The 72,089-nt window shown below is 36.1% G+C and overlaps 1 protein-coding gene across 2 annotated transcripts; it reads right to left on the bottom strand.

The window, feature by feature from the left end:
• Positions 1-15,602: 15,602 nt before the first annotated feature.
• Positions 15,603-63,156, bottom strand: TSC22D2 (TSC22 domain family member 2). 2 transcript variants are annotated; one of them, XM_047098898.1, is made up of 3 exons: positions 61,088-63,156; positions 18,307-18,358; positions 15,603-17,319 (listed from the first exon to the last, which is right to left on the bottom strand). In XM_047098898.1, the coding sequence occupies exons 1-3, from the start codon at positions 63,064-63,066 to the stop codon at positions 17,059-17,061; spliced, it is 2,292 nt and encodes a 763-aa protein (XP_046954854.1). In that variant the 5' UTR covers positions 63,067-63,156; the 3' UTR covers positions 15,603-17,058. The 2 variants fall into 2 exon arrangements, with proteins under 2 accessions (XP_046954854.1, XP_046954855.1); XM_047098899.1 differs by lacking the exons at positions 15,603-17,319; positions 18,307-18,358 and adding an exon at positions 37,779-37,909.
• Between the last annotated feature and the right edge of the window lie 8,933 nt (positions 63,157-72,089).

The following is a 72,089-nucleotide window of genomic DNA, read 5'->3' as shown; positions in this document are numbered from 1 at the left end:
TTTCCAGACCACTGCACAGGAAGGGAGAACGCAAATAGGGCACAAAAGTATGAGTGAACTGAGAAGACTGAGATTGGAGTTTAGAAAAGCTGAGGAGGTGGAAATAGAGCAAAGTGCTGAAAACAAGGGAGCTAAATGGAGCTACAGGTCCAGAAAATTGAATAGAGGTCCTATTGAGTATATTGCTCAATCCCAAATTGCACACATGTAGAGCAAAATTACACAAGACCAGGCAAAGAGTCACCATGGAGCTGAAAGATGAATATCTGAGAACTCATTCTGAATTCCAGCCAGCTACAGTATAAGATCCTCATTGAACATCTAGGCCCTCTCCAGAGACCACAGAGTCATACCTTAGAAGTGGGGCTAAACTAGTTCCAGAGTTATGGCTACTCTAGGCCTGTCCTTTAAAAAGCTCAAAAATCAGCCTAAAAAAGATCAAGCTTATTTTCAATTTGCTTAACTGTCAGAACAAAGTCTGACACTCTTTTAAGGAAGTCAACAAAATCTAGGAGTCAAGAATGAAAAACTTACGATGCCTAGCATCTGGTCAAATATAACTAGGCATGTGAAAAAGCAGGAAAACATGACCCTTAATCAGGAGAAAAATAAGTAAATAAATATAAAGGGTTTTTCATTTTGATAATTTTTTAAAAGATAAAATACAAAAATACAGGATAAAAATAATCTTTAAAAAAAAAGCCCTGCAGTTAACAATATACTTAAAGCTAAAAAACTGAATGATTTTCTCCTAAGATTGGAAACAAAGAAAAGAAGTCTTGTTCAGCATTTTACTACAAGTTCTGCTCAGTGTGGTAAAGAAAAGTAAAACTGTCTGTGTTCATAGATGACATAATCCTGTATGTAGAAAATCATAAGAAACACACTACCCCTCCCAAACACACACACACACACACACACACACACACACACACACTGGCTGAACTAATAATAGATGAATTCAGTAAGGTTACAGAATATAAGATCAATAAACCAAAATTAATTGCATTTCTATATACTAGTAAAGCACAATTTGAAAATGATCTTGAAAAAAATTCCACTCACAACATCTCAGAAAGAATAAAATGATTAGGAATAAGTTTAACAAGGGAAGTGCAAGAATTGTATACTGAAAATTATAAAACATTGGTGAGAGAATTAAAAATCTAAATAAATGGAGAGAAATGTTCATAGATTAGAAGACTACGTATTATTCAGATGGCAATTCTTTCCAAATTGATCTATAGATATAACACAATCCCTATCAAAGTTTTACCAGAACTTTTTTTTTTAGAAACTGACAACTGGATTATATATTTTCTTTTCTTTAATTAATTAACTTTTTAATTTTTTTTACATTTATTTATTTTTGAGACAGAGGAAGAGACAGAGCATGAGTAGGGGAGGGGCAGAGAGAGAGGCAGACACAGAATCCAAAGCAGGCTCCAGGCTCTGAGGTGTGAGTACAGAGCCTGATGCGGAGCTCAAACTCACAAACAGTGAGATTATGACCTGAGCTGAAGTAGGACACTTAACTGACTGAGCTACCCAGATGCCCCGCGGATCCTATATTTTAAATAGAAATGCAAAGACCACAAGATAGGCAAAACAATTTTGAGGAAGAAAAACAAATTTGAGGACTTAAACTATTCTATTTCAAAACTTGCTATTAAGCTACAGAAATATAAAGCTGCAGAAATCAAGACAGTGTAGTATTGGAACAAGGAGAGACATGCAGATCATGGAGCAGAATTGATAGAAATAGAGGTTACATTTACAGTGTAAGGTTTTTTCATTTATAGTCAATCAATTTTTGACAAAAGTGCCAAGGTGATTCAATAGGGAAAGGATAATATTTTCAAGTGGATCCATATACCAAAAGGATAAATTCAACCTCTTACCTCATACTATATACAAAAATTAACTCAAAATGGATCATAGGTCTAAATGTAAAAGCTAAATATATAATATTTCTAGAAGAGAACAAGGGAGAAAATCTTCATGACCTTGGGATAGACAAGTATTTCTTTTTAGATTAGACTCCAAGAAGGGGAAACATAAAAGTTTTGGTAAATTGTACTCCATCAAATTAAAGCATTCTGCCCACAGAATGCAAGTCACAGATTGCAAGGAAATATTTGCAATACCTATATGTGATAACAGATTGTATACAGCATATACAAAGACATCTTACAATTAGAGAATAAAAAAAAAATCAAACAGCCTAATTAAAAATGGGCAAAAGATTTGAAGAATCTTTCATACTTCATGAAAGAAGATATATCATTGGCCAACAAGCACATGAAAAGATGCTCAATCAACATCATTAGTTATAAGGGAAACGCAACTTAAAATCACAATGAAACACTGCTACTTACTCCTTTGAAGTCTAAAGTTAAAGAGTGGTAATACCAAGTCCTGGCAAGGATGTGCAGCAACTGGAACCCTCGGTGAGAAAGTATAATATATAAACATTTTGGAAAACATTTCAGCAGCTTAAAAAATCAAGTTGACTAAACATTTACCATAGGAACCATTCCTAGGCATTTACCCAAGAGAAATGAAAACAATATATTCATCCAGGGCTGCCTGAGTGGCTTAGTGAGTTAAGTGTCCAACTCTGGAATTTGACTCCGGTCATGATGTCACAGTTCCTAAGATCGAGTCCCGTGTTGGGCTCTATGCTGACAGTGCAGAACCTACTTGGGATTCTCTCTCTCCCTCTTTCTCTCTGCCCGCCTCTCTCTCTCTCTCTCTCTCTCTCTCTCACACACACACACACACACACACAACCTCTCTCTCAAAAATAAATGAGTAACTTAAAAAAAATATGTCCATTGAAAGACTTGTTCATGAATTTTCATGCAGCTTTATTCATAATCGCCCCAAATAGGAAATATTCCAAATATTCAACATTAAATGGATAAATCGTGGAACATCCCACAGTGGAATACCACTCAGAAGTACAAAGAAATAAATTACTGACGGAGCAACATGTATGAATCTCTAAAAACATTGCACTGGGCACAAGAAGCCAAGTCCAAAAGATTAATTTGGCATGATCCTATGTATATGAAATTCAAGAAAGGGGAAATCTAAAGTGTCCAAAAAGCCGGCTTAGGGCAGGGGACAGGTAGGACTCAACTGCAGAGGGGCAGGAGGAAATTTTTGAGGTGATAGAACGGTTCTTTGTCTTGACTGTGGTTGTGGTTGCATGACTTGCACCTTTGTCAAAACTCATCAAACAACTTATTTAAAACGATGCATTTTACTGTACAGATTAAACCTCAATAAAGTGGATTAAAAGATATTAAAATAAGAGATTATTTAAAATAATGGTTCCCTGCTTTGAATAGTTTCCTTGGAACCTCTAGACTTTAACCATTTTTCCTTTTTTATCCCACTCAATTTTCCCCCCAAGGCAGGTAGTTTTATAGCTAAGTGTGTGTGATTATCTGAGCTAAGTGGGATAAAGGAGTACATGGGGTTCAAATAAAAGAAATGTAACATTTTGATATCTTATCATTAGAATATTAATATATTCGGAAGATAAATATAATTTGGGTTTTGGAGCTGAGGAACTGAAAATTTGTTCTAATTACATATTAGATAACTACAGCTAATAATACTGTATTGCACATTTGAAAGTTACTAAGAGAGTAGATCTTAAAAGTTCTCAGCACAAGAAAAAAGTGTGTAACTATGGTGACAAATGTTAACTACACTTATTGTGATGATTATTTTTCAATATATACAGATACTGAATCATTATATCATATACCTGAAACCAATATAATGTTATATGTCACTTGTATCTTGATTTAAAAAATTAAAATAATTTTGAATTATTAAAATAATAAATAATTAAAATAATTTAGAAATAATTGTGAAGGACTCCCATCACAAATAAATGAAGGTGATTATTTAGCACATTTATGCTAGGTTTGAAGATTACTGTATGTAAAATTCTTTGCTTTTCACAGGTTAAAATTTATCTCATTGTTTTAATTCTACATGATTTTTTTTTTTAACCTTTATTTTTGAGACAGAGAGAGACAGAGCATGAACGGGGGAGGGTTAGAGAGAGGGAGACACAGAATCTGAAACAGGCTCCAGGCTCTGAGCTGTCAGCACAGAGCCTGACGCGGGGCTCGAACTCACGGACCTCGAGATCATGACCTGAGCCGAAGTCAGACGCTTAACCGACTGAGCCACCCAGGCGCCCCTCTACATGATTTTATGTAGCATGCAGATGTACAGCCCAAACAAGAAGAAATTAGATAGAACAAATGACAACTATTCTCCCATTTTCAGCCTGTAATAAATCCCAGGCAAGTATTTCAGAAGACTTTTTAGAAGGTGACATAGTGTCAACAGGAAAGGATTCCTGAAAGCCAAGGACTGTAGAGTAGTCCTTGCTTATGCATGCTTATGTAGTTGCAAAACAAAAACAAAAACCTCAAAAAGACCAAATTCTGGTTTTACTTTGTGTGTGCCTTAGCTCTCCACTTTTATATAGTGAAATGACTTCATACCCACAGCTCAACCATCCTCTTTTCCTATCTACATGGCGTGAAGGCAAAGGACTCAAGAAATGTTGGCTAATACCGTTCTTACCCCGGGGAAATTCTCACACAATTGGACAAAGGTATATGGATAAGCAATTTTGGTTATAGGAAAAAATCAAGTGCCAATCGTCCATTAATAGGGAAGTGTTATGGTATGGTTTATTATAGAATACTACACAACCATTTATTTTTTTATTTTTATTTTTTTTAATTTTAAATGTTTATTTTTGAGATAGAGACAGAGCATGAGTGGGGGAGGGGCAGAGAGCGAGGGAGACACAGAATCCGAAGCAGGATCCAGGCTCTGAGCTGTCAGCACAGAGCCTGATGCGGGGCTTGAACCCACAGGCCGTGAGATCATGACCTGAGCCAAAGTCGGACGCTCAACCAACTGAGCCACCCAGGTGCCCCACTACACAACCATTTAAATGAATAAAGATGAGCTCTGTGCTGTTACACAAGGATGTCCATTGATTATCGTAGATTTATAGAAAGCGAGTTGAAGAAGAATATGTTTGGTATGATACCAATTAAATAAAAAAACCCACACAATGTATGTGTGCATGTATATCTGAATTATATGGAGAGAAAACTGTTAGCAGAGATTGCAGAGCAGGTTTGAGAATGAGTAGGTAGGAGAGGGTTTGCCTCTCTAAAAAAAAAAAAACAAAAAAACACACAAAAATCTTCTTTATTGGAATCTTTCAATGATCATGTGGTACTTAAGGGAATACACATTTCTAACAAACAAAAAGCACTCCTCCCCTGCACTGAGGTTGCAGAAATCAGATATCAGTAAACTGAATGCAGTCTGGTTGGTATTCTATGAATGGAGTCTTACCTCACCTTTCTTCATTCCAAGGAGGATGTATTGTCACATATTGTCCTCACTTCACCCATCCCATATGGCCATCTTTTGAATCACAGAGCTGCCTCAATGAAATAAAATAGATGAATCAATGAATAGGAATAATTTGTGTACAGCTTCAACTTAATTTGTTCCAGAAAAGGAATTCCTTTTTTCTTGTGACCTCTAACCCATTTGAGTACAACAGGGAGAAAAACGGGATATGGCACCCCACAGCCTGGAATCTAGTTCTACCACTAATCAGATCTGAGATTTTTGGCAGATTACAAGCTCTCAAGATTCTCTAAACCTGTTTCCTTATCCATCAAATGAGCAAAAATACTTGCTTTTCCAAACCTTATCAGAGGATAGTTGTGAGGATGGGTTAAGGGGGGGGAGGTGACCTGATTTTGGAGGTGACCTGAATTATCATAGGTGGTATTCCCATGCCTTAAAAATCACCCAGTCTTTTCCTAGACCTTTTTGTCAAAAAGTGATGAGGAAAGAGAGCATGGCCTCAATCATGCCCAGAAAGAGGTACAAAGAAAACCAAGAGCAAGCATTTACTGCATGCATGCAGTGGGCCAGATCCCAGTTAAGTGATATACATGCTTTATCTTGTTTAATCCTCACAAGAAGGCTATGATATGGTTATCTCAGGTTACATTTACAGTTCAGAAAACTCAAGAATAAAGTATGTGTAACATAAGTGTGAACCCTCCATCCATCCATCCATCCATCCCTTCATCCATTTTATAACAGTACTACCAGGAATACAACTGTGAATAAAAAAGAAGTCTCTGTTCTCACAGAACTACCTTTGAGGGAGACCTGGTTTGAAGTTTCCCAGCCATCAAAGGGCAAAGGGGGATTCTCATTTAGTTTCACACCACTCAGTTTCTGGCTCTAGGCATTGGCAACCTTCTGTGCCACATTTCCTAGATAGTTCATTTTAAGTCCCACAGACTGGTCCCAGGACCACAATGCCCTTTCTTGTCCTCCTTCTAAGACTCTCTACCTTGAGCCAACATTTTGGAATATTCAGGGGTAGAAGCTTGTATTAACCAGTTGCTTTTTCTCGCAAGGTGTGATTATCTGAGCAAGGAAACTTCCAAGAAAGCTGCACTCCCAGATGAGTCAGCTGTCATCATGGCCATTACCTAATGCTGAACAGGGATGGGTTCTGTCTGGAGAACAGGACAGGGTAGCCTTCAAGAGTCCCATTTAAAAAGAGGCTGAGAGGGGCGCCTGGGTGGCGCAGTCGGTTAAGCGTCCGACTTCAGCCAGGTCACGATCTCGAGGTCCGTGAGTTGGAGCCCCGCGTCGGGCTCTGGGCTGATGGCTCGGAGCCTGGAGCCTGTTTCCGATTCTGTGTCTCCCTCTCTCTCTGCCCCTCCCCCGTTCATGCTCTGTCTCTCTCTGTCCCAAAAATAAATAAATGTTGAAAAAAAAAAAATTAAAAAAATAAATAAATAAAAAGAGGCTGAGAGGGGCGCTTGGGTGGCTCAGTCAGTTGAGCATCTGACTCTCGATTTCAGTTCAGGTCATGATCTCATGGTTTGTGTGTTGGAGCCCCTCGTGGGACTCTGTGCTGACAGTGCAGAGCCTGCTTGGGACCCTTTGTCTCCCTCTCTCTGCCCCTCCCTCACTTGCATGCATGCTCTCGCTGTCTCTCTCTCTCTCTCTGTGTGTCTCTCTCTCTCCCTCTCTCTTTCTCTCTCAAAATAAATAAATAAATAAATAAGCATTTAAAAAAATAAAAAGAGGCTGATATTCCTGACCAGGAGCTTCTTTTCAATTTTTCTCAGTGAGTGCTTAACAAGGACAGTCAACTGGGGGCAGGATAGAATGGAGAAGAATGGGAGAGCAATGGGCCTGAGAAAGGTGGTTGGAGGAGTGGTCCCTAGGAGGCCATACAGACCTAGGTTCTTTTTTTTTTTTTTTTTTTTTTTTTTTTTCAACGTTTTATTTATTTTTGGGACAGAGAGAGACAGAGCATGAACAGGGGAGGGGCAGAGAGAGAGGGAGACACAGAATCGGAAACAGGCTCCAGGCTCTGAGCCATCCGCCCAGAGCCCGACGCGGGGCTCCAACTCACGGACCGCGAGATCGTGACCTGGCTGAAGTCGGACGCTTAACCGACTGCGCCACCCAGGCGCCCCCAGACCTAGGTTCTTGTGTCAACCACCTAGATTCTTAAGCTGATGTCCCAACACTGAAACCTCTTCTTGTGTCCAGAGCAATACCATTAAAACGATAAGCTGATTCCCATGGAGAGTCAAGACATGGTTAACAAAGGCAATAGGACACATGGGTACCAGTGTTGCTGATCTTTATTGCATTGCTTAGACATAATGCTGCATAAGCTAATTATCACTCATCCCATGCTGTGTTTCTTAGGAAACCTCCTGATTTGGAAGGGTAGTATCTCCACTATCCATGTGGTAGAAAGCGGGCACACAAAAGTCCACTGTTCATTTGTGTAACTCTTCATTCTCTGGTTTCTCAGGGTTCCCTGTCCTGATTTTCCTGTCTGCTGATGCTGCTCCCAAGCCAGCCTCCACTGTCCCTGGAGTGTGGCTTCCTCCCCGCATTCCCTCAAGGTACTCTTGACTCAGAAGTTACGCCCAGACTCAGCTGTAAACAGACAAGTCTATCTACCAACTTTTTGGGAGTCATTGTTTCCTGGCTTCTCCCTACTAACACTGAAATACAGCATCCTAAATCAACTTACTTCATTCCCCTCCCTCTTCTCGGAATAAATATCAGAGAAAATCTTCCTTAATCACTCCTCATTTATTTTTATTCCTTTGTAGGAATTCAGCTTATTATTTTGAAAACCGAGATATGAAAGGAAAGAATTAAGTCCCTGCCTTCCTCATATGAACTGTACCTCAAGGTAACTGAACAGATGATAAGGGCGAGTTCCTCTTTAGAGAAGTAATTTTACTAATGAGTGAGAAGGAATGATAGAATTTATAGGCTAATGAGTCTAGACAGTGATTATTAACTGCTGCCCAAATCCCAAAATAGGGACAACCAGGCAACATGTGATGGAAATATACACCATCACTTACGAATTAATCTGGACAAAATATGAACCTGAAAATGATTAAGCTTCTAGAGCTAACTAATTTACAGGAACTCTAGGGGACAGATGATTCCACAAGAATACAACCAGGAAAGTTCAGACTTTGGAAAAGCTACAGGACAAACAACCTTAATTTTTAAAGAATTCAAGGGAAAAAAGAGGGGGTTAGAGAGTCTATAGATGAAAAGAGACTTCAGAGGCATACCAACCAGTTGCACTGTATGGACGTTATTTTGATCGGATTTCAAACAAATGCACTATAAAAAATTTTAAGACAAGCAGGGGAATGTAGACATAAACTAGATTTTTAATGATATTAAGGAATTATGGTTATTTTTTAAAGTAGTATTATGGCTGGTTTTTAAAGAATTCCTATCTTTTAGAAATATGTGCTAAAATGTAATAGGAATGGAGAAGGTGCTATGATATCTTGAATTTCTTTCAAAAGAATCCAGAGGATGGTGGGAAAACCGGTGCGAGTATAAATAATACAAGATTGGTCACAAGTGGATAATTGTTTAAGCTGGGTGATAGATACACAGAAGTCCCTTACACTGTGTACTTTTGTATATGACTAGAAATTTCCACAGCAAAATGATAAAAAAAATTTAGAAGATAAACAACTGGAAGAACAGATGTGGGATGTATAACATCCCAACAATCAGAGGGGTAAAATATGAATAAGAAAACAATCAATTGAATAAAAGCCAGGAAAAGGGAGAAAATGGGAAACCTAGAAGGGATTCTAAAGAGAAAACATAAAATAAGATGGCAGAAATACATCAAATATGCCTGTAATAATAATATACAAAAATGGGTTAATCTATTAAAAGAAAACTAGGAAATTCAGCCATATATATATGTATATTGTAAACACAAGGCTGTAAATTCCGCCATATATATACATATATATATTTTTTTAACAAGAGTAGCCCCTAAAAAAATGAAAAGGAGGGAAATGAAGAGGTAGAAACCTTTTTGCTAAACAAATGATAATAAACTAAAATTAGGTAAAACAGTTCAATAAGGTAAGAAATGAAACTTACTGGAAGGAATTAGCAATACAGTGATCATTGGTGACCTTGTGAAAAATGGTTTTGGGGCACAGGGAGAACTCCTACCAGGTCAGACTGTGAGCGACAAGCAGCGAGTGGAAGTGGAAGAAGTGGAAAGGCAGAATAAGCAGCTGAAAAAGCAGGTGGAGGCTTACTCATTTATCATTTATTTACATATTAAGCCTGTATAAACACTGGCTGATGTGATGAAGTCCGAGGAGAGGGTGAAGGAGAAGAAAAATAGAGAGGGAAAGGGGGAGGGGAGAAGGCTGAAAACGGTGAGACCCAGGGCACCAGGGAGGACATTAGCAGAAGAGACAAGAAGGAAACACTTTCTATTTAATTTTATTTCTAATTTATTAATTTGTCATTACACAAACAATACATGAATGCATACTCAAAAACATTGAATATTACAGTTAAAGCTAATGCACTCCACCAAACTACTATTAACAGTTTGGTTAGTATCCTTCCAGAACTTCTCTATACATTTTTATAATATACAAATAGGTACTTAGGAAGTACACTATACAGTATTTGTGTGTGTGAATATATGTGGTATGTGTTTTAAAATCAATGGTATCATATGTATTGCATGTGTTATCCGTTTTTTCCCCAAACTTTGAAAAAAATGTATCTAAGAGATCTTTCCATGTCAGTAGGTGTATGAATCTTGCTCTTTTTTTTTTATTGATGCCCAGTATTTTATACTGTTCCAGCCTCTTGATGGGTATTTTGTTTTTTCCAATTTTATTCTATTACAAAGTTACAAGTGACATCTTTGTACAGGCCACCCTGTGAACACAGAATGGGAGTGTGTTTCATTATAAACTGGAAGTGTTGAGCGACAGGGCATGTGAATTTTACATTTTAATGGATACCAGTCGACTGCCTTTAAAGGTAGCTGTGCCAATTTATCTGTTTTCCCACACTCTTGCAGGCTTGTGATTTATAGAGATTTTAAATATTTGCCAACTAGATTTGAGATAGCTTTTTATTGTGCATTTCCCTTATTTTGCTGAGTTTGGGCATCTCTTCATAATCTTAGAAAACTTTTTGCTCATCTGAATTTTCACAGGGAGATTTCTACAAGGGATATGTGACCAAAAAGCAATAGACTTGTCTAGCTTGTCTAGCTGGAATTAATTTTTGTGAGCTAGAGATCTATTTTCTCTCCCCACCCAAATGGTTATGTTGTCTCAATATTATTTGTTGAATAATCCATTCTTTTCCTACTAATTTGAAATGTTACTTTTATCATTTACTCAATACATAGTTGTTTCTGGATTCCAGCTCTATCAGATTTATTTTTGGCATCAGGCACCTGAGTTATTCTTAACTTGGTTCACTGAATGGTAGCTGGTTTTGTCAGCCAAGATAATGAGTGTGTTGCTTATAAGACAATAGGTAATATAACTCATTGACACACAAATTCTATTCTAGTTAAGTTTGATTTAAATCAGTTCCATTATCTACAAACTTAAGAGTATTAAAAAATGTGTAAACTTCTCTCTCAGATTAGTTCCTTTTTTTTAGGGGACACCTCACAGGCTCAATTATAGAGATAGGAGGCTTTTCACCAAGTCCCCTCTTTCTAAGAGTACTGTTTGATGTTAAAGCTTTTTGGTGATGTAAAGTTGCTTCCTGGCAATGTCATGTGGCAGGGCAATATTACTGTTGATTTACATGAACCTTTCATTCAACAGATTATATGACGTTCACAAACTATGACATACACTTTGAATAAACAATGGCACTTTAGTTTTTACTTCTACATGGACCATAGCTCCTGGAGTGCACAAATCATGTCCCATTTATCTATCTCCAAACATCTATTACAGGGTGCAGCACCTGAATTGAAATAGAACTAAAGTGCATTCCAACGGTGTTTCTATAAAACAAAAAATAAAACCCAAACTTTTCAAAAACAAAACCTTTAGGGGATTGACAAAGTTACACATAGTCCTTTTTTCTGTCTGATTAAATTATATGTTATCTATTTTAGTAGAAATACTGGAATAAGACACTGACCTGATAAATTATTTCACGCCAAGTGTGGGGAAAATATTCCCTTGTTGTCCATGGACTTCCTCAGGTATGACCTATCTCTAGATGCGTTGCTTGCCTGTGAAATGAGGATAAGAACCGTGATCTGGAAAACAGTTGGATTGCAGTAGGCAAGACTACTTCACAGTTGTTATATAGAAAAATGAAAAGGTAAAAACTTTTTATATGGGCAAGTATAAGTGTGGCATTTGCCTTGTTTTAAAATTCAGTTATTTTTATGATCTAAGTTACCACACCTCTTTCTTCCTTCTTTCAAAGGAATAACTTTGGCTTCTGTGGGCAATGTCTTAGTCCATAAAGTTAGATGCTGTTTTATAGCTCAATCTATGACAACACATCATGGAAGAATTCTCAAAACTGCCTAATCTATCAGTTTTCCTGGTAAGGAGAAGAAAAAAATAATAAAGCTAACTCATTATGTTGAACAAATTTTATGACCAAGTAGACTGTATCAGTGCAAAATACCAACTTTTTACTTTACCATTACCAATCCTGAAAGGCTGTCTTACTTTTATTTATGATGATTGTTAAAAAAAAAAAATGTCTATGACCTGTAGCTTGCTTTGTGTATGTGCCTCACTTACCATTTTTCATCTGTGAACATAGCATGCCATACCAACTGTAGCCCACTAAGGAAATCATTAAATAGCACTTGTACAGTGATATTCTCCACTGACAAAGGAATACATACATTCAAAGAACAGATCTCGCTATAGAAATTCTGTGACTTGGCATAGAAGTACATGTAACAGAGTTGCATCCTAGAATGTTGAAAGGGTGCAAATACATGTCACTAAATAATAAGCCATTAGGTTAGTATTGCTAGAAAATAGAAACATGGGTTACTAGGCTTGAGGCAGGAAGGGGTGGGAGAAGAGATTATTTTGCTTAGGCAGGGGACTTACAGGGAAGAAAGAAGCCTTCTGAATTGAACTGTGTCAAAGAATGAAAAGGTGAAGCCAACAAAACCTATTTTGACTTGGGTTTCAGTATCTGCAATGGGGCCAGAACTCACATTATCCTTCTTGGGGAAGGATAGCCTTGAGGGACAGGATTTGGACTCATGCTCTGGGACACTCTAATTCTAGTCACCATAAAGGAACTAAATTTGGTTTACCTAGAGGGCTGAATTTACAGAGGCATAAATGTGAAGCCAGGGGTCTTCCATTCCCCCTACCCTTTTGCTAAATTCTTGAAATTCCTTTAAACAAAGACTTTCATTTCACTGAAGTATTATGGCTGTTGGAAGGAAGAGTTTGACTAAAACATTCTAAGACATAGGGTTCTCTGATCTTTCTTTGGAAGCAGAAAGAACAGACACTGGATGTTGGGAATGGAATGTTCATTGTAGAGGGGATAATGGTATAGAAAGACCCAGACAAACTTCCTCATGAGCATCACTAACCTGCCTATTTATCATTTTGTAATTTTGCCTATTCATTCTGGATTATCGTACCTCCTAAATTACTTCTCCACTTCCAGTTTCAGCCCACCAATTCACCTCCCATTGGTAACTAGAATGATTAATTTTTCTAAACTGCTTATCTGGTCACAATCCCACTGCCTAAAATCATTCGGGAAGTTATTTTTGTTCTAGCTGCCAACCTACTATGGTGAGTCAGACTTTGCCTGAGTCTGTCTCCTGGGAAACAATTCTGTGGCAATTCAAGGAGTTTTGTTTGTGCTCTCCTTTAAACTTTGGAGCACTGTTTCCTTATCAGGTGTCATCTCTGTGAGGGAACCTCCCCTGACAAATCCATCTTTGTATGTTTTCACTATTGCATTGTACATGTTGGTTTGTCTAAGTCCTCAAACTGTGAATCTTTAGACCTGGGCTTTGTCCTTTTACAAGTATTGAAGAGAATTGAGTCAAGTCACAAGGTGCCTGCGCTGAGCCTCCTTTAAAAAAATTAGACTTCAGATCATCTGAAAAATTTCCCCCCCAAATTAGCTGTTATTTTATTTCTAGTTCTACAGAGGTGAATTTCCATCTAAGAACAGGTATTTTAGTTACTCTAATCTTAAGGACTTCCCCCAGCTCTTTTTTAAAAGGTCTAGGAGTGACCAGTTTGAATTTGGAGAAACATCATCATCTCTGACCTGTGATAATTCTTTGTGGATAAAGACAGTTGTGATTACCTATCTCTGGGGACTTGATGGCAAAGCATTCCACCTTAATACTTCTACTTATCCCAGAACATTTATAATAGAATTGAAATATCCAGCTATTTTGAACATACAACTATGAGTTAAAGTAACCGCATGTTTAACGCCTCATAAGCCTTTTTTGGGGAAGGGGTGTAGCAAGCTGTAAAATCACACTGTTAACTACTTAAAATAAGTTCTCTTTGGGGAAAGTTCGGTTTGTATTGCAGACATATTGCCATTATCAGAAACGAATTCTTCACCTAGGATTTTCTGGTTGGTTAAGGTAAACCAACAGAAAACTTGTGTGGCACTTTGGTCTACAAGAGAAAATTACAGATGGCATTCCTGTAAGACTGTGCCCCCCAAATTGGCATCCCAATAAATATTCCAATTATGTGGACTAAGAGACCTTAAATCTGAGGTCAAACTGAAATTTACTTAAGATCTAAACAAACCGATCGCTTGGGGTAATGTCTCAATGTTGTTCTCAAATACAGTGTATTTTATTCTAAAAAAGTTAAGCTTTCCCACCTTTAAGTCTGTCCCTGACTTCGGGGTGAGGGCGTGCCTCAAGAGAGTAGGTTTGGATGTAAAGGTTTCCTTTCACAGCTGTTTTGGGGGTTATGTAAGGGGAAGGGGGACCCAATGGGAAGGAGAAGGATGGGAGAGCAAAGGACGAGCACTATTGTAATTTTGCATCTTTTGAACACCGCACCATGAGTTATCTTATGTCATTAAACTGAAAAGTTTATTAATATTTAAGGCTCTTGATACATATTGTCAAATTACTTTCTAGAAGTACACAGGAAAGTTTGCCTTTCTACATTAGGTCCTGCTATTTAAAAGACAAATAACAATTCATTAAATATTAATTTGCATTTCTTAGGTTACTAGAGGCTGAAACTTTAGAAACTGCCATTTATTTCTTCTGTGAACTACCCATATTTTCTACTGTGGTGGTTTTTTTTTTTTAAATGCAAAAATAGTAATAATTGCTTTTAATTACCATTTTAAATTAACATTATCAATCATTTCCTTTGTGACTATTACTTTATGAAGTGTTTTTCTATCCCAAGAACCAAAATTTGTATTTTCACAAAAATCTCAACCTTTTCTAATACTGGTTTTTCTCTGCCAGTTTTAAATATCACACTTTTTTTGGACTTGAGGAGCACACCTGGTGAGCCTTGTGATTGACATTCCAACACGGAAGTTTCATTTCCTAACGCACTGGTGGTGACTCTACTTAGAATCTTGTTCCACACCTACAGGATTACTTCTCAAGCTTATGTCCTTAGTTCCTTAGTTTTTTCTCATATTATTCATTAACATTAAAATTTTGTTTATATTCAACAATGTATCGTCCAGCACAACTAGAACATAAAATATTTGGTAATCCTACATACACCCCAATTTTATGCATTTCCTTTGTGGCTAAATCTGATGAAGTTTTAATTTTAAATAGACAAAGAACAGTTATTTATCCTCTTTTAACAACGCAGAGAGCTAACTATTGGTTCCCATTAACTCCTGATTAGCTAGCTGGCTATAGACACACAGCATGTTAAGTTTTCTACAGGCACCTTTCTGAATTCAAGTAAAAGTTTTGGTAGACAAGGATTTCTTACTTAAAGGTCACTGACATAATATGAATCTTGAGTACAAATATTGCTCACCATTCTTGCATTCTTTAAATTATTTTACTTTGAAAATTTAAGAACTATCATTAAATCATTAAGAACACAGGTTTTCATTTAAGGAATATCTTGAACTGTGAAAATACAAATCTAATCAAATTAAATTTTGAACACATATAGAGCCAAATATTTCAACAAAACTGCAGTTTAATTTCAGAAAATGTGTTAAAATATATATTTATACATCAATTTCTGACATACACTTAATGTGTTAGTATACACAAAATGATGCTTTCTCTTGAAACTGTATTTATGAAATGTACATTTTAATTTAAATACTCAGTATACACTGCACTTAATCTGCATGTTGCATTTATTAAATACATTAAAATCTGCAATGTAACAAAACGTTTTCTGCATACGAAATTCAAAACACCATTTTAAATGAACAAAAGATGGCTCACTTCATTTTTTTTTTTTTTTTTTTTTTTACAACTAGTGTATGGGACACTAGCTCAGCTCCACCATACTACCTGTTCGTTCTTTTATTTGACATTGTTCACAGACTAGTACATATTACAATAAGAGTGCTGGATAAAAACATGAGGTACGAAAGTGGTTCAAAGATTATAGGTCATGCAGATCATGCTAGACAGCAAAGAAAATTGTGACCGAGAAAACACTAAATAAAAATACATAAAGAATGTGCATTATAAAAAAAAAACTCCATTACACAGCTTTGCTTCTTTGGTTACAAAGTAGGTTGAACAATTTCACAGCTTTTTATTCCCACCCGAAAAAAGAAAGTCATACGAAATGTCAAAAAGCAGAGGAATCGTGGCAATTTCTCTATTAGAAAGTAGAAACAAATGAACAAAGTTTTCTTCATCAAAATAGCCCAATTATTTATTATATCACAATAACTGGTGACTACCTGTACAGTTGCACTATGTTCTTCATACTTACACTATACAAAATTTACATTCAAGCTGGGTCTTTACTACTGAAAATAAATACCGAAGGTAAATTGCCATTAGTGTTAGAAATATGCCAGGATTCTTTTGTTCAATTATTGCCTAAACATTTTATCTATTAAATGCAATCCTGTCTTTCAAATCCTTTACTGATACTTATAATTATTCAAAAAAATTAAAAAAGTTCTGTGACATTGTTCATGTACATTATGAAAATAGCAGCCCTGTAATAAATAAAACACAAATAAATGAAAACTTACGTAGGCAAATGTTACTGATATTGAAAGAAAAGTGGCTCTTTAGATGAACTGTTATTTATAATGTGCGAGGAAGGCTCAGGGTAAATCCACGGGTAATAGGAAACATGGGAGAGCCACCAAAGCTCTGAAAAGACCCCACTCATGCGCACCAGGTAAAATGCAGACTCGGCTTGCTTTAATAAACCCCACCTATTATTCTCCTTGTGTACTGATGACATAAAACTGGACATCAACAGCGCTGCATGACATCTCAAAGAGAGGAAAAGCTCCTGTAGAATGATTGTCTAATACTGAAAAGGCCAAACACACAACCGAAGCATGGCTACTTGCTTTCGTATAAAGTGGAAAGAATACCAGTGGCACACAAGGATAGATTGCTTTCAGTTTTTTTCTTAATGAGGCAAGAAAGCTTTATGCTGAGGAGACATTCGGCTGCTGTGGAGGTTGCGTTGGCTGCGGAGGCTGTGCTATCACTGCTTGTTGTTGAGAAGTGCTACCAGGATTGGCCTGTTGGGCTGGGAGTTGGGATAATTGATCATTGTTTGAAAGAGATTTTAACAGTGCATTTTCTCGTTCAAGTAAAGAGTTTCTTTCAACTAATTCTTTTATTTGTTCCTTTAGAACTTCCACTTCTTCTCTTACTGCATACATCAAATGGCTTTTCACCAGATCCTGTGAAAAACAAAATTAGTAATGTCACAAAGAATATAAGGGAAAGGTGTTGCTATTTGGTTCTGGCCTACCTGGTGCCTTATAAACATGAGGCATTTTTATATTAGTTCTTTTGCTCTTGCTTTTAATGTTTCTACTGTATCTTGACTGGCCCTAAGGGAGGTAAGAGTGGAAAAAATCCAGTTTCCAACTAGGCAGCTAGCCCAGGATTTCTTTTCAAATTTTGGAGTGATTTCCAAAAATACTAGGCTCCTTAAATTGTCAATTATGAGCTTAGAATTAAAAAAAAAAAAAAAAAGTTTAAAATCACATGCTTAGATGTTAGACCAAGAGAACAAAGGATATTCAAGTGATATTTAACTAGTTCTAGCACTTCTTTAAGAGATAAGGTGCCTACGATTTCCAACTCTAAAATCTTAAAGAAAAACAGTTTGAGACTAATGGTCCTTATTTATAGTCTATAATTTTAATAAGCTTGAATCAAAATATTTTATATACAATATGAGCAGAATATCTTTAAGGGAATAAAAAAATTGATAGTAATAGCAGAAATCAGAAACAGATTCAACATGAACAGGTCTATTCATTAGAGATGAGTAAAACAGCATCTATAAATGGATGACAAAGGTTTCTAGCTGAAATTTTCATTTTAATATTCTTTTGTCAATAAACTATTTTTGATGCTGGAATATTTGAAGGCACATAATGCATTCTGATTATGTATGCCCCTTAAAATGGCCCTGATTTATCAGTGGTAATGCATGAAATGTGAGATGTTCAAATGGGAGAAATAGTAACTCCACTGGTATTTCTAGGCTAAAAATTCTCAATGTTTTTTTAGCAGTTTCAATTAAATGTCATTATATAAAAAATATACTTTGGTCATCTTGGTGTAAAGAATTTAGGTGTTTTTCAGAATTGATAAAAAACAACTGCCTCCTACAACAAACAACCTATAAAATGAGAGCACTATTAACTTTTACTTACCATTGCTTGTTCTATTTTGTTGTCAATGGCTACACCACCTCCCCCAGATGCACTGGAAAAAATTAGAATATTTCATTAAATTATTCTAAAAAATGTAACATCCTTTCCAACTCTTAAAATAATTAAAAACATTTGTTTTACTTAAAACCAAAAATAACTTAAAATAGCTTAAAAGTCTATTCTCAAAATTTCAGTACTCAGAGCTCTCATTTTGAAAATGAAGGATCTCAGTAAGTACAGGACTTCTAGAAATCCTTTGTAGTTCCAACATTTCTTATTTCCCTATGACATACATACACTACTTTAAAGCAACTCCCTATTCAGGAGTTAACTCAGTGAACTTTTAAAAGGATAAATTTTGAATGAGCACTACACTCTCCACATCTTTTAAACTTCATTTACTAACTATATATTCTAATTGACTTTCATGTGGAAATTCCAGTAGTCACTTACTGCATTAAAATTCAGATGATGACTTTTCTTCTAGAGATTTTAATTCTGGCTTAAAAATTTTCAGAACTGGCTTCTAAAGGGCCTTTGGGCTGGTTAACAGCGTTCTCAACATTCTGGCAAATCTACATACTTTGATTGTAGGTTACTGGCTGGTAAAAATCACCTACGAACGTATGTGGTTTAGACCAGTTTTTCCTGGAAATAATTTGAAGTAATCTAGCTGGTAAATATATCCCAAGGTCAACCTTAGCATTTGTATGATAATTACACAGAAGATTCAATAACTGTCCTCTTAACTAGTAAGAACAGTGAAGATCTATATCTTTTTCTTGGTATTTTTGTAAATTTTGAAGAACAGTCATTAGATTTTCATGTAAAGACAAATCTGACACTTTAATCTACTTTAACAATACAAAAAGAGATCTTTAAACAATTTTGATACAAAACTTTGCAAAATTACTCTTCATAAAGTATACCCTAAGAAAATTTAGATGCTAATATATTTGAACACTTTTATTTTAGATGATGTAGACCCTCAATGTTCTATCAGACTGAGGCGCAGAAATATCCCGTCTTATGTAGTGGTGCCTTTTATATTGCAATCCAAGTAGATATGGTTATAATTCTGGTTCTGCTACTCACTACCTATGTGACCATCAGCAAAATCAAGTATTTAACTTCCCTGGACCTCCTTCCTCATCTGTAAAATGAAGGGGTGCTTGTCAATGCCTCAGTGGACTTCCTACTTCTAAATCCTTGAAACTGAATCAGTACATGAAAACATTAAACTTGTTTATCTGAGCATTAACCACATTAATTATAGCATACTCTTTGACTTCTTGCTGCTGCTATTTCTAAGATGAAACAGGCTTTTGTAGACCCAATAACTAGAAACGATATATATAGATTGTTAATAAATAATTATACATGTTAGGCTTTAAATGCTTGTAGAGCTATGCAAAACACAGTATGGCTATATGTAACTATAAACGATAGAACAACTATATAAACCGTAAGGCTTCGGTGTAAAGTTCAGTTCAGAGACCACTTGGATATGGTCACCAAATACTGCCTACAATTTGCAAAGAAGACATTAGCATTACTTCTAGGCATTTAGATTAGAGTCTATCTGACCATCCTAGATTGTACTTTCTATATTTTTTATTTCTATGTCAAGGAAAAACTATATTAGTTTTAGTCAATTCTTGATGTGAATACATGCAAGCCTTTTAACACATCTGTTTTAAACAGAACAACTTCAATGCTAACTTTAACACCAGTTTTACATATTAACAAGCAAGCAAAACAAAAAATAAACCCTAACCCCTAAAAAGGGTTTATTACTTTTTTTTTATGATTAAAATAATATTAGTAAGTTTCCAAACCATTCCCTTAGGCTAAGGAATAATTATCATCCTATTCTTTGCTGATATAATAAACTCTAATCCTGACTCAGACCTCTTTTACAGCAATGGAGGAATAAGTCTGCAAAGTATAAATGGATACGAAGATATGTGTCCCTTAAAAGGTATTAATATCCCAATTTTGTTAAGCATTGTACTTAAACCAGAATTAAATCAGTCACAGACACAATTACTATCACTACAGCAATCTAGTTTGAAGGCTGTTTTTAAAGAATTCTATAACCTATGGCAGTGGTTCTTAAACTTTAGCACACACCAGTCATCCAGAGGACTTCTTAAAACAGACTGCTGGGCTTCACCTCAGTTACTGATTCAGAAGGTGTAGGGTGGAGCCCAGGAATCTGCATTTCTAACAAGTTTCCAGGCAATGCTGATTCTGCTACCTGACAGAACATACTTTGAGAACCATACTTTGAGAACCAATGGTTTACAAAGATGAAAGTCGTAAGAGAAAATAAAAAAACCTAATTCTATTTTTAAAACTTCATAACCTGAATACAAAACTTCTTACCCTTCATGACTTTGACCCCTGCCTTCTATGGTCTCCTTTCTTCTCACACTCCATCTGGCTGGCCAATTGTGTTATGTCTTACATAACTATTTACAGTCTGTGAAACATATGTTCTCTTAGGTTTCCATGGCTTTGCAGAACTGCTCCCCGAGCTGCAAATGCTCATGCCTCCAATTCATCTGGCTACCTTTTACTTGTTCCTTAAGATGCTCCAGTGCCACTTCTTCTGTAATGCCTTCTGATTTCCTAAGGCAGAACCAATTACTCCATCTCTCTTACGGTTCACCAATCTTCACAAACTTTTTGTACTGCATAACCAGGAAAGCAAAATAGTGAACTCCAGCTCCTCCACACACTCAGTGTGTGAATTCTGGGAAATTATTTAACCTTTCTAGAACTCAGGTTTTTTATCTAAAATAAGAATTATATACCTCAATTCATAAAACTCCTGTGAGGATTAAATGAGTTAAATAATACTGCCATTGTTAGCTCCTATCAGACTGAGTTCCTTCAGAGAGGTTCTTTATCTTTCACCTGTATGAAGAAGTAAACTCAGTGCTTGGCACATAGGAACTCAAGCGCATACTGAAAGAGTAAATAGGATAACAATTAGATTTGAAACAATTACCGGTTTATGTCAGAAAGCCATTAAAATATTTTGAGTTTGAATAAATCAGTAATTCTCAAAGTATGGTCACTGGACCAGCAATATCAGTATCATCTGGGAACTTGTTAGAAATGTAAACACTTGGGTCTACCCCAGACCTACTGAATTATATACTCTTGAGGTGGGACCCAGGAAATCTATTTTAAAAACTCCTCCAGATGACTGATAGAAACTAAAGATTTGAGACACTGATTTATAATAAGGATATCAACATGGCAGTCTTAAACAATCAAATAGGAGGGTATTCTATTTAAAAATCCCTGAACATGGTTTAAGACTATTATTTCAACGAGGGTTTTCAATGAGGGTCACAAGTTGTTTTCTACCATATTCAAAGTCAACATAGTGGTTTGGGCTTCACATTCTTAAAAAATGAAACTGATCAACAAAAGGAGAATGAAAAATTTTCCTTTATTTGCTTCCTTGACCTAATGTTAAAGTATTATGTCTTGTTTTCTTTTTTATAATTGCATTCACCACACTATAACTTGATGGTTAACCAGTTTCTGAACTTAAGTTACCAAGACTTTGTAACTATTCTGGTAAACTATAAGTGCTATAGAAAGGGATAATTTTTTTTTTTAATTTTTTATTTATTTATTTTTTCAACGTTTATTTATTTTTGGGACAGAGAGAGACAGAGCATGAACGGGGGAGGGGCAGAGAGAGAGGGAGACACAGAATCGGAAACAGGCTCCAGGCTCTGAGCCATCAGCCCAGAGCCTGACGCGGGGCTCGAACTCCCAGACCGCGAGATCGTGACCTGGCTGAAGTCGGACGCTTAACCGACTGCGCCACCCAGGCGCCCCGGGATAATTTTTAAAAAGAAACTTTGTTTGCTATGGGTCACTCTTTTAGAATAAAAACATATCATGATTAGTATTTACTAGAAGAATTAAAATTTGTGGGTATTGAGGAAATGGACATATAGACATATAAATAATAAAAATATCTTTTATAGGATGATTTTCCGCTAAAACTACAGCATCCCCCCCCCCAAAGAATCAAATGAGCTTGAATTTAGTTTTTTTTTTTTTTTTTTTTTTAAGATTTCATACATTTTTAAGTAATCCCCACACCCAACATGGGGCTCAAACTCACAACCGTGAGATCAAGAGTCACAAGCACTACCGACTGAGCCAGCCAGGAGCCCCTAAATTCAATGGTTAAGTAAATTACAATTATATTCACAGGAAAAATAAAACTCAATGTATCAAAGGTACAGCAAGACAGCCCGGTTCAAAGCTGTTCATTTTTAAATTCATCCCAATTGGCTCCCCACACCACAGCTTTTCTTCCCGGGCCTCCTTACTCTTATCACAGATTACTTGGCAACCTTACTGAGAAGAGGCCACATATGAACCTCTGGCTTTGCAAGTTCCCTACATTTTCATCTTTATTAAAAGGCTAACTGCCTCACTCACGCTCTCAGCTCAGTGACTGGACAAATCATCTCCAGTCTCTCCTCTCTAAAAATTAAAATCCATGAAGGCAAGGTTAGGCTAACTGGATCTCACTTTTTAAAAAACTCTTTATGAGAAATCAACTTTTTTCTTTGTCTTTACTAATGTGGACAGAGACATCATGGCTACTTGTTTAAAATAAAAACAGAGCAAATTTCTTCTCTTACATCTTGACTTCTTTGCTCTTTTTCTGTTCTCCCTTCAGCACAAATGCTAAATAACAGAGCAACAAGGTAGAGACAAAGAACACTTAAATGACTGCCCACTTTTGCAGGCACACATTAACTTTAGTGAGTCCTTACTGCCAAGCTTGAGAAACAATCTCATTTTACAGTTCAGGAAACTGAGGCCAAGTAATTTACTCAAAGATACAATGCTACAGACAGAACTGAAACTAGACAATGTCAAAACACATGCTTTTTCTACCTTGACAGTACGACGGTGTGAAAGGAATAAGCAACTATCTATTAACCTAAAAGAAATAACAGACTTATGTATATTATAAATGCTTTAACTATGTACCAAATGTCATTTGTGAAAGCATAAGCATGGATCCAAAGATTAAACTATGTGCATAATACTATATTTATCTTATCTAGCACATTCCTAAAAGAAGATGAGCTCTGAGAACAAGGGAGGTAACTTCTTGGAAAAGACTCAGTGATCTTTAGACAGCCAGTATAGCTTACCTATTTACCAAGAACTAAAATGCTCTTTTCCTCTGTTAGAAAGCTGAAGAGATCTTAAGCTCATATGTATCTATATGCAGAAAATTATTTCAAAAATTACCTTTTGCTAAAAGACCCTTCTAACTTTCTGTGTTGAGTCACAATCCCAATTAAAACTCCACTATAGGAATTCCCCAAACTGTAAAATCAAGTATTTTATAAGAACTTCTTTGATTGAGTTGGCAAATCTGATATACTCATGTTCAAGCCCCCTTACCCAAATAAGGTAATGATTCTTCATAAACTCCCAAGTAGAAGCTACAGTCTTTCTTAGAGGCTAGTCCTCAAGAATCATGTACTGTTTCCAGTAAATAATCTATAACCTTCACCCCCCCTCCCCTGCCAATAAGCTCTAAAATATCATCATTACTACTAAAATGGATTAATTCTAACCTGGGTAACATCTGACCTCTTTTCTAAGAAACAGGTATCTGTATTTTTTAGAAAGAAAACTATCAAATGCTGATTGCAAAAAATGTATCTAATGAATGTATGCTATGAAAGTTAAAAAAAATTCATCACTCTTCTATAGGAGGAATTTAAAAATATTTACAGCTTAACACTTAAGAGCAAATAACAATTCTCCTTCTGAAAAAGCCAAAATAAGTAAAATTCATGTAAACTTACTCTATGGCCAAATGCAAACTTCTGCAGTAAGGAATAAAACTATCAGACAAAGTTAACAGTAAATTAAGCTAAGAACTAAAAAATTTTATGTATTCTAATTAACTGACCGTAAGTTCTCTATCAATATAAAAACAAAAATCTATTTAATTTCACTATTAAGTTCACAAAAGGCCCGATGAAGATTTTTATTAATAACACAAAATAAGTGATTTTTGTGCATGATAAAAGCTATTTATTATTCATGCTAAACAAGCAGGTAAAATGACTACTCACAAAACTAAATGTTATTATTTTCTCAAGTAACCAGTCTTACAATGGTGCAAAAGTTTTTATCAAAGAACAGTTAAAAACTCAGTTAAATATTTATATAAAGGTATTTGTTTTTAGCATCTATGGAAACCAGTTATGTCCTTAGCATATTTTACATTCATCTAATTAACTTAAGGTCAAACTCCTGGCCAGAAATGAATATTTAAAGAGTAAAAAAGAATACATGCTGTGGATTGTACCAACGTCAATTTCTGGGCTTTGGATGCTATACTCATGCAAGATGTTACCATTGCAGGAGGGGGGCAAGGAGACAGGACACATACCACTGGGTGAAAGAGTACATGAGACCTCTCTGTCCTTTTTTTTGTTTTTTTGGCAGCCTCTTAGGAATCTATATTTATTTCAAAATAAAAGATACATGCACATGGTAAAAAATAAATTCATAAAATTCAAAAAGGTATGCAATTAATACAAAGTCTCTCTCCTACCTCAGACCCCCTTTGTCCAGTCAACCATACCATCTGTATACGGTCTTTAAAAAAGCCTATTTAGGAAGAACTTCTGTAATACTTTGGAGTGGGAGAGGCCTAACTAGATGCCTCAAAATATAGAAAAATAAAGAACTCTTTCAATACTTTCACTAAAATATAAAGTACTTCTACAAACCTGTAAGATTAGAATAGAATCCCAATTAGAAAAACTGGGTAGATTTCACAGGCACAGTTTAAAAGACATGAAAAAAACTCAAGATGTCATTCATAATAAAAATACAAATTAAAACTATAACATAATACCATTTCCCTAAACAGACTGGCAAACATATTAAAATTTAATACACTGTGAGTGAGGCGGTAGGAAATGGGTCTTCTCGTATAGTGATGTAAGTCATATACTGGCCCTTATAGAGAGCAATTTGCTTATATCACAATTTTATACACACACACACACACACACACACACACACACACACACACATTCTTACTCTATTTATTCTTTGAGTCACCCATCCTACATGTGGGAATTTATCCTATAGATATTTTTACATACATAGGAAATAATATATTTACAAGGCTACTCATTATCGCACTGTTTGTAACAGCAAGATTTCTAATTAACAACAGGGAATTAAGATCATGGTATAGCCATCATGGTAGAGTATTCAACTGAATACTACTGATCTATAAAAAAGACCCCATAAAGATGCTTTTCTGTGTACTCAGATGGGAACAACGTACCCTGGAGAACTTTAAAAGTAAAGGTGCAGATGTATGTATATGATCAGTTGTGTGAGGGGGATATAGATATAGATGTAGTATTTGCTTGTATGTGCATAAAGAAACTGGAAGTTTGTGCATACACACAAAGAAAGTGGTTATCTGTCTGGGAAGGCAGGCAGATGGGGGACAGAGATAGAAGATACTTTCATTGCACTTTGGAGAGTACTCAAAAACAAAACAAAGCAAAACAACAACACATTCCAAAATGAAAGTGACTCACAGAAGAGTTATTACCCTGTACAACGTGAACTCAAGACATGAACAAATGGCAGACAGGAAACAGAAAAGGGAGAAAGGACGGAAAGAGAGCCAACAACTCTACTTTCCTTATGAACCACTTCATTCCAGAAGATAGGTACTATGTTCAACATTCAAAATAACAATCAACATAAGTCATATTTGTGATTTGTAAAATTTACTTCTTTGGCTTACAATGAATTATAATCACTTAAAAATATCATGTAAATAATGTTTATAACTCCTAGTATAGTTATTTCTGTTCAAAGTGACTCTGGTAAGAAAAAAATAAGTCTGTGATAAACATTTTTTTGATATAATAGGCTACATAACTTTATATAATAAAAATGTTACTTTAAAAGTACATTCCAGAGAAGGCATAGATAAGAATAATGTAAACTTTACCTTCTTTTTCCAGATCTCTTTACACTTCCAACTAAGGATATCTTGGGGGAATTATTTTAGTATTAAGCATAAAAATTCTGATAACGTTTTCTTGTAAAGCCACTCCAACAAAACAATTTAAAAACTAACCAAACTAAAATTCTTTCTCTTAAAACACCTAAAATAGAAGATGTAAAAATTTAGTCTGGAAAAACTGGAGAGTAATACAAAAGTAAAACATGCACAGCAATTTTACCACTATAATCCAAATATTCCAAAAAAACTAAGAAAGTTTAATATTGTATTATTTCAAGTTAAATACTTAAATGTAAAATCATATCTACTTAAGATAAATGAGCTTATGCACTAGCTAGTTATTTTTTATCAGACTAACATTAGGCAAGGTTTGACAGGATGAAAAAGTTATTTTCTTCCTTTGAGTCAGACTGAAATAAAAAGGGTGTGAGAAAGGGGTAGGAGGAGGGTGGCATTTTCTCTAATGTTGGAGTGCTTACATTTACAGCAGGTTCTCTTGAAAGAGATTTCATTGGACTATTTACACAGCAGCAATAGGTTATCTGATGACAGCATAATCCATTAGTGCGAAGTGGCTTAAACCCAAATTAAAAATCTGACACTACAGTCCTGGTTACTTTAATTTACTTCCTGAAGACTGGGAAGCCAGTATATGACTGACAATTATCTAGACTGAGATATACATTGGCATGTAGGAGTAAAAAAGGAAAGAGAGATTAGAAAGGATTTCAAATGTTGCCAACTGATGTCTAGCCCAGAATACCTTACAAAAATAATGTGATTATACTGAAAGGGAGTAAAGTAGATATAGTCCTGTATATTCATTCTAGATATTCTAAAGCCATTCTTTTAGTTGCTAAGATAGAAGCTGATATTTGACCAACTTCTAAAAACATCAGAATTGGTGATTAAAGTAAACCTTAATTTAACAAAAGATCTGTTTTTCAGTGATCTGAAGGATGATCCTTCCTAGAAAGATAGAAAATTTAAACAGAAAAAGACAGAAAAACCAAAAAATTCGTTATGTGAACGAGGACATTAAAAACACCTAAGAGTGCAAATTACTTCAGCTGTGTTAGGAAAAGGATATGTTTAGCAACCATTTTGTAGTAAAAATCAATTCTCCTTTAAAAGGTTAACGATAGCATTCCTTCCCTTTGACTATGAACAAATAGCACTTTCAATACCTAAGGAAATTTTCATGGTGCAAGTGTATGAAAATGAACAAAACTGGAGAAAGAACATGATAGAAAAGAATGTCAAGGGAAATAAAAACAGTAACAACAAAAAAAAACCAACCAAAACACTCAATATTTGTGTTTCATTTCAGAGACCAACAAACATGCAGTGGACCTATTATAAAAACAATCTTTTTATATAGCTAAATACACCTAACGTTTCTAAAAGTAATTCAGAATTCTTCAGCAAGGACATAAAGATGGGTCAAACAAACAAAAAATCAGAACCAGCTTACTATTTCTAATGCTAACATTTACATTATTCCCTCCCATTCCAAATGCCTGCTCAACTTTTAAAGTGGATATCGAAAACTCCTGGAGACTCTCTGTGGTTTATTCTCACACTTTGCTCATACTGTTTCTCATTCTCTAAATACTTCTGTGGAAATTCTACCATTCTTTTATGGCTGTCAGCTCAAATATTTTCTTTTCTGTAAAGGCTAGTTTTCTAACCTTTCTAGAAGTAGTATAGTCAGTCATGTCCCACACTATCCTTATGGCTCTAACCATGTATCTACCATAGACTGTGTTCTAATAGCTCCCACCAGACAAAACTCTATGTGCTATACACAAAACCTACCATGGGCTGTCAGCCATCTACTAAAGAATGCTGTAGAAGCCTGAACTCACAAATTGTATAGTTGGAATTTGAGTCCTAAATATATCATTTACTACTTTACCTCTGGGGCCTCTTTCTTCAGTTCTAACATAAGATAGCTGTACTAGACCACCTCCAAAGCTATTTCCCATGTTTAACGGCAAAATTGACTATTCCCAAAAGTAGTCCTTGCCATCTAATGGACATGGTTAATGCTTCATTTTAGCTAAACTCAAAACAAACAATTTGGGAAACATTCTTTAATCTTGTTCCTCATTTTCAGTCTGAAACGAAACTTGCCATATCTTCTTGCTGGCTAATATCTAATTCATACATCTAGGTAATCCAAATTCCTTTAGAGCCAACAGAGCATAATCTTGAACAAACTTTGCCTCTAATTTCCTATGTAGCCAAATCTCAGTAACATTTATCTTTCTAGATGACACTTTTATAAAAAATGATAAATTCTCATGTCTCCTCTGCACACTGCCCAATGCTCAATGAACACTAGTTGGAAGATTATGAAGTTAGATGATGTCCACCAGTGGGAAGATCACTAGATATGGAATTAGCCCACACATGCTGCATCTTGGCCTCACCTCGGATTTGCTGTGTCCTGAGGCTAGTTACTCCCACTGGGCTTTCTCTGTCATTTAGTTTCAAAGGTTTTTATGGAACTTAGTGTAACCTTCACATCTGGGGTTTTTTGGTATGTGTGTGAGGTGGGGGTAACATGGATCTTAAAAAAAAAAAATAAAAGAACTAAGCCAGTAAGGAGGGGGGAGAAGAAATATCAGGATACTGCAAAATGCTTGGTCATAGGTATTAAGCAAGGAAAAAGTGAAACAGTTTTTACAATTGAAGCACAGAGGATCTATGAAAGATCAGAGGGATGATAAAAGAAAGAGATTCACCTATATAACAAAGAAAATGCCATGGATGGCTGCAGTTTCTTTAGCTTGGAAGCAAGTAGGAGTAGGGAGATGGTTAATGTGTCATAGGAAGATGGCTAGATTTTAGAGGGCAGGGGCCAGGGAGTGAGTAAAAGAAGAACCTGAGAATAAAGGTGAGAAAAAGAGAAATTTAAGTTTCACTTGGGACTGTTGAATTTTGAGACCTCTGGGATATAGATTCTGGTGGAGAAATATAGAAAGAACGTTGGTGGAAATAGGTATCTAGAACTGTAGAGTAATCTCTGGCCTAGAAGTCTAGATTTGAGAGTTTTTGGAATGTGGTAGGTGGCACAAAACCGTGAGAGGTGAGCTTGCTTATTAAACACTGAAAAGACAAATGGGGCCAAAACAATGGAGAACACTAAGATGAAGAGTTAATGGAAGATGAGCTTGGGAAGAAACTACCCTTCTTCGGAAAGCTAACTATTTCTTTCATTGAATTGAAAGGCCTCACAGTTGCCTTTTTTCCATCTCCAGCATTCTATATACTATTATTTTTTAAAAAGTAAACAATTCTTCCTGAAGCACCTGGGTGGCCCAGTTGGTTAAGTGTCTGACTTTTGATTTTGGCTTAGATCATGATCTCACTGTTGTGAGATCCAGCCCTAAGTTGGGCTCCACAATGGGCGTGAAGCCTGCTTGAAATTCTCTCTCTCCCTCTCCATCTGTCCCTCCCCTGCTTGTGCAACAAACACATGCACGCATATGCGTGCTCTCTCTCTCAAAAAATAACAGATCTTCTTGAAAAAATCCTCTCAATCTCATTTTCTCAATGAGGCCTAACCAAATGAGTTAATCCCCCTGAATTAACTCATGAAAATGAGACAATCCCCCTGAATACGAAACGCCAAATACCAGTGAAGAGCAACAGAGATACTTTTGTTTATCCAAAGCTAATCTTTTCACTTATGCCCAATCTTTTTTTTTTTTAATTTTTTTTTTTCAATGTTTATTTATTTTTGGGACAGAGAGAGACAGAGCATGAACGGGGGAGGGGCAGAGAGAGAGGGAGACACAGAATCAGAAACAGGCTCCAGGCTCCGAGCCATCAGCCCAGAGCCTGACGCGGGGCTCGAACTCACGGACCGCGAGATCGTGACCTGGCTGAAGTCGGACGCTTAACCGACTGCGCCACCCAGGCGCCCCTCACTTATGCCCAATCTTAAAGATACAGAGATGTTATCTATAAAAGCTTTTTAGAAAAAGCATACATAATTGTATGGACAACATACTTGACAAAGTAAAATTCTATCACGCTAGCCCTGAGGATTTTCTGATCAAAACTAGCTTGTGTTTTTAGGTTATTAACTAGTCTTTCTTCGCCACCTTATGTCTCTTCCTAATCTGTCCCAAAGTCCAGGGATAGTAATAAATGAAATGAAGGTTACCAATGCACTGTTTCAAAATAGGGATAAACCCAGAAGAATAAAAGTATCACAAAGTTTTTAAAGGGACAGATGCTTTATTCTGGTTTAGACTAAAGGAACAGTCATCAGCTCTTAACAAAATGAAGAGAATATCTTATCAGGGAAAAACTCTGGTCTATTTTACTTTTAATAAATCAATAAATATTTTCCAATTGGGATATTTAAAAATTTTGGATTGGCTTGGGTGTAAGCAAAAAATTAAATTGCTCACTTTCAACAAATATAAAGTATTGTGAATATATGCCCAGAAGAGTGAAAGTTGTCTAGGTCATCAGTTTACCACTTGCTTACTTCTCTTTTGTTCTCTACTTCATTCTGGGGGCAAGACACCTTCCTTCTTAGCAGCTGCCTAAGCAAAAGACTAAATTCTCAAAGAATAATAAAGTGGTTTTAAGAGCACAGGATTCAGAAATTAGACAAGCTTGTTTTAAATCCCAATTCCACCACCTTCTAGTGGGGTGATCATAGCAAGTTAACATACTAAAACCAGTTTCCTTGTCTGTAAAATGGGGTTATAGTTGTATCTGCCCTAAAGGATTGTGTGATGATTATGACATTTGTCAACACTAAAAAAATAAACACTAAAAAAATAATTAGTTCCTTCTACTGTTTGGATAAAATTTGGACTGACAGTATAAAAGGTTACTATTCCAGTGTATCTTAGATCGCGAATGAAGCAGTGAGGTACAAATAAAAATCAATTATGATTAGTATTACACCTCACCCAAAGAACAAAATAATGCTAGTTATGCTTTAAATTTACTTGATTCCTTTGTAGTCAATGAGTCAAATGTTAAAGATTTAAGGCAGTCACAAAATATATGCTATAATAAAAATTGCTTGAGATTTAAACTTACATCAATATTTATTAAGCACAGCACTCCTGTGGATTGAACAATAATGACTGTTTAGCATAAAAATAATCTTAACTTACTGTGGGAGATATTTCCAAAGGCCACTGATATATAACTGAATTATTTCAACATAAAAATTTCAAAAAAAAAAAGTGCTTAACTAAAAATCTCCTGTGCCTTCTTTTAGTGTTATATGATATTTCAACAATTAAATATTACTGAAAACAAATCAGAAGAGTGGGACAAGTACTGCTTTGCTTCTATACATCACTCCAGTTGAGAATCACTGCTTTAGAATTACTTAATTCAAAAAGAGATTCTGACAGGACAATGAAGAAAAGGATAAAGCAGCACTACTATAAAATCTAAAGGGTTGTTATGTCCTTGAATTTTTCTCGGTAAATATAATACTGTGATATAGACATGGTAAATGATAGAATTTTACAATCATTTGTCTACTTCAAATTGGGTAAAATTATTTATGATGAATTCTAAGAATTACATCATGACCCAAAATTTGTTAAATCAATTTAGATTCTAGCGCTAAGACACAGTCATCTGAAATGGAAATGTTTCACCTACATTCTCTTTGCTCTCTTCCTTTCTTGCCAATAGACCCCTTTTCATTCTTCCATAAATAATTGTTTTTGTTGTCTCTATTGAATGTTCATCCTTGAATTAAACTGTAAAGGGAGGAAGTGTGTTCATCTGGAGGGTCTACTAATTATAACACTTTGCATAAAATTGATATTAAACATTTAATTGAAAAGATGGAATAAAATAGTATTAATATGTTATCTAATTGTATTTTGTAAGTTAGCATGAACTTATGTTATGTGGGCTAATCGTGCCAGGAAAAAGAACTAATAAATTACCCATTAAAAATTTTTTTTTCTTTAATGTTTACTTATTTTTCAGAGAGAGAGAGACAGAGAGAGAGACAGAGCAGGAGTGGGGAGGGGCAGACAGAGGGGAGACAGAATCTGAAGCAGGCTCCAGGCTCCAAGCTGTCAGCACAGAGCCTGACACAGGGCTCGAACTGACAAACCATGAGATCATGACCTGAGCCAAAGTCGGCCGCTTAACTGACTGAGCCACCCAGGTGCCCCATGAAATTACCCATTTAAATATTAGAAACTAATGAGAAGGATATCCCTAGAACATAGTAAAAACGGGCATGTCTCCTGAGAAATCTTTTCTCATTGACTAAAACATCTTAAATAAAAGGTCAATAAATCTTTTTTTTTTTTGTGATGTTCCTTGCCTCTGGTTGCTACTCACTGAGGAGGAAGAAAGGGTACTAGATTCTATATAACTGGCAATTGAAGTAAATAGAAAAATGGTTTAAGTCTGAGGAGTAGAATAGCTAGAGTTCTATGTACTTTCAGGTTACTTCTGACAAAATTATGCCAGTGAATCGCAGCAGTTCCATAGAAGTGATCATGGTAATGACAAAACTCATAGAAGACTTTGTGGAAAATAAAGTGGACTTTAAAACTCCTAAAGATCTTTTGGATAAAAACCTCGACAAAGATCTTTTACATTAGAATCATGGACTTAGGGAAAATAATTTTGTGAACCTAATGAAAGGCTTAATTGTATAAACATATATCATAAATATCCATGTGTGAGTTCTCTCAATTGCCCAATATCATTCTATACAGATGATTAAAATAGAATCTAAAGAGAAGAAATGAAAAAAACAAAAAACAAAAAAAACCCAAAAGCTATCTTGAAGGTGGAAAGAGACCACAGGCTTGCTAGTTTGGTTAGATCAGATAAAGAAGACAATTCAAATTGGCATGCCTTTAAGGATGTCTCACAAACAAGTGGAAGTTCTAAGTGAACTAGATCCAGGAGTCTAAAGAAATTCATATGTACAGTACTTTGCTCTTTTTACACACTGGTGGATCAAAGCAGTATAAAGGAGTCCTGTGAAACCTTTGCATCTTTACTAGAATCAATAATTATGAAGTAGGAGAGCATTCTTGTGATCTCTAAGATGTTAAGCAACGTCTCCTTACCCATTTTTGGAAAAAAAACTTTAGAAATGCATCTATATTAACACCGATGATTTATGGCTACGAACTGCAATCCATATTCTTAATTATTTCAGCTATGAAAACACTAAATTAGAGAATGTTCTCACTTGAAGGTTTCCACAGAATACGCAATACAGCTTTTATTTTTACATAAACCTAATCTCTTTACTCAATGCTTTCAGTGATGGCAATCATCTGATTTTTCTGCTTCATATTTTAGATTTTCTGATATACGGGAAGAATTTTTACAAGGTTTAAATATGAACTGTAAAAAGACCAGGACACCATGATCAACATCACTGGGGGTGTTCAAAGGCTAGAGAACAACTAAGAAGGTATGTTATACACAGGAGACAAGTATGAGACAAGTGGTTGGCATAAATGACCACTAAATTCCCTTCCAAGTCAGATTTATAATTCTAGACTCAGAAGATAAACTCAGAGATGGTAGTGAATAAAAAGGCTTTGGCTCTGGAGTCATACCCAGGTTTGAATCTTAACTCTATCACTTTTATAATATGACTTCACACAAGTTATTTGGCCTCTCCAAAGAATAATGATAGGATCAGACAACAGTATTCGGTGAGATAATGCATTAGTGTCTGGCACATATTAAACGCTTAACATATTAACTATATAATTTGTATGAATAAGGTAGAGCGGTCAAAATCTAAATATCATAAAATACACAGGGAACACTAACTTAGGAGTGCGATGATGTGGTTTCTACATCTGACTCCTGCCTGTAATGTATAATTTCTAACATTCTTCCCAGTTACTAACTTTTATGATGCTACATTTCAGGGGGATTTTAATGTATTTAAACATTTATCAGATGCTGATTATGGAGACACAATACAGAATAAACATTACCCCAGAATTTATGAATGTAAGTGTGGGAGATAGACAAGTTAGAGGTATGATAAATGCTATGACAGGGTAAGATTTTAGAGGGTGTTTGGGGAAACATAATCAAGATCTAGGGTCAGGAAAGAATGTTTAGTAATGGAAGTGCCACAGTTGGGTGGAGAAAAGGACACACAGACAAGTAAAAAGACACAACAGTAGGTACAGTTAGCCATGCTAGAAAACTCAAATAATGAAGACCAGTTAGAAGATTTCTGCATTTCCACGTAAGAAAGGACTGTGTCCCAAATGGGGATGAGAGAGACGGATAGGCTGAAAAAATACTCAGGAGGTAGACGTGGCAGTACTTTGCAATTAACTGGCTATGGGAGAACACAGAAATTTGAATGTTAAGGAGAAATGCCTAGGTACAAGTTTAGAAATGCCACAAGTTTAGTGCCTAGAGCATATAGATGGATTCCTATAATATACAGATGACACTCAGAATCATCTACATGTTCTTAGCATGGTGAAGAATGTGAGAAGAGGGTATTGACAGCATCCTGAGGACACTAATTAATACTTAAAAGGACAAACAGAAAGGCAAAGCCTGCCAAGGGGACTGAGAAGAAACCAGTGAGGTAGAACGAAAAACTAGAAGAGATGGTATCAGAGATATCAAAATTATCAGTCACAAATTTAAAACCTATGACATGCCAGTATCAGCTTTGTACAAATTGGAGAAATTTGTGGAACACTAAAAACTATTTAAAAGCTACATAACTGTGATCGCAATTGTTGATATGCTTGCATATGTACTCAAAGTCTGGAAGGGAATATGCAAACACCGAGACAGTAATTGTGTTAAACACTTGGATTAGGTGTGATGGCTCTTATTCTGTTTCCCAAACATTCTGTGTTTTAATTTTGAAAAGGTGAATATGTTACTACTAAAGAAGCTGGGGTTCAAATATATTACTGAAAAAAAGACTTCTAAATATTCTCATGTTCTGATGACCTATCAAATTGTCGTACACCTTAATCCATGGTCTTGAAGAAATTAAGTTTATACTTGATATGCAGACTAGTTCAACTTAACTGAAGAGTAAACAAATTCTTACAGTTTTACTGGTTTTTGTTTTAAGCAGTACTATTATTGTGGATTTAACTTAAAGTCCTACTTAGAACTTTATTATAAACACTTAAAAATAGGAAAAGGTTGTAACGTTTGAAGCTCATCTGAAAATAAAATTAAACCAATAGAAAAGGATTTACACAAAGTAGGGACTCAAAATAAAAACCATGTGTCTAAAAAATAAATTTTGCTGCATACATGTTTTAAAAATAAACACTGACGAGGTATCTTAATAGAATTTTTCACAACTAAGGGCAAACAGGAAACTGATATAGCACTTAGTAGAAGGTTTTACATGAGATTCATTCCCCTACCCAAAGAAACATTTGCAGTTCAAAGTAGATTTTTAAACTGCTTCCCATTGTTTGCTATTTATAAATCCTAAATATCAAAGGGCGAGTTCCTTAATGGTTACACTTGGTACAATACTAAATACTAAATACTTCTAACACATATATAGTTGCTTAAAATCACAAGCACTAAATTCGAATAGAAGTTATTTTCGAATGCAATACATATTTAAATAGCAACTTATCAAATTAGTTTTTTGGACAAGTGCTTTAAAAGATGGTTTTATAATAAAGGATGACCCATTGCTACTTAGGTTCAAAGGAAATCAAATTTATATATTCACGTCTTCACTCAATATAAAATTCTCCCTTATCCTTTAAGCTCCCCAGGGTTACTCTCTGCATACCGACATACAATTGAGAGTCATAGTTCCAGTTCATACTGACAGTATGAAATTCCTAAACTAAAAGTGGGTAGGCTCTGATTTGTTCCATCAGTCTAATGATCACTTATGATACATCAGCCTTGGATAAAATTCAGTAAGAGTTACAGAATCAGTGTACTCATTAAAAATTTCTTTCCTACACCATGTAGTTAGGTATATTACAAGGCTGTGTCTCTTAAATACATTCACTAACAAATGTTATTCAACTGTCTTTGAAAACCTGACAAATGCTCTGAACCTTTCACCAAAAACTGAACATAAAGTTTCATCCAAAATTTCACAGGGTTCACGATCCCTTGAGGCCCACTCACCCACTGACTACCAAAGATGGATATCCTACACTAAAGAAATTAGAAATTGTTTTCCTAATTACCCAAGGTATATAGAATTATTGTAGTAAAGGAAAAAATAAAAACTAAAAATCTTATAGAATATGGGACAATTATTAGTTTGTGATATTTCCTTCCAGACTACTATTGATCGTAATTACTGCTTTAAGAAACTTAAGTTTATATAATATGATCAAAGTCATGTAATACAATCAGAAACAATTTAGAATATTATTCAAAAGATAGAATGTATGTAAGGGAGAGACTAACATATCTCTGGTTGAGAATAAAGTTAGACACAGATATGGTAGCCTATTTATATAATTTCAAAAAATCTTTGATACACTTACAGGATATGTACACCATACTTTAATGAACATACTTTTTCTACAACTTTATGACCTTGGACATAAAAAACTTAACCCAAATATGCAAAATATGATGATGATCTTTTGAAGACTGAAGATTAAGATCTTATCCTAGTCTAAACTGTATTTTCCTAAGAGTCTCCTACAAAATACAGCTGTGTAAAACAAAGTGAAATAAGAAGACCTATAAAACAAGTTTAAAGATTTTTGTTTTCCAAGCAGAATACAATGCTGAAAGGAAATGTTTTATTTTCAGGGCATACAAAAAAGTATATTGACTTATAAGTTTATCATTTTCATTTAATATTGGTTCTTAAGACAGGAACTGAGAAAAATTTCCTGGCTTTACTTTTACAGACATCTAGCAGAAAAATGCCTTTTATTAACAAAAAATAAAATCCCAGAAGCAATAAAAGTAATTTAAACTATACTGTATGAAAAAATGGATGTAAGATGGTTTGTTTTTTTCTAATAAAAGATTAATATATTAGTTCTCAAATCTCTCCTGGGATAATAACTAGAAAGTATTTGGGGGCTCTTAACTACACTGTGAACATCTACAGCAGATGTAATAGCAATATTTAAATAATGTTACTATAGCACAGGATGTCACTTTATTTTTTAAACTGATTATTTATTAAACACCACTGCAAAGATACGGCCTTCAGCCTCATGAAATTTTGAAAGGATTACATACCCCCAAGTATTTAAAATTCCAAGTTTGAACTTATATTTAGTACTATACTCTTAGTTATACAATGTGCTCATTTTGTTCATAAATATTCATCTCAATACAATAACATCAGGTATAATACATAAAATCTAATCCATTAAGTCTTACCAATTTATGACCTGATGAGACACTCTTGTGGACAACATTCAGTCCTTAGAAGCTAGAATAACCCTCCAACCATGTGAGGGCATCACAACTTTTAAACTTTCGGCTTTCGATCATTATTATGTCACATTCCTCCTCCGATGCTGAATTCTAAAAAAAATTCTAGCAAAGAGTTTAAGTAAATAAGTGTTTTAATCAAATAGCCTTTAAAAATCTTTTATAGCAAAGTTTTATGTTTTACCATGATTACACAACTGATATTTTGTACTTAAAATTTTTTTAATGTAAAATAATTTCATATTTAATCTGGATACTTCAAACTTTAAATTTCAACATGGACTTCAGGCCATCAGGAATACTTGTTAGTAAAGAGTCAAGGAGAAATGGAAACCAATTAAAGGTTTAAGATCATGATCCAGAAATTATGATGTAACACCATTAACTTGCTACAGACAGTTTTGTAGTCCTGTAGAATGGCACTTGAATCTATTATCTGGTTCACATCCACATGACTTTCTAGACTTACATACAGCGCACGTGGCTGGGTCAGTAATAATCCATACCGATCATTTAAATGCTCAAGACAGCATTCAATTTTTATACCTAAATCCTAATCTGTCTCTACCATCTCCAACTTAAAAATTAGACAACATGATAGAATAAAATTGTATTATGCATTTTATGTAACAGACATAACAATGTATCCTGTTCAGAAGTGGTCCTACAGCTCATCTGTGTGTGGGCACAGAATGAAATTAGGGGTAGGAATATTTAATAAATGATAAAAAATTACTTAATAATCTTGAATTTATTAAATTTTACAAGAAAGCTTTCAATTGGGCATCTATTTTAATTGTTGAAGGGTAATATTTGTAACATTTTCTATCTAGTGTGAATACTCGTTTCTGTTTTTAGTTGCCAGTAATCCACAGAAAAGGCAGCCCATACATTCATGGGCACATTTTTGCCAATTTAAATTATCCCTCTAAATAAAAAGACATAACAGGGCAAGGGAAAGGGGGGAAAGGAAGCCATTACTGAGGAAGATCAATATATGCAAAGCCACAGAAAACTCAAAGACAGCATTGTAAAGGAAACTCTGCAGCAATCTCCAGAAATATTTGACCCAAATGTAAAGGGTTGGAGTTATGCTGTTACAGATTTTAACTTTTAATGGATTTTTCTTCTATCACACACAGTCTTTAAAAGTCTCCTACACAATCTGAAGAACTATTAGAATTTTTCCAATTTATAAATATCTTTCCAAATGTAATCTCACAACACATTTGACTTCAATAAAATCATACAACTTTACTATCTTTTGTCAAAGTACAGCCTTATAATGTAATCACCTGGTGAAGGCAAAAACCCATAACGATGAGGTAAGTAGTAGTTTAAAGTCGTGGTCATTTCATTAACATATTATCAAAACATTTTAAGCAACTCTTGTCTCCTATCAACCACAATACTACCATGATTTTAAAAAGTCCTTTTTGATGATGTACTCTTTTATGGGACAAGTCCCATGAGAAGACACAATACCCAGACATATGTAGCAGAGTAAATGCTTCCTGAAATATATGTACCTGTAATGCTGGTAATTTGCTTGTCTGTAAAGGCTCTGATGGACTGGCCATTTAAAAGCCACACTACCTGACCCTCTGTTAAAGGGCCTGCCAACAATAAGCACTGTTAACGATAAATGCCTGGAAAGATTCTGGAATAAAGAATCACACCAGTCATATAAAACAAACTTAGTTATTTTATTATGAAGCTTATAGAAAAAAAAATTTAAGGAGTGTGTGCATTATACGAATGTATGGTAAATTTAGGACTTAAGAGCTATATTATATTCAAAAATACAAAATTTTCCTTATCAGATTTTTCCCCCAGCATGTATTTTCAAAATTAGCTGCTACCAAGTACAGGGGTCACATTTGAAGGGTTTCAGTGACTAAATTCCAAAATGTAGGAAATCCTTATTAAAAATGTGAAATAAAATTGGGTAACTGAATCGCTTGTAGATGAACATAGTTAAGACTAATTAGATATTCTTTTTAAAATTAGAATTCTCCCCAAAATGAATATTTATTTAGAAAGTTGTTCTAATAGATCAATCATAATCTTGAATCTCTGGCAAGATTGCTATCAAAAACAAATTCTGAACATTTCCTATATTTATCATTTCCTTCTTTTTCAATTTGTGAGAAGGAAAAATCCCATTTAACCAAGTATGTGCTATTGAAAGTTCTTATGGTATAGTCCAGGAAGAACTAGGCTTAGGTTTACCATGATTTAGCTAATTTTATGGCAAATTTATATTGATAGAACAATGTAGAGAGCACAGGGGCAAGAAAGTGGATGATCTACAATTTCCAAGTCATCTGAAAACCGATACGCAAAATCAAACAAATCTGCAAGAGTTCCTAAAGGAACTTGCTATGTGAATAAATGTGCTTAGGTTTGGTCTGATATAAAATTTCACTTTCACGTGTAAACCACATCCTTAAAAACTTCACTACACTGTTTGGAGAAATCCTCGACATGATAAATCAATGCTTGCTTTTCTAAAGATCAGAAATGCTTGTTTTTTAAATGGAAAAAAGGGGGAAATGGGACAACTCTGTATGCTCCCATTAAATTAAGTATATAGTCTTTCCACAGATTACATATTGGGGAAAGGAAGTTAAGAATATCAAAGATAAACTTACGGAAAAGTTTTAGTCCAAACGTACCTAACAGAATAAGAACACTGGAAAGACAGTGTGTTCTAAGAAACTCACATATAAAAAGACATACACAGTAAAGGAAACCTGTATCTGTGGATGAGCCAAGGCAAAATTTAAGATGATTAGCTATGTTAAAAATATTAAAGAAGGTGTTTAGCATGCTGTGCACTATATCCAATCCACCTTTTGGTGAAAGAAACACAAAATATATGGCTTAAAAATTTCATTCATACAGCTCTGAAAAATACCTCTAACAAAATAGGTTATTGATGTTTTTAATAGATCATGTTCATTCATAAGTGATTTATACTCCTCATTCTTTCAAAAGGAGTAGAAACAGCTTATAGAGGATTAAAATAAATTAATTGGGAGTTGGAACAGAAAATAAAAATGGAAAACAGAGTAGGTAGAAGCCAATTATATGTTATTTAAATACATATGTGATAAGGAATGGCAGGCTTTGTTAACAGAAGGCAGGATATCTGACTGAGCTTTTATTAATAACAGCTAACATAAGGAAATATAACTGCTCTTAAAATTTAAGAGAGCATCACATATTACGTTTTTAAGAGTTAATATCTCCTTCTTGAAACATAATATAACCATCCCAAACATACATTTAGCAACATTTTCCGAACTAAGTAATACCTAAAACAGAAACAGGTGCTGCAAATAAATTTTCTGAAGCTCAATGGTTAATAGTCACTCTGAACAGAAGGAGTGGGATTAATCAGACAATACAACTCTTCCGGAACTCCTTGTTACCTTCAAATAGTGGGTAGACCCCAGGGCAAGAATACTTTCTTTACCCTGACATTACCCACAAGGAGATATACAGTAAGACACACTTTTGGCTTCCAAGACACTGGTTACATATACCACTGTTTCTGTCAAATATCAAATTAAAAACTGAAAAAAAAATAACAATCAGCACCTTCCAAATCTTTTGGTATTTATAATCAAGGATCTTTAAACCTTGAAAACAACCAGGAAACAAAATTGCATAAAAATGCTATTTATTAAGGATATATATCAAAACATATTCTAAATTATTACCACCTATTTAAATTTATTTCTGTCAAATATGAAAAATGTTTTAAAAGTATTCAACTGAAACCTAAACACAGAAGATAATTTTTGGTACACTAACACATTTAAGTGCTTTATATCCATCACAAAAATCTAATATATTTCCTGATTTGAGTAATTTATTTATTTTTTTCAATATGTGAAATTTATTGCCAAATTGGTTTCCATACAACACCCAGTGCTCATCCCAAAAGGTGCCCTCCTCAATACCCATCACCCACCCGCCCCTCCCTCCCACCCCCATCAACCCTCAGTTTGAGTAATTTAGAATATTAGTACGAGTATGCGTGTGCACACATAAATAATAAAGAAAATGCCAACTAGAATATAGTCAGTCATTTCATCTAACTACGTACCAACCCAAATTAAGGAAACAAAAATATAAAGTAACTCCACTTGGTATTTGTTTCTTCCTAAAAGGCTGCCAAACTATCTGGAAGTTTAAATACACTGAGTGAAGTGTGAGCTTAAAATTTTAAATTGTTTAAGACTAGAAAGAAAACAAAACAGATGCTATATATATTTGTTCTGGCTCAACAACTTCAGGCTATATTTAAATATCCTCATCCGAACAAGTTCAGTAAAAGTTTTTCTTAAAAAGCTTTGTTAGAGTTCTAGATTCCATAGAAAAAATAAATTGGGTTTAGCAAATTAGTTTACACACTAATACACACATACAAGTTTCTGTTCTATTCAAAGGTTTGGTTTACTTAAAACTATTCTGGTGAAAAGTAAAAATAAATTAACAATAATAAGACCTTACCAACTATTTCCACTTATTTCAACTGTTTCTCAAATTTTACCCTGAAAGTAATTACCATGACCTCTCAGAGTAGGCTTTGGTGACTTATGTTAAGAAAATTTACTAACTAAAGAAGAAGGTGGTAAACACATGAGCAGAAGCATATAATAATGGATAAGCTGTTAAAAATTTATCATCATCAATTTTGAAGTCTGGTCATGTGATGAAAATAATGTCAGCAAGTCAGGTGTCCCATTTCAGCCAGCCATAGAAAAGCTAAGAGAGGAGAAGAAATGCTTAGAATCCACCAAACATCACATCAAACAATGAGACGCAGATCTATGGTTAAAAATCTGGTAGCAGATAATTCACCTTACACAACTATCAGAATAAAATTAGGAGGATACAACAGAATATAAAGGATAGCAATTACATAATTTGTAACCCCAACAGGTGAGTAAAAAGGTCTTCAAATTACACTACTTTTTCCAATTCCAGATTAGAATCCCAAGTTAATATGTATATATAAAAATCACCTAACAGAAAAAATTGGTACATGAATACACTTGCATTTCTGTTCTAAGGGACACACCCACATTAATATCCACAGGTTCTTCTCTTGCCATTACCCACCCCGCAAGTCTGAGAAATAAAAGACATCCCCTTGTAACATTTTTCCAGCCCCAACAGTTGTTTCAGCTGGATTTTAGGCATCTTGCCTATCTCCTCTCCCCAACCCTGACAATACAGACTAACGAGGCAGATGTGTTTTACCTTATCATTTTATCCAGAATACTAGCACTCCTTTTTTGTGGTGAATATTTAAACTTTTAACAATCCCAGAGAAGACTAATACAAGAGAAGTATTTAATTACATAAGAAGGAGGAAAAAAGACAGGTGTTTGATAATTAAATGTGATCTATGATCTTGTATTGGCTCTTGGATCAGGTAAAAAATGGTAATGAAAGACATTACTGGGACAACTGCAAAATCTGAATATAAGCTGTGTATTAGATAACAGTATATTAAACTTGAATTTGCTAATTATACTGTTGTTAGATAATAGAATCTTCTTATGCTAGAAGTATTTTTGGGTCAAATGCACAGGATGTCTGCAACTTATTCTTAAATGGTTCCTAAATAATATGTCAGGGTCATAAAGCAAGTATGACAAAATGTTAATGAATGCTTAATCTTAGTAAGATTATTGGAGCTTTTTATTATTCTTGTAATTTTTCTGTAAATTTGAAATTTTTCCAAAATTCAAACATGTTCCCTTCTTTTTTAGTTAGTAAATGATATTCCCAGAATCTATCTTCTACTTTCCAAGATCACTTACCCTCTTCAGAGCTTTTCCTGTTCTCTAAAAGTAGATAATATTTCCCAAGGTTATGGCTTGACCCTTTTACCCTACTCTGCTCACTCCTTGGCAAACTCAGCTTTCCCTAAAGCTTGAACTCTATATGCATATATACATAAATAAAACAAACAAATGGTTCTTAAATCTCATCTAGCCTTGGCTTCTCTACCAAGCTGCAAGTCTGCAGCTCCAGTTGTACCCTGAGTATTTCCACCTTGACTTTCCAGCAGCTCCACACATCCCAAAGTAGCTAAAACCAGAATCTCATTACTATTTTCTCCTTCTCAAACCAATTCTTTTACTAATTCTTCCTATTGGTACCACCATTCTCTCAGTCAATTAGGTTCTAGACTCTGGAGTCAAAAATCCAGTAAGTTATAACATCGTGTAATTCCTACCTTCTGATAACTATTCTTTTCTCATCTCCATTGCCTAATTCAGGCCTTCATTACCTTTCTATTCTCTTTGGTCTCTGTCTAACCCAACATCTCTTCTCTGGTGTCTTCAAATGTTTTGTGCAACAAATTTAACCATCCTTACCACATATGCTCTATACTTACACAGTTGCTCACTGTATTACTCTAACTGGAATTCTCCCTTTCCCTCAGTTCTTTAACTCTGTATGAGCAAATTCTATTCACCTTTCAGGTTCCAACTCAAAAAGCCTCTTCCTAAAGAAGCCTTGCCCAGTACCTCCAGCTGTACTTGAGACATTCAAATGCTTGAATTTTAAATGACAGTTATCACTTTCAATCATGTGATGATTTTCTCACTTATCTTTTTCCATGTTAAGACCCAGCTCACTGGTTTTCCTATTGTGACCAACACTTAAATGCCTCTGGTACAGGATTCTTTTCTAGGAGTTTGCTAGTCTTCCATTCCTTAAGCAAATACACAGTTCTATGAGGTTTTCTGATAATCATGGCCAACAATGATAAAACAGAAGTAGCACAATTCCAACGCCTTTCTTATCTCTTCTTTTCCATTTAGAACTAAGTGCGGGGAATAAAACTCCACAGAACAGGGATTTTAGAAGTAATTGGCTTTAAACCTCAAAGTCAACATTCCTGACATAAGCAGGAAGACAGCTGTTAACTGTATTAATATTAATTTGTACTGATGGAAAGACTTTTTTTTACAGAGCATGTGTCTACTTTAAGAAAGCAAGCTCAAGCCTCTCTGTTCAAACACCCACCTGACTGGGTAGAGTATAAAGAAAGTAGTTTTTAGCTACCTTTGTATTTAAAGTAACTATCCTATAGAAATGGAGTATACTAAGTCTGTCACCATCTTTTCCTGTTTCTTTGAGATCTAAAAAGATTGTCTAAAATTACATTGGCTTTTGTGACAGGACTGTCACTTGCTGATCAATACCATAAAATGCAGGCAACTAAATACATCTAGGGATTTTTTACTCCACCTATTTAACCTAAGTTTCAACTTTCCTGAATTTACACACAAGTTCTTTCAATTTCTAGTTTTCTACACATGCTTCAGACTGTTAAACTTATAAATGCTATCATCTGATAATACCTATAACTTCCTACTTTATTGTCTAAACATTTTATAAACATGTCTTTAGGTTTTTCTCTAAATCTGAGATCCAGTCCTAAAAGGTGACAGGTTACTAAAACTTTGTCCTCTAATTTTGTGTCTTTGATTATCCTCTACTGGATATCCTTAACTGGAATATGTCAAAATGTAATCACATAATAAGTTACATAAGTACTATATAGAAATTATTAGAAAATATATCTGGGGTGCTTACAAAACAATTCAGGTTCATATCCTCAAGGTACTTCTAGTAAGTACGGAACATCTCCTAGTAAGGAAAGAATATTTAACTAGTAACAATTTCCAACAACTCATTATGGTGATTCTTGAAAATTATGTACTGCTGACCCTTTAACAACATGGGTTTGAACTGCACACGTCCTACTTATATGTGGATTTTATTTACAGTTGACATGTTATATTAGTTTCATGCGTATAGCATAGTAATTCAACATACCTTAATTTTTTATAGTACTATAAATGTATTTTCTCTTCATGATTTTCTTAATAACATTTTCTTTTCTGTAGCTTAATTTGCAAGAATACCATATTTAATACATATAACGTACAAAATATGTATTAATCGATTGTTTATATTATTAGTAAGTTACACTTGGATTTTCAACTGCGTCCAGGGGAGGGAGAGAAAAGGGCCAGTGTCCTTAATCGCTGCATTATTTAAGGGTCAACTGTAGTTCAGATCTACAGCTGTGCAGAACCACATAGATAAATCTCAAACATGGGGTGAAAGAAGACAGACACAAAATAAGGAACTACAATTTTGTGTCTTAATCTGGGTGCTGGTTACAAAAGTATGTTCAGTTGAACTGTACATTTATGAATGGTGTACTTTTCTGATAAAAATTATACTTCAATAAGAAGATTTTTTTAAAGTCCTATCACTAAAGCATTCACAAAAACTAGATTAGCCAAGTTCTAAAACCTGAGGTTACCATCTGGGTAAGTACTAGGGGGTGTTAATGATGTACCCAAGCTTCTTGGAGGATGAGTAAAACAAAACAAATTATCTTATACAAGAAGCTTATTTCTGATTTACTCCTAACTTCAAAAATGAAATCTCATAGGAACAAAACAAAGCAATTTAAATGAAATTAGGTATCCAGCATAAAGATCAAAAATTTAGACACTCTTTAACTTAACTCATGTGCGCTATTTTCCTTATTTATTTCTCTTTAAATACTGGTGCTATCATAAGGAAGGACAAGCCAACTCAAGGGGATAGTGCACCTGGCAACTGTTACTCTCATTTGTTAACTACATTTATGCATTTTCTTCATTAAGGCAGAAATACTGCAAGCGTTTATCAATGAAGTCTAAATCCTTACAAGCTACCTAATTTCTTCCTTTAGTCTACCTGAGCAAAAGTTTCTTCCTCCCTACTCTTTTACCTTATTGACCCGATATATACAAGAGGGTAAATTTGTTTGCTATAAATCCTTACCCTCAGCTTTTTTGCAAAGGACTCAACAACAGCCTGTTCCCCAGTGATCGTTAAAATAGGTTTCTAAACTAATTTGTTACCTACCATTGCACTGGTAACAAAGCAATGCCAATAATTAAGTCTGGAAAGCTGTTCTTTACAGAGAAATAGAAAGTCAAATTTTAAAGTTACTATTCTAAAATGCCAATAAGCTAGGATATCACTAAGTATAACTATAGTAAAATAATCTCCAGAAAGCTAATTATGGAAGCTTAATAAATAGTCAATGCAAACACTCTGGGCTTCCTAAGAAAGGGATGTATTATTTTTAAAGTATCAGTATCAATTGTCCTTAAATTTGGCAATGGTTTCAGCTGATTGATTCCCTGAGTACTCTGTAAATGACAGGAAGATAGAAAACAATGATGGCACCTACAGGTAGGTGCTTAAACTTTAGTATAATAACTGAATAAAGTGCTGGTTATCAGTAGAAAGACAATCTCTAAATACAGGTAGAGGCAGATGGGTGAAAATCTTCTCAATTTGCTAATTCTAATTTAAAGAGAGAAAGAAACAAAGGGGCCATTAGGGAACTCTGAGTCAATGTGAAGAAATGTATATTAATTACTTATGTTTTGATTAAAAGATACTCTGCTAAAAGAATATGGGGGGGGGGGGGGAGGGAAGATTCCAGTCTTTCACATAAGGCAAACCAAGGATCTTCAGCTATTCCGGGCAGGTTTAATGAAAATTGGCACAGGGTTTAAAAGCTGCCTCTACAGAATAGGAGTTCCAAGATTTCATAAATAAGAGCCTGAAATGTACTTATCAACACTGATAAGCAAATTTATACCTCAAACTTAGATACTGTAAAGGATTTATAGTCCCTTCAACTCCTGAATGGTTCTATTCAATAGAATCATCCCCTGCAAAATACTTATTTGCCAAATTAGTGTAATTAAAAAAAAAAATCCTTAATTTATAATGGTAAAAAAATGAATATGGCAATTTGGTGAGATTACGACCATGGTTAGGATAAGAGTATTTAATATATTTTAAAGCTTAACACACACAAATCTTCAACCCCTTGTCTGCAATGAAAAAAAACGAATAGTCCCACAATACTTTATTTGCTAATATACCTATTAAAAAGTCTGTAGCTATTTACCAACTGAACTCGTATAGTTAGAACTAATAAAGCTAGCCACTATTGCTCTCAACTGAAAATCTAGTAAGTTAGTTGAAAGGTTCAAAGGAAGCCACTAGTTCGTTTCTATGGAGTTGGACTTGTCACTTTAGTACCAAAAGGAAGAATGGCTGATCTATAATATAAGTTTGGTGTCAACACACTACAGACAAGTATCTATTAACATCTTTGGCTCTGGACAACAGGCTTCAGGGAGAAGAGAAAATACTTTCAAACCATGAGAAACTACAGATACAGCAACTTGCCTCATTTCTGATACCTTAAATATTTCTGTATCTAAAAAAGGAAAACAGATAAGGAGTATTTAGCTATAACCACAAATGATGAGCAGGCAACTTCTGTGGTTGTTTTATAATGGAACAAAAGAAAACTTTTGATATTAGGTCAAAATTATAAAAAATAAAGCTCAAACCTTTCTATATTGTTTTGATGAACAGCTCTTAATCATATTGATATCATGGTAGCTTACAAAATCTAGCTATTTGAAATAAATTACCATTCAACTAAAACTTCTCTTATTAAACATTTCTAAATAGAGTGCCATTTTTCCTTTTTCTAATACAAAAGTATAAAGTACAACCCAAGGTACTCATCCTGGCTACATCTGATAAGCCATTTGAATGATTGAGCATCCATGCTTGTTTTATGCCACAATTTACACTTATGTCTTACTTTATATTGATATAGCTGTATAATTTCAAAATTGAAATTATAAACATTGTACTATAAATTTTAAAACTTCTTGTTCTACAAGTAACTATTTTACAACATTTTCAGTTAAGGAACAGATCACCAAAAAGATACTTTGTTAGACAATTTCTTCAGAGTGACACACAGCAAATCAAGTCTAAGAATTAAAAGACTGTTACCATTTGTAGGCAATGTAAACCATGTCTTAACATGACATGTACATGCACTTAGCGATACTCTTTTCTAATGAAAGAGATGAAGTTAAATCCATGAGTGTTATCCAAACTATGCCAGAGGACACAAATGCGTTGCCAGGCAGAGTTAAAAGAATCTAGCAAAGCTTTGTGTGAATTTTTAAAACAGCATTTGTGCTCATTCTATTAATTAAACACAGAATGGAGTGCTAATAAATTTTCAGCCAAATAACTGAACAGAGCATATACTAAAACTATGTAATAAGCAGAAAGATAAACCAAATTATCTTTTGCCATAAATGAACTCTTAAGACTTCACTCTATATTTTAAAAAGTTAAAAATGAAATTTATATAACATTTCTATGAGAAAAGCTGTTTTAGGAGTTTATAAAACAGTAATGCAGGTCTAGGGAATTCGAGCAAACAAGCTTGATGTTAAAGTTTCGCAGCAAGAATTAAACAGTGACTATTACTTTAATACCTTGGTCTCGTCCCTTCTCCAATTTCTTAATAAGTAACATTTCGCTTTGAGTCACTAAGGCGTTTACAGAGAAATATAAAATAGGAAAAAGTAAAATAACCGTAGTTTATTTTACAGAATATATTTTTACATTGAAATATAAAGGGTAAGTGGATATTTCATATAGCAAAATTCAATAGAATATGTAAATCCTTCAAAAAAGTAAATATACTTAAAAAATAAGTAAAAACAAAAGTATGGTTATATTCTATTTAAAATATAGATTGTCCTTTTGGTTTATTTTGCTGCTTTGTCCCATGCTAGATACCACATGATTCCCCCCCTAAAATGACATATAAAGTTTAGTTTTAATGATGTGATACCAGTACAGTGCAAAGCAATTCATGCATACACTTTTGCATGTATGCATTCCATATGTAAGTATTCATACCTATCCCAGAGGTTCTTTGATTCCTGAAACGTGTTCAAATGGAACGCTTGGTAGAAAGCAGTTGAAGGATTCCTGCGAGATCCAAGAATCAAATGCAAATGAGGTTGAGAAAGTACAGTCAAATCACTATTTTTCAAAAAAAGATGGAAGATCTTAGATTTCTAACATAGTATAAAGCTTTAAAAGAAAAAAAAAACACTACATAAGCTTGCTTAAAAACATTTTGAAAGAAATTAAAAAACTGGATGAAATCCAGCAGACCCTGACAATTCAGGATCATAGTTATAAAAGAAAGGAGTAATACAGATAAAATAGCACCCAATTATGTGTGTGTGTATGTCTACACAAACATGAATCAGTTCACAGCCTAATCAACATTAGTCTGTATCAGATGCCTTTATAAATCTCTAAACACTTAGCAGTTCAGCAAAGCTATTCTCAGGTACAGTTTTCATATACAATAAATTAGGCTACACCTTCATAATATAAAAAATCTTAACAGGATCTATTTAATAGGGTTTGATGACGACCAACGAGTCCTTTTCTGGGTTGGACTTAACATGATTTCTTCTACCTTCAGAACCCATTTATTTGTGTTTTCTCTGGGTTAGGGCAAAAAACGGTGCAGCAATTGTATGGCAGCTTTCTAATTTCTGGCATTAGTACAGTGCCCCTTTGAGGGGTAAGAGCTTATACACCTTAATCACCATCCGTTTCTACCATTCCCTGGAGACACATTCCCTAGGGTTATAACCACAGAATCTTACCTGATGGGCTCATCAAGGCAAGCTCCCAGCCTGCATGATTCATCTCACATCCCTGGATTTCTTAAGAGACTACTAAAATTTGACTACTAAACCTCCTCTCTAATAGTTCCCCCTGTACCTAAGCATATTTCCATAGTTTTCCCAACTTCAATCTGTATGTTAGGGAGCTAACAAAAACTTGTCACATTACTTCTAAAATCCTTGACCCCCGCTGTGGCAAGGGTCTTAACAGCAAGTTAAGAACATAAGTGCTTATTAAATACCAGACACTATTCTGGGTTTGTCTGTTTATTTATGTATATTAACTGAATTCTACAACAGCCCCAAAAGTAGGTATTATTATTATTTCTACCTCACCAAAAGGAAAACACCTAACATCACAGAGCTAGTAGGTAGCAATCTGGTCCTACAGTTTATGCTCTTAAACTACTATACTAAACATAGAGTTAAATTTTAACCTCTCTAGGTCTGGGTCTTTATTATTAGTACAATAAGAAAACTATTTCCAAACTCTACTGGAAGAGTGATGAATTACCGATGATCAACAATCAAACAAATACTCAACAGAATTCCAGGATTTCAAAATTCTGATTAAGACTCATTGTATTATCTATTAAATTTTTAAAAAAAAATATTTTTTAAAGGCTATTTTTTAATTTTAACCACTAGGATACCTCTTAGATGATCTAAAACTAGGAAAGGCAGACAGACACTAGATGCCAGAGTGTCACCAAAGCAACTGTTTGATTAATTGGCATTTTCAGCATATCTACTTCTCTTTGCCTGCCCTACTTACTTTAACTGTTTCCTATTCTTTTAACCCTTTCTCTGTTTTTCTCTAGACCAGGCCTCAGATAATCAAACTGATTAGACCTAATTGCAAGGATTCAGAGTCTGCTAACTACCGTTTATTTAATAGCTTGTACCCTCTCAAGATAGATCTGTCAGGCCATTTTTTTTTTTTTTTTTTTTACTGTAACTGGAAATCGGTCTACCAAATTAAACGAAAGTGAACTGAACCAACTGAAAACTCAATTGGCTTTTACCAGGCTTACTCAGGACCATATGGGGACAAGTTTGCTATTCACATAGGTCTGTTTGGAGACCCTGGATTTAAAACAGAGTGACTCAAAGAGGAAAGCAGTAAATATGAGAGGATAACAAAGAGTAAACGTGGAGGCTATTCTGCAAGGCTGGAATTTAAAATTCATTAAAGAGTATTTACAATATATTTATAAAGATGACATTCTTTAAAAAAACTTCAGATCCCCTGACCTTGGAAACATACATACATATATATTTAACTTGAATCAAATTCATATGCCAAATAAATTGGTTTTAAATGAAGTCATATGACTTGAGTTATGAGATTCCAGCATTTTTACAGCATAGACTCTAATAATGCAATGTTTCTCATAAGTTAAATGTAGAAGTGAAAAAAGAATGTATCTGCAGTTAGTCGTGGCTCTTGGGGCAAAAAAGGAACCAATGAAATAAAATACTATAAATGGGCCTAAAGTCTTCAGAACATGTCAGAACAAATACTCAGGTTGCAAAAGCTGGCAGTGAATCACTTTTTACATACATTCAAAATGAAGAAGCCATATGGAGTTATACAATCTATGTACTCTAGAAAAATTCAAATAGTCTCGATTGCAAGGATAAACATTTGGTTTCTGGAATACTTCAGCAGGGTGTTTTCCATAAACAGAGGAATTTTTTGCAAATAGCAACAATTAGTCTCAAAACATTGATTAACAGGCATAGATTAAAGGAGTCAAGTCTGTTAAACCTAGCTGATCAGAACTTCAAAAGAGCCATTTGTAAATACTGAAGGGCTTGATCATCAAAGACTTCTGTTTTGGAATGGCATAAAATTGAGGAAATTAAGAGCCCAAGGAAAATGCTGTTAATGGGGATCATTTCAAGGTTATAGTCTATGTAATCTGAAGGCACCACGAGGCAACTGACGTTATTAAAAATTTATTGGAAAGAAATACTGAATTTTACGCAATTTTGGTCACAAATTCTCTTCTGCCCAAGAAATAAAATTTGAAACCAGTTTTCTAATAACATATTTGATGTCAATGCTAACAGTCTAAATATAAAGCCAACAAAGCACTTCTTAGGGAGACTGAGGTGTGGTTTATTCCGAATTTATTTCAGCCACCTAAATTAAAATGCTGTTTCCCCATTTGTAGACATTGTTCAAAACCAATGAACGAATATATCTTTTTCTCTGACTTTATACACTAAATAGCCTGTCCTGTTAATATCTAAGTACATGATAGTAGTACATCACAATGTGACTCAAACATGACATATACCTACCTGCTTTGCTAAGACACTATCTTTGTAGGGTAACTGTAACAGAGAGGAAAATATAGATATATACTACACCTCAAAATTAAGCTACCAAAATTGTTGAAGCTTAAAGTATGAGGTACATGAGCCCTAAACTTAGCAAATACCTTCTTCCCTTATGTCAAAACTCAACTTCAGAGATCTCTAAATAGAAACCAGGGAAATACAATAAGCAGAGGAACAAGGGCCACCTCCAACATTATTATCTAAGGATTTAAAATAATTAAAACTATTCTTTAGGTAAAGGGTTACAACACAACAGATTAGTGGCTAGAGTAGCTTTTCCTTCCTCTATACTATAGTCAGCAAAGTAATAGAACAAAACTAACTCTGGAAAAATCCAAGAGCACTGGCTTTGGAGTCAGAAGGCCTAAGTCTGAGTCCATGCTTTGTCACTTAATAACTATGTATTTATATCCTATAAGTCTGTTTTCTTAATCCATAAAAAGGGGAGGAACACTTCCCCATAGTTGCTGAAAAGTTCAAATGATATTATGCATAAATAGGGCCACAGATATAATTAAGCTTGATTTGTGTTTAAAACAGGATTACAGTTTCCAAATCATGCTATATAAAAATCAAGTTTTGGTAGAGAATCTTAACATATACCAAATATTTCATCATTACTAAGGTAAAATTGAGGCAAACAAAATACTTAAACTTAGAGCTACATATACCAAGCTATTTTGTACATTCCATTGGATAAGAATCCTGACTTCTGGGACTGAGAGCTCCCCCAGGATTTCCTTATACACAACTTTATTGCAAGATTTTAATTAAAAGTACAATAATCACTGAAAAAGGTACTGAAATGGTTCCAAGATACATACTATTTTAACAATAAAAGCTTCAAGAAACACATTTAACAGCAACCATAAACTTCTGATAAAAAAAAAAAATTCAATTTCTCACTGTAACATTTAAATCCTTCACTCTAGTTCCTGTCAAATTAACTACATTTCTCAAATCTGACATCTCACTCTTCCATTGTCACACAAACTGCCATCTCTCTCTACTTGGAAAATCATCCGCTTTGCTTATCAACTGACCTAACCTAAATGGCCCTTTTAAGATTCATTTCGAGAGTTGAAGAATGCACAAGTAACAATGGGTTGATTCTGAGGACAGAAACTGGGTGGTTGGAGGATAGAGGTATCAGAGAGGCTTTCAATTTATACTCTTGTATATTTTGAACTGTACAAAAGGTATTACCTATGCAGATAATAAATTATTTTAAACAGAGGTCTACCAAATCTGGCGTTAGGCCCTAAACTATTCCCATTAGTACCTTATATTTATTCCATCACAGCCTATAATGTATATGAAAGCTTACATTTTCATATAGCCTGAGATCTTGAGAGGGCAGGATAGTCTTATTTCTGTATACCAGTACTTACTCTTCAGGGAACACAAAGAAAGTTTAAATGACTGACATTGTTACTTTAAATGTTTTCTTGGGCTTCCAACCTACTTGATGAGTATCTATGAGTTTAATTTTTTTTTCTTTCTTTTTTTGGTCACATGATAGTCTGGTGGCAAGAAGGCCTAAGTTGGCAGACATATATATATATGTCTAGATATACAGAGTCACATACAAGAAACTTTAAAATCTAACCAAGTCTCAAACTCCTTCTTTACCAATGAGGAAAACTGAGAGAAGTTAAAAAACTTAACCAAAGAAACTGGCTAAGTGGTAGAAAAGTCATGACCAGAACATAACTATTATACATCTTATAACACCACGACTTTTCTGGCTTAAAACAATGTCTCCCTTTCTCTTATTAACATCTATACCATGGAATTACACTTTCAGATCAGAACAGAAGACTCTTGGTATGACTCACCAAGAGGTGATCAAGAGAGCAGTTTGGACAATGAAATACTAACATTTCTGTGATGTATGCTTGCCATACATACTGTATTATGTATGGATTATTTACAAATTATTTGTATACCTCATGTAATCCTCTCAAACTCTTCAACACAGATATTACCCTCATTTTTCGTATGGGGAAACAGGAGGCTTAGAAAGCTAAATAACCAGCTCAAGGTCAAAATGCCTCAGGTATGTAGCACAGCTGGGTTTTCAGCCCAGGCATGTCTGACTCCACTATCTGTAAATGGCCATTCATATGACATGCTAATACATAATTAAACATACTACTGATTTTACTTGACCAAGAGCCTTCCTCTCCTTGTTTTTGCTTTGTTTTCAAAGGCAAGGGAGACCGAATACAAGTCAAGCAAGGATGGGTTTTGGTTTATAAAACTTATAGTTCTATAAAACTTATAAAACTATTTAGTTCTCTACTTAATTCTAATTCTACTTTAGAAACTAGTTGGTTTTAAACTTTGCTTTGGGTATCCTTCATTCACAGATTAAACAATCTACTTGTGTAATAATGAAGAGGGATACCCTAAAACATTAAAAGTAACGTTTAAAATACACCAGCATTATTTATAATAATTGACATATTAATCAGTTTCTATATATTAATATTCTTTCATCAGATTTTATTTTTTTTTTAATTTTTAACATTTATTTATTTGGGGGGGGCAGGAAGAGAGAGAGAGAGGGAGACACAAAATCTGAAGCCATTCCTCTGAGCTGTCAGCACAGAGCCTGATGCAGGGCTCAAACTCAAGAATACAAGATTATGACCTGAGCTGAAGTCGGACGCTCAACTGACTGAGCCACCCAAGTGCCCCTGTTTCACCAAATTTTAGCGAAAGCTTATGGGAAAAGAGGTTTTAAGTAATTTAACATTCAGACCTCACTTGTTTGTCTTGCCTACTCTAATTAGCAAGGCACTTATTAATAGTCTATGTCCTAGGTGAACACACTATTAAAATTATTAACTCAGTGATCTGCAGAAATTTCACATAACTATCACATATACTGTATGACTTAATACGACTTCATTCTTTTTAACAAATGTAAGCTTGGGTACAAAGAAATAAAACTAAATACTTAAATCTAATTTGGGGCTTTAAATTTGAGAAGCAATCCAGAAAAGCATGGATGAAATTTAATTCACCTGGTTTAAAAGCAGAACTTATAAACATAATTTTTAAAGATAAAAGCAGATAATACCTTAAATACCAGTCAAATTTGAAGTGTATATATTAAAATATATTATGAAGGTCACATAATGATGTATGGGAATGATATGAATTGGTTATTGTTCCTAAATCTTTATGGTGAAGTTTTTGCCCTGAACAATACTAGCTTAAGAATGTAACAAATACTGAGTAATTTGGTATGTTCAAGAAATGATGTGGGAAAGACCCAAATTATACCAATGACTCAGGTATGCACATTCTTTGTGGATGTAGTAATTTGTTTTATACCATCTAAAACAGCAGCTTCAAATCACAAGTCCACTTGGTTTAGTATAAAGAAAAAACTAACTTAAGGGATTTATTTCAATTCAGGAATTTTGCTATACATACCCCTTAAATACTGTCAATTAATAAGATTTCTTCTTAAAAACCTACTCTTCCCATTAATAAGAAATCAATAAGAAACATCATCATTCAGGCTACATTTATCTAGACAGACCTGTTTTTATAAACCCTTTCTTCCTCATACTTAAAGAGTATTTAAATTGCAATGCAATTAAGAAATAAACAGTATCTGTTCAGAAAAGGAAATACATATTGGTCTAAAACAATTATTAAGAAAAGAAATTAGATGGCTTTTTCTCACTAGTAACAAGTGTTGCTGTTCCTTCTGAGACCGTATTTCATGTCATTTCGCTCTATTTTCTTCTGTCTTGGTTATGTGCCATCACTCTCTAACTCCCCCTGCCCCAACTTCTGCTATTTTAGGAAAGAAAAGTCAAGACCTTTTTATATTCCCCTATCAACCATTCCTCAGTAAAGAGACTCATTTTGGTTTCTTTACCATCTGATTGTTGGGGTGCTCTTTGTTACTAGGACACTAGAGAGCAGGACTGCTTCCAATCTCATCTGGTGCACAGAAAGACTAAACTCTATTCCAAATGACCAACTACCAGATCCATAAATCCAGAATCATGTTTTACGATTTCCAAATTAGTGCTATCAGAATTTTCAACAGATTAATATTACATTTATTCTCAGGAAGTAGAAAACATTTATACCACACTACCAGTACTTTAAAAAAAAAAAAAAAAGACTTCCAATAGAAGCAATTTAGTTTAACATACCCTACTTCCTCCACAGGGAAAAAATAGTGTTACTAAAATAGTTACTTAGAGTGTGTCTTACCCACACACATATAAGCCATTATGTTTTCTAATGGTTATCCAATGTTTAGCCTACAGAATTTAGTTCATATAAAAATTTAAATATATATGTCTCTGTTAAAAAAAAAAAAGTCATACTCCTACTGATAAAACTCAGTTTTGGGAATTTTGGGTACTTTTGGACCATCAATCTTTCCGGAAATCTATGATAATTTCCTTTACTTAAAGCCATATTTATAACCAAAGTATATTTTAGTAATCAGTGTGGCACTCTGATGGATCCACCATTTATCAGTTTTTACACTAAATAGTGTCACTCACACGCAGGATTTTACACTGATTACAAAATCCTTGGTAAGAGTACGTAAGATAATATCTAGTGTGTGTGACTTAAACATCAACTGTAAATCTAGTAGGGCAAAATTATCTCTACAACTCAATATAGATAAAGAAACAAAAGCTCCCAAGAAATACAGATTCAGCTAAGGAGCTTTCATTTGTAAAGACTAAATGTAGTGAGACTTTTTGAGCTCTAAGAAGTATCTATAGATTTTATGATAAAGGTTAAGAGTTACAATCTCTTGATATACATTTGCATAATCTTCTCACTTAAACAGCAAGTTAAAAAGCTCTGTTAAAAGTGTGTGTGTATATGAGATATATGTATAACTGTAGCAACAAAATTTGTATATATAGCACATGTCAGGATACACCACTTAACATTCACAATTTATAATACTTAATCAGTCATTAGCAAACTACACAAATAAAACCATTAACAAGATATAGAGATATTGGCCACTAAGGGATCCTTACAATCAGGTTTTCAACAATCTTTTGGTTGTAGTTGACAGTTCACAATTGCATCCATTCATAAGAGTTCCTGGAATGTGGCCTACGAGTTCACATTGGTCAGCTGTCTGTGGAAAACGATCTGCACTGTGCTCCCTTTCCAAAAGGGAATATTTTGCACTCCTCCCCATTTACAGAAAAGGAGTCTATTAAGGGTACAGGTAATTTAAACAAATGTTGTAACTTCCACTGTAAAAGTGGCTGTTTTTTTTATGAACTATATTTTCAACCATTATTATATCCTCCAGTTTACACAAAATCAGTTTGAAGAATCAACAACTGACATAAGCCTTTTCAATGAGAAAGGCTAGAATAATATGTAAACTTTATGGTAACTGATAATAGAGAGTCAAAAGACAATGTTAACTAAGAACTTTAAAACATCTTCTTGCTTTCTATATACAACCATCAGCCCTCTTACAGGTATATTATTAAAATGTATTATTAGAAGGTCCTCTTCTTCAAAATAAATGGTCACAAAACGAAGCCTTCCTTTAGGTAATGGAACCAAAATAACAAGATAAAGTTTTCAATATATCAAACCAAAAGAATCATTGGTTTGGTCAGTCATTTTTGTTAATCTTCCATTTTCCTTCCTTTTCTCAAAGGACTAGGCTATGTTTACTGATATCTTCTTTAAAAAAAAAAAAAAAGCAAATATTTATAAATTTTTAGAATCTGAAATTTGTCAACCTATTCACAAAGTTAAAGTCGTAATTACTCAATATCTCTCACTCTAATATGTTTTATTTTGCATTCAAATGACTGCAACTAAAATTGTATGCAGATTTTAACTTAAGAAGGCAACCCCAAATCACCATATTAAAATTATGATTTTGTTAGTACAGTTTCCTCAAAAATAGTCATCTCAGTAATTTAAACATACACCTAGAAAAACTGTGTCATTTAATTTCAAGCATACAACTTTAAAATACCCTCTCTTTTACAAAGCCTTTCCATTAAAAACAAAAGCAAAACAAAAAAACTATTTCTACTTAATGGATTTATTCCTTCACCAGGTGTGTTGGTCCAGTGACAAAATAGTCAAATGTGTAAGATTACATCTTGAAAACTAGCATGTTAAATTAAAAACCAATGAAAAACTACAACAAAAGTAAGAAATGCACATTTGATAAACAATGCAGATTTTAAAAGACTGGGAGGGGAAGGGAAGTATACCACATTTAATACAGGACTGCACACATATCAAAACCCCTGCACTGGATTAACTGTTGCAGTAAGAACAGATACGGTAGTATCTGTGGTTCAAACATTCACACTGGGAAATAAGATTCTTAAAATTATCAACTTTTTTAATAAAATAAGAGGATAAATAATTTCATCTTTGAGGTCATACCCTAAAGAATACATCCCAGAATTTCCATTTGTCAACAGATCTCTCTGCTTCATGCCATATCATCATATTCAAGTCCTGGGGAATGTAATTACATATGCTGTAAACTGAGAAAGGTGTGAGGAGGAGAGAAAATACATTCTTCATTCATAGATGTGCATGTGCTTTGCAAGGAGAGGGTGTGGTTTGGGAAACCAGTCATTTCTTGAGGAGATATGGGGACAATGTACAACAGGAACAGAGAGGCAAGCAAATGGTTATTTACCAACCCATCAGAAAAAAATGGCTTCTGGTAGCTAGAAAAGGGAAGATACCTGTTGCCTCTTACCAAAGGTAAACAAACAAACTCAATCTGCACTTCAAGTGTACCCCTATGTGTGAAAAGTGAAATATGGGAGCAGATGTAAAGAGATTTTTCTGAATGGCTTGTGGAATCAGTTTCTTTACTTGGTAGTCCCATCCATATAAAATTTCTCAATGACTAGCTAGCTGAGCTCACTTATGGACACGTGGTATTCTCTAAGAGTTCTCAAATGGAAGAAAGACTCCCAACAAGCAAGTCACCTACAAAAAAAGATGAACTTTGAATTACAAAAAGCAGAGAAGATGAATTTCAGTGAGCAATTTTCAAACCAACAAAAGTATATAACAAAAATACAAGGCTAATTGGAAATGAAAAGAATGTGAAGGAACTCAGAAGACACAGAGGAAGAAAAAGCTTTAACAGATCTCATTGTTCTACATACCAATTATTCTAGAAATCCATAAAGATATCTTTTAATCTTTTAAAATTGACTTCTCTCAAAACAAAAATCCCAGCAAATAAATGCCTAACCGTAAAGTACCTGGAACTTTCTCTGTAATTTTAAAATGTAATTTTAAAGCTTTGTAACAAGTCGGTTTTTAAAAATTTGCAATATATGTCAAATTTCCCTCTGACATTTCCTCAAAACCACTTAAAATCCTCAATGAACCATAACCAAACATCAACTATTATAGAATTGGTATGGCAATACACCAACTTTCAGTTAAACCATTAAAAAAGCATCCCTTAAATAGAGGGAGCCAATTGTTGACACGAATACTTTTACTAATCATATTACTCTAATTTCAAGAACTGTAGCTTTTACTACTGTCAAAGAATCTTATTTCATACCTCCCTTTCATGTAGCTAAAAGAAAAAGAAAAACTAATGGAAGAGAATATCTTTCAAACACATTTGCTTTAAAAAACAAAACAAAAAAAAGGACCTTAATGAAGTCACTGGGAAGCCTCCTGACCTTATTTCTATCTCCTTTTATTAAAAAGGCTGGAGGACAATATGATCTTCAAAGCCGGGCTTGACATTTCACCATTCTCTCTCCAGCCTCTCTGGATACACTGGAAGAGATACCTTACATGGATCTTTCCCCATTAGAGGACCTCTGGTTTTCCAGAATGGAAAAATTCAAATTTCATGTCTTGGTATCAAAACTCACACTGACAGAACTCTCTTGCCATAAGTGTTCAAGTGTGACTGTTGCCTAAGAAAAGAACAATCCAATAGGGCATAGTCTAGTTACCACCTGTAAATGTATAGAATTAAGCTTAAATCCACCTTTTTGAATAAACAAATGTTGTGCCTTATCCACGTCAGTGCTTTTAAACAAGACCAATTTTCTCATTACACACCGTTACATTAGCAATCTAAAACCAATGCCCTTTCAAGAACTGACAAATCTTAATAAACACAAAGAAATTTTTGTATTTAAAAATGCTAAGGGCCTCAAGTTGAAAAAAAGAACTCAAGCTGCATTCTAAACTGCAATGTTTGGTCAAGCATTTCTAACAAATATTTTAAATAAGATTTCCATACCTGTCTTCATCACCATCAACAGGAATAGCTATGCTGAATACAGAGGTGGCCAAACTGTTCATAGGTGTTAACTGAAGGGGGTTTGCCAGGGCATCTGCAACAGGAGGCTTCACAACAGGCTTATTTTCAGCAATGAGAGAAAGTGGTGGTTGAGGTAGGGGTTCTGATTTTCTTCTAGTATCGTCAACTTGCCCGACTAAAGGTTGGGTCTGAGTCTGAAACTGGCTTAAGTCAGACTGTGGTAGACTTGTTGGTACACTGGGTGTGCCTTGCGCTAAGGGCAGCCCAACATGCTGGATTACGCTGCCGCTCCTGCTGACTGGCGTATGGCTGCTCAGCTGCTGCGACTGGACCAGAGGCGCGGGTACATTTGGCATAGTAACAGAGGTGGTAGACACACTAGGCACGCTTGGAGCGGGCACGGCTGCAGGCACGTTTGGAACTCCGGGCAGCACGGCGTGGGGGCCGCCAGGCACGGCCGACGGCGCACCACTGCCGCCCATCTGCGGCGGAGGCACGGACTGGGGCTGCCCGGTCCCAGGGGGAACCAGGCCCGGCTGCACCGCGCATCCTACAGCGGCCAGGGGCACTCCAGCCGGTTGACCAGGCGCGGCCTGCCCGCCCTGCGCGGGTCCCGGCCCCGGAGCCACGGCTTCACCGGGCAGGGAAGACGCGCCTATTATCTGCGCACCCACCGTGGAGGCATTCTGGCCGGTGCCCACCGGCAGGCTGGCAGGCGTGGCGAGGCTCGCTCCGGCGCCGGTGGACGAGGGCTGAGCAGGGCTTGGCGGCTGCAGGCCGGCCACGTGCGGCTGTAGGTACTCACTCTGCCCCGTGGGCTGGACGGGCAGCAAATGCCCGGGCGGGAGCGGAGGCTGGGGGTACGCGAACTGCGGAGGCTGCTGCGTCGCTGGCGCTCCGAGGGTCGGGCCGGGCTGCGGCGGCAGGGGCACGCCGGGCTGCGTCAGGGTTACATTCGTCAGCGGCAGACCCTGTCCGTTGGGCCCCTGCGGGAGGACGCCGGGGCCGGCTCCCTGGGGCTGGCTGGGCTGCGGGGCTGCCATCATCTGCTGCGGCCCGGCCGCGGCTCCCGGGAACGGCGGCACTGGAGCCGCGCTTTGAACCACAGCCCCACCTACGGGCGGCGGTGGCTGTGGCTGCCCAACGCCAAAACTCTGCGGCTGGGCCGGGGCGGGCTGGCTCATTTTCTCCGACGGGGGTAGCTGTGACACAGCAGTCAAGGAACTGTCAGTTCCCGAGTCGGGCCCGTGCGCCCCCGGCATGGAGGCCACCACCACCACCACCGACCCTCCGGTGGCGCCCAGGCCGCTGTCCCGCTCCGCAGTCTGATCAAAAGTACTGCTGTGTCTAATGCAATCCCCGGACCTGGTCAGGACGCTGCTGTCCGAATCCCGCTCATAGTATTCCATACACGTCCATCGGCCGCGTCGGTAGGGCTCCCCGCTCCCGTGGTCCAGCTTGATCACGCGAAATCGGGAACTACAAGTGGTGGGGGGCTGCGATGGGGCCGCAGTCCCTGGCCCGGCAGACGAGCCCGCGACCGGGGGACCGCCGGGTGCTCCCGCGGAGGGGGCCGAGGTGGCGGCCGCCGCCGCCGCGGTACTGGCCAGCGCCCCAGCCACGCTCCGGGCCGAAACGGCTCCTCCTCCGTTGGCGGGAGCAGCCGCCGCGGCCGCCAGCTGCCCGTCCAGGAGGAGGTTTGGGGAGACGGTCCCGGGAGTCTCCGCATCCCCAACATTGTTGAGCGTCTCTTCCGAGGAGCTGCGCTCACAGACCTCCTCAGGGCCATAATCCGTGGCCCGAGAGACGTCGAATATCTCGGAGGAGACGTCCTCCGTACGTGACTCGTCCGGGTCGTCCAGGCTCTCGGTGTCCTCGGTGATGCTAGTGGCCACCTGGGCCGTGGTGACACTAGTGATCTGGAAGCAGCTCTTCTTCTTGGCCGGCATCTTGGACATGGTGAGGAAGGCTGGAGGGCAGAGAGGCACGCCGGCTCCTCTGCGATCTTGCCGGAAACCAGGAAGGGCAGAGCAGGGGCCCCCAAAGACAAAGTCCGCGTCCGCGCTGGGGTCTGAGGCCCGCCGCTGTGAAAAGTCACTGGCTGATCCGGACGCTGGCCGCCCTGCGAGACATCCTCCTCCCCGTTTCCTTCAGTGTCGGTCTCTACGGCTCTGCCCCCGTCGCACTCGCGCGGCGGCTCCTCCTTCCTTTTCGCCTCCCGCAGTCGCGGCGCCTCGATTCAATCCCCTCAGCGGCGGCGCGAGCGCGATCCCAGGGGCGGGCCGGCTGCTTCCTCCTCCCGTCTCCGGGGCCGCCGTGGTCAGTCCAGCTCGACGCTCGGCGCGGTCAGCAGGCCGGGCTGGGGGTGGGAGTGGGAGGGCGAAGGGGAGGAGGAGGCGGCGGCGTGAGGGGCGGTGCTGCCCCGCTCGGGCTCCTCAGGCCAGTGCCGGCGTCAGCTCTGGGCTCTCTCGGACGCTGAGGGAAGGGGAAGGAGTGGCGAGTCTGGAGCCGGGGATTCCTAATTCAGCCAGGAGCGGCGGGCCGGGGCTGGCTGAAGGTCCGCGGGCGGGCGGCGGAGCTTCGGCGCGGGCGGGCGGCCCCTTCCCCGGCTTTAGCCGGAGCTCAGCCCCAGGGACATGTCGACTGTCTCTGGCGGAAACCCGCTCCGGGGGAGGGGAAAGCAAGCTCGGTCCTCCCCTTACAGGGGAGCCACCCCCGCGGGCGGGCGGCGGCGGTCTCGGCCTCCCCTCGCGGCTCCTGAGAGAGTGAGGGGCGGCGGTGGTGGTGGTGGTGGTGGTGGCGGCGGCGGCCCGCTGGCCGGCAAGCGGAGGCGCTCCGGCTGTGTGAGGTAGCGGTGGTAGCTTCTTCGGCTCCTCCTCGATGCGCCCGGCTCGCAAACCCCGGAGAAACTGAAATTCAAACTGCTGAAGCGGCGGCTGCAGCTCCCTCCCCTCCGCCAAGATGGGGCTGAAATGGCCGCGCCAGGGATGCTGGGAGGAGCAGCAGCCCGGCTGCCGCCGCCGCTGTCGACTAAAATGCCGCCGCTGCCGCAGCCACCGCCAGCGCCGCAGCCGCCGCCGTTCCGTGACGCACCGGCGTCGTGACGTCACCGCCCCGCCCCCTCCGGTTTCCTGCAGTTTCGCGTGGAGGCTGGAGGGGGGGAGGCGGTGGGCGGGACTAAAGGTTAAAAAAGGGGAGCGGTTTTTTTTCTTTAATTTAAAATTTTTTAAATTTAAAATTTAGGCCGTAGGTCTTTAAGAGTTGAAGAGCTAAAGACTCTTGAATGCCAAGCCTGGAGGAGCTTACAACCGCGCCAGTTTTGTTCCGAGGCACTGGAAGACTGGATGGAGGTCATGTGCTGTGTCTAATGTTTAGCAGAATCTTACAGAAACAAGGGCGATAGAAATGAGAGTTAGGGAGATTTAGCCAGGATAAAGAGGGAAACCGCTGGAGGAACCGAATCACTTGAAAAAGTCTTTTCTGAAAATAAATGTTCACCACTGTAGTCAGAAGAGTGAAATGTTGAGAGAAATGGGGATGATTAACCAAGAATTGCAAGCCAGATTGAGTCAGAAAACTGATCTTTCGGCCAGAAATTCTGTCTCCAACAATGGCATCAGGAGATGGTTACTTGCCCAGGGTGAGGTCAGTTTAAAAAAAGATTAGAGGTTACCAACATATTCCTGATTTTCCTGAATTTGCTGTAATTCCAGGGTCGAAGAGTTCATTTAAACTCTTGAGACTGTTTTTACTTTCAGCACGAAATCAGCTTATGGGCTCCATAAATGTAGAACCTACTGCGTTAAATAGTTATGGTTCTTTCTTTTGTTTATTCTGAAACTCTTAGTTGGAGCCAGAGTGTTAACATGGTTTGAATTGGGCCATGAACAACCAGAACAAGTCAGAAAGCACCCTTTCCTCTCCAGTACAGAGAGCAGTTACCAAAGTACTGGAGAATTTATTACCTTTTAGCTACTTCCTGGCAAAAGCAAATGGTAAGGCCATTCTCTTAAACAGTTAAACAAAATGGGGAACGTGGCTCTTGAACTTTGACACACTAATATATCACTTAGGTAAAATCCAAGAAATCTGGAAATCAAGATTTTCATATCACAGTTTTAGCAGTCATATCATGATGACTTACATAAATCAGTTAACCATTATGCTCAGTTCTCTAATCTTTGAAGAGTAGAAATACTTTTTATCCCCAAAGATGTTTCAATAATGACAATTTACTAATAATTTTTAGGTCCTTAGTTGCAAATATAATATACAGACATATGTCTTTTAACCTTAGTAGAAACCATGTCGTCCAAACCCAAGTGCATGAGGTCAGGATGTGAAATAAGACCAGATAATAACATCCCTGTTTGTTAAGAAGATGGGAGAGAGTAAAGGAACAAAGTGTAACGTTATGCTGCTATTGTGGTAGAGATAGCTAATGGAATATTTCATTTCTAAATCTCTAATTTCAGTAATTGTTAGAGATTTTTCCATTAATAAGTTAGATCAACTGGTTAAATCCAATATAAACTTAACAAAAGCTTAATTTAATTTTGCATCTACTTGCCGTATTGTTAAAAATGGTGACCAATTGGGGCGCCTGGGTGGCTCAGTCAGTTAAGCGTCCGACTTTGGCTCAGGTCATGATCTCTCAGTTTGTGAGTTCCAGCCCTACCTTGGGCTCTGTGCTGACAGCTGGGAGCCTGGAGCCTGCTTCAGATTCTGTGTCTCCCTCTCACTCTGACCCTCCCCTGCTTGTGCTCTCTCACAAATGAATAAATGTAAAAAAAAAAAAAAAATTTTTTTTAAATTAAAAAAATGGTGATCAATTTTGGAAAAATAAGTACCAGATGCCTGCTTATCCCATTACATTATCTTATTACATAAACTTCCTGATTACTTGTTATGATACTCTTAAATCACACACTTAAAGGAAAAGTCTTAAGTAATCTGTAAGATCATTTCTCCTTAAAGAACATGTAAAGGATTATGAAATGACAATGATGATAAAGATAATTTAGAAGAGATCTGCAAGTGGGCTATATTTTTTATAAGAATGGGGTTAAGGATGTTAAAAGACATCTTAGCAAAAAATAAGATGTATAAAGTTAAAATGTTTTATTTATATGCTTAAAGATTTTTGTGTGTTTAAGACAATAAAATAGTTCTCTTGAAAGTAAGTTTTCCAAAAGTCTTAAAGGCCCTAGCTTCTTTTATACATTCGCTCCTTAGAGATGTAGAGAATTTATTGCATAAAACTGCTATGAAGAAATGGTAAAAATTCTGGTTGTTAAAAATAGATTTGAAAGCATTTTACAGAGGAAAAAAAATCATAATTGTTATCAAACAATGCACAACTATGTAATTCATGGTTCACCCACAAAGGATTAAAATCCTCCACATAACTAATTAAAGTGATAGGAAGCCAGATGTACCAGCCAGGATATACACTCTGTGTGAGGAGAGCTGATAATAAGTAAAATGGTAGCCTAAGTCACTGAAACTGGGGAGACCTCTGGAGTCCCAAACCTCAAGACTGAGGGTTTTCATACAACTATGCTGGCTCCATGCTTACACCAAAAACTACATGTGGAAACTGTGGGAGTCCTTGATGACTGCTCCAGAGCACCCAATTTGAGTGTCCTACATCTTATACTTCCCTCAAAGACTTACTTTAAAGCCACGTATGGGAGGTAGGTTTAGGAAGAACAATGCAGGGGGGAAAGAAAAAAAAAAAAAAACAATTGCCAACAACTTAGAAACTAAGGACTGTTTCCACTGATGGTCAGAAAAAACAAAACCAAACTGAACCAAACACTACAACCACAATAGCAAGATTCCTTTGTTTGAGAGTATCATACTCCAAATTCTGCTAGGTTATTATCTAACCATATCAGTACCAGATGGTAAATTGTTTCATAGTCACAAGATCCTGGAATGTGCACTACAGATACTCAAGAAAACCTTATTTTTTTCAACAAATACATATTACATTTAAAATAGTAATAGTATATTAAATACTCTGGGATAGAGAAAAAGACTCATACTTTCAGGAGAAATTAAGCAACTGCCTAGACTAAGAGAAGTAACATTCGGAATTAATGCTATCAGTCAGTGACATTTATTGAGCACTCCCTGTGTGCATTAAGAATTGGACAGCCTGTGTCCTCGCCAACAACTTTTTTTGGGATTTAGAAATAGCTTGTGTTTACTTTCTAAATTTTTATTACTAACATGCTGGAAAATACAAAATGGAGGACTACTTTTCAGGTTTCAAAAAGCATTCGCTAGAAATAAATATCAGTTGTCTGAACAAGTAGTCCTTATTTATTACTATGGTTTTCCTGGGGTTCTATTTCTGGGACAATATCTTACTAATAACCACTTGCACTGAGGCCATTGTATAATATTGTCTGAAAATCAAACAACAACAACAACAACAACAAAACAACGCTGCCATGAAAGAAGACTAAGCATAGTGAAATTCCATAAATACTTTTGTAAAAGAAAACATAATCTGATTGAGATATACAATCTTTTCATCACTTGACAGCAAATGAAGTGTGTAAAAATTTCAAATTTAAGAAAAGTTCTATTAGATAGTCTTCTAAAGTTTGATATACTATGAAACAATAGTGTCTTTTTTAATAGGGAAGATTCTCTTGAGTCCCAGTGATCTTTGAAGTTCAGGCAAAATATAGCAATTTGGTGGGAGGAAATGGTGCATTTTGAATAATAAATATAGTGTCCTATTAAAGCATGTTTTCTTCTATTATGGCACTTAATTTAGAATCTAAAATATTAATTATGTAGTTCTGAAATCTATCTTAATGCTGCAATGTAGGGCAACTTCAACAGAAAATCTATTAGTGACTATATTACCTTTAAATACACACACACACACACACACACACACACGCTACTTATGACCACTTGGGATACAATTAAAGAAATCTACATTGCCTAATTTGAGAAAACTTGAGATCAAGAGTAAGCTTCAGTTTTATTTTAAACTTGTCTTGTTGGGGCGCCTGGGTGGCTCAGTCGGTTGAGCGTCCGACTTCAGCCAGGTCACGATCTCGCGGTCCGTGAGTTCGAGCCCCGCGTCGGGCTCTGGGCTGATGGCTCAGAGCCTGGAGCCTGCTTCCGATTCTGTGTCTCCCTCTCTCTCTGCCCCTTCCCCGTTCATGCTCTGTCTCTCTCTGTCTCAAAAATAAATAAACGTTAAAAAAAAAATTTAAACTTGTCTTGCAACTGTTGACAAATCTATTAATCCCTCAGTCTCCCATTACTAAAAAGAAGCAACATTGTGGTGAAGAGGCATTAAAACCACCATTCCCACTGAAAGAATAGATGGAAAAAGATAACACACGTGGCAGTGTTTTGGTGTCTTTGGAAGAAAAGATGGCAACTCACTGTGATATTATTGACAGTCACATTTTCAATGCAATTTGTCAATTAAAAAAGAAAGTTACTTGGGCCACCTGGCTGACTCAGTGGGTAGAGCATACAACTCTTGATCTCAGGGTTGTGAGTTCGAGCCCCACAATGAATGCAGATATTACTTAGAAATAAATAAATAAAAACCTTTAAAAAAGGTTACTAGATTACATGATTTTATGGAGAAGCCATATTCTGTCATAGATGAGCTAGTTATTTAAAGACATTTAATGGAAAATCTTTTGGTAAGGTGAATCATCACCATCAATTCTGTCTTTCTTGTGTATGTGAATTTGGTGTATGCATGTGTAATTATGTTATTACTTCAAGTGGTAGTATATCTGTAATTTTAAGTTGTAATGTTAATACTCACAAAAGAACACTGAAAGACATTGCCAATTCTAGACTTCTAGGTTATAGTTCTTCTGTATGTTACTATTATCAGCTTATGAAGTTCAAAAAAATATGTTTTAGTGTAGAAACTTGTATAAATTGGATCGAGACATGAGGGATGGTCTAAGTGTTGACTGATAATCTGAAGGTCATTCTAACTTGGCTGATTGGACTACTTTCAATTCATAGTGAACAGCGGTTGAAAGGCACAAATAGAATCTTGACTACTTTGTATTAGCAGTTGTGTTTTAATTCCAAAATAACTATCTCTTTAGTTGTTGGAAACAAAACACTTTTAACATTTAACTTTAGAATACTTGAAATCCTACTTTGACAGCATTCATACTCATTAAAAGCTCAACACATGACCCATGTTTGCACAAGGATTTGGGTGTTACTTAAAATGGTTACGTAATGAGCTGCTCCTCTATAAATTAATTTTCACTCCTCTCCCCCATCTTTCACCTGATATCTTTGGAGAAGAAGGAGGCTAGCAAGAAATAAGGAAATAGGAAAATGCAAAATCAAGGTGAAATGCTAACCATAGGCTTGTTGCAGTTTTGGCCATCAAATATCTAATGAATAACTATAACTATTACTGTGACCCTCATTTTGTGATATTCACCTATTTTTTAAACTAAATTGACTAGATACAAATATATTTTCATGTTCAAAGATTTAGAATAGTTTCTCCATCTTCACCCCATTTCTTCTGGATTGTGGTACTAATCGTTTTTTGCATATTGCATATTGCATATGTTTGTTCAATAGCTGATTTACTTCTAGATTTTCAGTTTATAACTATTTCATTTATATTTGTTTGATAGGTTCTCCATCAATACAATGGTTCTACCCTTTCAGGAAAAAAAGATCAACCCTTTCACAAAAATGCATATTTTAAAGAAAGATAAATTATGTGATAATGGTTCATTCATTTTCCATGTATTCTCCCCAAGTATTGCTTTAAGCAACTACTGAATTGCTTTAAGCTTAACTACTGCGTTTAAAATAATTTTGCTTATTAATATTTTATTTGAAATATTTTATGTTGATGGAAAAAATCAAGCTTATATTTTGAACAAAGAGCTCTGAATATCTCCTTATTTACTCATCTAATATATATTTAGAAGACTACTATGTGCTGGTCTCTTTGCTAGACTTGGGGAACAGCTGTGAACTAGACAAGAAAAGGAAAGTCTTTGTTCTAATAGGTCTTATATTTTAGAACAGGAACCGTTGCCAAAGAAATCAATGAATAATGAGGTAATTTCAAAGATTCGTAAGTGTGAAGAAGAAACAAACAACAGTGGAAGGTGGCGGCAAAGGCATCTTAGGTGTCTGGCTGGTGGGCTTTTTGTCAAGAGCCAGCATTTAAGAAAGAGAGGCAGACACGGCACAATGGCACTGTGGTGGAAATCAGTGTGTCGCAGGGGCATCTGAGAAGTAGGCAGGCCCTAGATCTTAGGGATCTCGTTGGCCCAGTGAAAGAATTTGTATTTTACTTTAAATGTAATGAGAAGCCACAGGAGGGTTACAGGCACATGATTAACACGCTATGATTTACATTTAAAAAGAAACCTCTCTGTTTTCCTAACTTCTCATAGTTTAGAGTATGTGGTGTATTATATTCAGAAAGATCTGTTAAAAGAGTCAACGATACATTTCTTTTCATATGGTTATAATACTTGTATCAAACCAAAATGGTAGAAATATTTAACAATCTCTATGACATTTTTTATATAGAGATTTAATAACTTTATAGCACAACAACTGATTAAATACCTGTGAGACAAGTCTTTTTCTCAGTGAAACCCTAACTAATTTAATGTCAGTGATTTTGATTACTCAAGAACTTGAAATGCCCCACCTAAAAAAACCCAAAAAACAAAAAACAAACAACCCGACTCTGAACTACAGAGAAAAAGAAGGCATTTTGTTTAAAGGCAATTATTAGATAAGTGTGATAGAACCACCTGACAAGGAGAACTTCTAACAAGTAGAGCTAATTTTAGGGAGGCTCGGTGCTGAGCCTCATCTTTCCCATGAGATAAAAATATACATAGATAAATCTAGGGAGGATGGGAGAGATTCAGTTAGTCATAAAAGAGCCACAAAGAAGGGACCCTTATGGAAAAGGTAGAAGGCAAGGCCATACAGCTCAGTATCGGTGGATTGCCTTTTCTTTCTTGTCCAGGTACAATTGAACAGTGGATAATTTTTACTCTGATTCATGGGCTCTCTCTTAGCAAGAGAATGCTAGAGTAGCATCTTGTTTTTAATGAAGCTACACTCGTGTTCTGGTGGCGACAGCTGGCCTCGCCACTTTCCTCACTCCTTCCTTTGTCTTCTCCCAATTCTAGGTTTATGTGTATGAATGTTAAATTTATTCTTACCATCGTAAACTCCAAAGCAGGGCCAACATGTCTGGGAGCTTCAGCAGAGATAGATGGGTAAGCCATCCTTTTCTCTGAAGCACACAAAGTTATTTTCCCAGTGGAACATGGAAGAAGAAGCACCTACATATTTTGTGCAATAGACCCCAGTGTAAATGTAAATGGGCTGCTATAAGTTCCAAACAAAGAAAGAAGGCTTGCTTACCTTGTCTAATACTTTTGAAATAGATTATTATTTGATGAAATTTGGTGTTTGTATGATTATAAAGCATTAAGACTTTATCCTCTTTAAAAAGGGTACACGTGTTCCCATGTTGCACTTTTGTTAACTGCCATTCCAAAACTCTTAAATTATTTTACAGCTTAATTATGAAGCTTACACATATTGATCATATTGCTTTATAATTGTATCTTGTTGTGGGTAGGAAAATATTACTTTAAACAAACTGTATAATCCACCTGATTAATGAACTTTACATGTAGTTGACTTCTATTTTCAAAAAAATCAAACCATTTTAAAGATGAACATTTGTTATCATCTGATGATTTTTAAAAAATGATGAATGTGGTAGAATATTGAGTTAAAAAACATTAAACAAAATTGTATCTCACCTTTGAAAGAAGGTTACAAGTATGCATAGGAAAAAAACTGAGGGGAAAATACATCAAAATTTAAATAGTAGTTATCTCTGGGTGATGAGGTTATTGGCCTTTTTTGTTTCATTTTAAAAAATATTTTCCAAATTTTCTAC

Source organism: Lynx rufus, unplaced genomic scaffold (genome assembly GCF_022079265.1).
Source record: "Lynx rufus isolate CCGP_SWC_20201006 ecotype Redwood Valley unplaced genomic scaffold, mLynRuf1.p SCAF_5, whole genome shotgun sequence".
NCBI classification, from domain to species: Eukaryota; Metazoa; Chordata; class Mammalia; order Carnivora; family Felidae; genus Lynx; species Lynx rufus.
Note: the sequence above shows the minus strand (reverse complement) of the source record. Positions and strands in the feature narration are given on the sequence as shown.

Excerpts from the sequence above, each read along its gene's own strand:
- TSC22D2 (XM_047098898.1), bottom strand. The coding sequence starts at position 63,066 with ATGTCCAAGATGCCGGCCAAGAAGAAGAGCTGCTTCCAGATCACTAGT. Across the intron at positions 18,359-61,087 it reads GTTGATGGTGATGAAGACAG|TGCATCTGGGGGAGGTGGTG; the intron begins GTATGGAAATCT and ends AATTTTTTCCAG. Across the intron at positions 17,320-18,306 it reads ACAAAATAGAACAAGCAATG|GATCTGGTGAAAAGCCATTT; the intron begins GTAAGTAAAAGT and ends TGTTTTTCACAG.